Raw genomic sequence first — 72,089 nt, forward strand, 5'->3', positions numbered from 1 at the left:
CAATGCAAACAACAAGCTACTGTATTGTTTGTCTGTTTGTGTTTTATGGAGCTTTTCCACTGCTAAAGTCTCTTGCTCACAATGTTGTTTTTCTTCCTGAAAGCAGGTACTTTAACTGTGCTGCATAGAATGTTGATGCCAGAAGCTGCATTATGCTATTTTTCACTTTTTGCCTAATATTTAATGTGGCTGAGAATTGCAATGTTTTGCTCTATAATGCTTTGAAAAAGATTGTGAGAATGGACTGAAGAAACTGGAATGCAATGGATGTGAATTGACCATTATTTTACTAATGAGTTTAATATCAAGTAGAAAAATAGTAGTTAGGATTTCAGAGAAATAAGAAATAAAAAAAAAAAAAGTTTCTGTAGGCATATAAGGGTAGTGAATTGAAATACAGGTTCAGTTACTTTGTGCAACTTTGGCAACATCAAAAAATTGAAAATAATGAACTATCTTAGGTACAATAATTTGTATATTATCATTATTTTGTTTACAGTAAAGTGATTGTGACCTATCATTTACAACAGTACTTCTCATTTCCTAGAAAACATTTCCAAAGATATATCTCAGCAGGTGGAAAGCATAGAAAAAGAAGTTAACCAAGCTCATATTTCTTTAGGGGATATATGAACTTTCAAAATAATTTAATTCACATGCATACACACAGCCAAGCCAAGGTCCAGAACAATAGTTGTCTTTTAAAACACATCTACTATAGGATTCTCACTTCTTGTGTTTCAGCAAATAACTGAATACAGTATAAAGAAGTTGTTCATAGAGTGGGTGGATTCACAGGTGAATTTGGTGATTATACAATATTCATGGGTCTCCAAAAATTCTCATTTAAAAGTTCCCTAAACAGCTCCAAGCACCAGCCTGGATTTACAGTGGATGCTAAGGTACCAAGCAATAATGCAACTAGTAGTAGCAAAGCTTGCTCTTTGTTGGCCTCTGGTACTGTTTTCTTCTTTCCATAATAGTCACAGAGCCAGTTAAACAAACTGCCAAGAAATTTACCCAATGGCTTAGGTACAACTTCATACATGCTCTCTCTGGAAATGCAGGATGTCTACTTCACCTCTGTGCTCTTATCTACTGAGAATGGGAGCAGCTAGGTTCATGATTTAATTATGCTTCTCTTTGCCAGGTTGTCAAAATAGCTTCTTTCTGCTCTTCATTATAAATAAGACATAAAGCCTGCAGTCATTCTAATGCTGCCTAGGCCATACTGCTTCATAGGATTATAATTTCTGCAATTCAAATAAGTTTACATTAAAAATATAAAAGCAAACTGTTAAGAGGTCAAGGTCATCAAGGGATTTCCAAAAGCTTCCTCAGTTATTGAGAGAGAAGGTGAAAAAATGGGTCATTTTTGAAATTGTGATGGATATGTGTAAAGCTTCTTATGCATTTTAAGAGATTTAATATTGGCAGGAAGGACATATTTCTGTTGCATTTATTATGGCTTTTATTCTCTTTTTACTCAGAAGATAGTTTAAAATCATTTTAATGATTCACTTCAATGATAGGAATTGAAATAAGGCTGATGGTTAAACATTTGCCCTATTTTATAACACAAGAGAACACCTGAGGAACTTGCTTGCTAGAAAATAAAAAACACCCAGACTATCTTACCTATCCAGTAAGACAAATAATATTCATTTCACAAAGCTGGCAGTGAGTATTGGCAAGTGATTTTAGCTTCTTACAGTACACAGTAACATCTGAAATTCCCCTAAAATCTCCACATGAGCAACAACTTTGTAGGAAGCAGTCATGGGGTTAGGATTTGTTCCTCATCCATCAAACAGACCACCCAAAAAACTTCATATATTTCCAAACTGGAGAGAAGTGTTCTGTGGGGAGGCATGCCAAAGGTCTTAACTGAAATATAGATAGATGACATCAATAAAAAACAGAAGTAAGCTATTGATTACACAGGTACAACTATGATTCTTTTTTGAAATTTTACTTTCTCTTAGAATCACAGAATCTTTGAATTGTTTAGCATGGAAAAGACCTTTAAGGTCTTAAAGTCCAACTGCAACCTAACCATACTACCCTAACTCTAACAACCCACCACTAAATCATGTCTCTGAGCACCTCATCCAAACGGATTTTAAACACTTTCAGGGATAGTGACTCAACCACATCCCTGGGGAGCCTATTCCAGTGCTTAACAACCCTTTCCTGGCACAACTTGAGGCCATTTCCCCTCATTCTGTCACCTGTCACCAGTGAGAAGAGACCAACCTCACTCTCACTGCAATTACCTTTCAGGTATTTGAAGGCAGAAGTAAGGTCTCCCCTCAGCCTTCTCTTCCCCAGACTTAACAGCCCCAGTTCCCTTATTTGCTCTCATAGGGCATATCCTCCAAGAACTTCATAAGCCTTATTGTCTTTCTTTGGACTTACAACATATATTCATCATATTTGGTGAAAAGAATAGAGTGGGAGCTCAGCATGACTTTATTAAAGTTATTACAGTCTTAAATTTTCTCTGCATGCTAGCTATGAACTTTGCTTGTGCACACTTATCAATTTTGAATATTTACCAACTGTGCTGAGGTAATTAAGCTTTTGCTTTATACAGTAAGGAAAATTAAAGGAGTATATAGTACATATCCTTATCTGCTGGAAGTAGAATGAATGTTTTTATGAGACAGCAGGATATATCACTGTCAGGAGAAAAAAAGAATTTGCATATAAGAGAATAGTTAAGAAGTGTTTCCTTAACTTCTGTGCATTCCTGCTTTTTGAGATTTGCATGGGAGAGTATCATTCTTATTGTGGTAGAGTTTTGTTCCAATTGTACTGTCTTTTAAAAATAATGAGTTGTTTCTTAAATATGAGAAGATATTTAACGTACTACACATAAAGTATAATATTTCAGAAAGATAGGCATGAAAATATGAAAGCAGAATAGAAAGGATTCTATATCATACACATTTTCTTTTTTGCAAAAGACCTTTCTGTTGAATGTAATTTTCCCACTGTGCAGTTAAGATAATGAAAGACTGAATGTAGGGATCAAAAAGTCTTTAACAAAGTAAAAATATTCTATGTTTAATGTCCAATATAACTGAAGCTAGAGGAATCTGTTTGAGAATTTTATATTCTGTAAGCTGGAATCTGAGAACTAAGATCTATTCCTTGGTCTGCCACAAAATCCAATGCAACACATAGACACATTCACATAACACAAGTCATATTCATTTAAGCAAATGAGGTAGTTGTCTGAATTTCCTTTTTAGTCCTCTTTCTCATACATGTTGGTGTATGTTTTGTAGGTATAGCATAGTAGGTTAGAAAACAATACATGGTGCCATGAAATATTAGTGGATCGAAACATCTGGTGCTCGGGAACTGATTTTTACACTGTGTTTCTGGGATTTCTCTTTGGTCTTAACTAATTGCTGGAAACTTGCATCAGCAAGTTTATCAATATCAAATTGAGTGGGTTAGGCATACTTTCTGTAATAAACTTCTTTAATTTACAATGCTTACTTTACAAGCCCTGAGTCTGCTGTGTGATCTGAACTAATGCCAAGTAACTTTTGGCTGAATGGGTGATTTACTTCAAAAGAAAATTAATAATCTAAACTAAATATCTATGTGGATGCTTCTGTAGATGTCTTAAATGGAAGAGATTTATTCCTCAGTTATAGCCATAGCACGATATCTTCTAGATCCTCACAGAGTAGTCAGAACTCTGCTCTGGCAAAACGTTACCTGCTTGTACAGGAAGGTAATACATCAGTGACTTTACAGTTTTCTGAACAACTGACCTTAACTTAGTATTTCAGTTTCATTGTGCTACTATGGTAGGTGCCAAATTTTCTCTGAAGAAATACTACTACCAAATAAATAAATAAATAAATAGATAGATATCTGCCTAATCTTCTTTCAAAGATATTGTTTCTTTAGTATGGAAAAAAAAATTACATGACCAGGGGGCTAGGTTCTAATCTTTTTCAGAGAATTTCTAAAAAAGTTATTATTTCATTTTATTACTGTAATTTCTTAGCTCTACTGTCTTGTTTCATATATTTTAGGAATGAACATTTTTTTCATTTGCATTAAATTCTTACCATCACTCCCATGGCACATTATAATGCCACAATTGTATTATAAAATACTATTCTAATATTATTTAATGCAATTTCATCAATTTCATCAAAATCTCAGGAGTATGAAAAAACAACAAAACAAAAAACAACAATAGACACAAATCTACATATATTTCATTCAAACAAGCAAACTGTCCACATTCTAAAGAGACAATTAAAGAAATAGATTTCACAGCATCAGTCACCTATGCTGTCAGGTGGTGAATGTTTTGTTTAATTTGATGTCTTTAAAGCTATTTATTTTTTCCATTTCCCATCCAGAAACCTCATTATTATTTGTAAAGGGAACAGCTGCTGTAGTAGCCTTTAAATAATTCTCAGTCATCTTCATCAGACAGGGGTTTTACTGTAGTAAGAACACAGTGGAGAGCTTCTTGTTTGATAGGTCACACTGGCAGGAGAAGGGACAGAATACCATACTTTCCTGAACCCAGCAAAATGAAACACTAGCTTTTAAAATTTCTTAATTCTCCAATTTCATTCTGGACACATCACAACCTCATAATCTGCATCTCCAGAAAAAAAGATTCTGAAAATGACCATGACAAACTTGACATCACTCTTACACTTAAACAATTATGAAATTAATGTTCTCCTCTGCAGTTGAGCATTTCTAGTGAGCGCAGGAAATAAAACTGGAGGTGCCTTCCAGAAAGGACTAAAGGAATTTAATTTGCTAATTAATGATGATGGTTATGTAGCAATTTTGTAAGAGAAAACAGCCAGATGTCTAAGCTGCACATTGAGATATTAAGGTGAAGTTTTTCCCCTGCTGAAGTCTGATTTGACACTGACCTCAATACCTTAGAAATTCTGCCAACTTTGTTTCAATGTATTCAACCCTTTTACGCTCAAGGTATCTCCAGCAAAGAACAGGGTCCTGCACTTTTTTAAATTTTTATTTTTTCAGTTAACGTTTTAACTAACAAGTGATTTTTGGACAATATAAAGTATTTTGCTTTCATGAAGTAAAATGAGGGCATATTTAATGCAGTCTTTGAGTTATGCATTGTTAAGCCCCAAAAATTGATTATTCCCAAGGTAGAGGAAGTGAAAACACAGAAAAAGATGTGAAAAGGTACATGATAAGCAAATTCCACAGTATTAACTCTCTGAATTTATTTTCTGAAGTTAATTGTCGAAGAAATCAAGAAACTTGTCACAGTTAACTAATATTAATTAGTAATGCTTATCAACCATACATTGCACTAGGATCTCCTCAAATAGTTCATACCCTATTTATGCTTTGTCAAGGAATATGAACATGTAAGAGAAAAACAATACTAAGATTAAGCATGGAGAAATAACTCCATAGGTAGCTGAATAACAAGTACTGTGAAAAGACTGGCATTTGCTTTGAGGCAAAGCAGAGCACAGAAGACCAGCCTCACACTTACCATCTGCACAGGAAACTTAGAGATGAAATTGTCCTCAAATATGTAAACAATGTAAGTAGGAACCATTTGAATACTTAGTGTGCAATTCTTCCTAAGTGGTAGGGTGATTTCTCAACTGTGAAGATGTATCCTCTCATTCCAGCATGGGTGATTAATTTCTTCCTCTGACAGATCTTCAACTACATCTTTGGAAAAGCTTAAAGAATGGAAGCTGGCTTGTATCTAATCTACTTATTTGTAGGAAAGGATTCTACTGTCCTGTTAAGAATTAGCACTTCCCTGACCTGTCTTAAAACTTGGCAAATGAAAACAGATATCTTGGTAGAGTTCCTATGTGGCAAAAAGAGAGCATGAAGCATGGTCTGTTCATGGGGGACTTCAGGTTATATGATATTCATCATCTTAGTTTAAGTAACAGGATAGAAAAGCTGCAAAGCCTTGCTTATAGATCTCTGTGATACTCAGAATGAACAAAGTTAAAGCAAAATGTATAAAAATATTGTAAAACGAAAATTCTTAACAAGATGGAAATTAACTTTTTTAATGGAGTTATGATACGATTAGGAAACTACAAAGCAAAATAACTATAACTGTTTTGATAATTTTGTTTGTGTCTTTAACATAAACGAAATATACAAAAAGCAATTCCTCTTACTCCCAAATCTGTAGTGTCAGCTCAGTAAAATCTGTAAGTACAGACATTTTCAGGTTTTATATAAGGTTTTGATTCTATTTTTTAAGTTTAATTTTAAAATCCCATTTCTTTCCCTTACTGAAACAATATTAACTATGTGAAAGAGAAAAAAAAACATACAAACCAAACAACTGACTGAATTAAGAACTGAAATGAATGGAGCACTATTAACACCTAGGGAGGTGTGTCTCCAACAATCATCTTAATGAGGTGACTTTCCTTTGAAGTCAGCCTGACCCGTGGGCAATTGTTTTACACCAGTTCCAACTCTAGGAGCAGCTTGACAATAGGTTAGTCTATTAAGACTCAAGACTACTGTCATGTTACATGTTTTCAGTTAAACACACATTCTACAAGAATAGAACTTTAGTGCTGCTAAGTCTGAAAAAAAAAACCCAAAACCTTTTAGTTCTGATAATACAGGCATTTCCCTCTTTGTCTGGACGTAAATTGGAAGTTCAGATATGTCCAAGATATAACTTTGAATCACAGGGTTAGAAAATACTGTGTAGAAAAATAGTACAACAGAGGAAATAGGAGTCTTCACACTGACTTATAAGGTATCTTTATGCTTTCCATGTTCTATTCTGTCCCATTGTCTGAAAAATAATAATGGTTAATAACTTGAAAATACTTTGTATCTCTTCTACAATACCCATAAATGTTCTCTGTCTTATTTCCTTGTCTCATATAGATAAATTTCATATCTTTATTTAGATGAACAAAAAAGCTGTGATTATTATTAAAACTGCAATACCAAGCCAACTACTACTCTGATAGTTACAGAAGTCCACCTCAGAGTAGTGTTTTTTGTATGTTTCAGAATGAATTTTTCATTTTGTAATTTTTATTTTCAAGCATGAAATGTCTAAAGGAAATATTAAAATAATAATAATAACAACAGCTCAGATGAGAATATTGTACTATTTATACTAAATTGAAGAAGTAAAGAAAAAATGATATATTTCAAATTCTGCCAAGATAGAATATTAGTGTTAAATGGTTCCAAATGTCATCAAGCAATAACAGTGATAATCCTGTAATTTCAAATCTTCCCCGCCCTCTTGTATTTGCATTTATTTTTATAAATATGAAATGCAGCCCTGGACCTTGCATTGGTTATGGCTTCAGACAAAAAGTACATGATTCTGTATGGTTGAACTGCCATGTTAAGGAGCTTAAATACGTGTATATGCTGGATAGGAATGTTATAGAGACAGAAATACAATTTTTAAAAATACCCCTGATGAAACTTAGGCTTGAATGAAATAAGGATACTTTCAAACAGTACTTTTCAGTGTTTTTTAAGATATTAACTGCTGTTCTCTCAAGATGCCAATCACACATTCTGAGCATTAGATTAACTCTGCAGTTTTGGCGCTCCTGCTGCTAGCTGGACTGCCTGATGTGAGGTTATGGCTCCTCTCACTGCTGATTTGACAGGCTTCAGGCAGAAGGAGTATGCAGCTAGTTCTCTGCAGATCATGCCACAGAGCACTGCTTCACTTAGCTGGAAAAGATTACAAAAAAATGCAGATTGAGGCATTTTAGAAGAAAAGAACTCATTTATTGAAGAGAAAAAACAGATTACATTTGAGAGCAGTTGACTGAATACTTTTTATTGAAAAATATAAGTTATAAAGAAAAGAATAAATACACAGGTATTCCATCTGAAAAAACTTCTGATATTGTAAAATCATTTAAAATGAACTTTGAAATATTTTTATAAGAATATGGATCTTGAAAATGAGCTTCGCTCATGTTGTTTTTTTGTTTTTTTGTTTTTTTTCCAATCATATACTAATTTATGTGTAAGAAAAGAAGAACATGATTTGAATAATCTTTTGTATGAAATCTGACTAATATTTCAACTTGGTTTAAGATATTATGCTCAATGTCATTATTTGTAGATAATATTTTCAAATGGTTCTGAATAGATAGAGGAAAAAAATACCTTTAAAATATACAAATATTCTGGCTATGAACCCTGGCTATAAGACTATGTGCCAAAAGGTAATGTGATGTCTAGAAGAAATAGATGCCTATAGCTCTGAATGTACAAGTAATAAAAGACAATAGATTATGACCCTGCTCATATTATCCTAGATTGACAAATCTAAACCATATCCCTCAGTAAACCATCTAAATATTTCTTGAGCACCATCAGGGATGGTGATTTCAAGCTTGTTCAGGTCCCTTTGAATGACATCACTTCGTTTTGTCCATGTGAATTTTTTTTCCTACATTGTTCCAATTTTTTAGTATATGTTCTGTTGAAGAACACATATATATGGTATTACATAGAGGTAGCAATTGCTATCATTCAATAACCACATGAGCCTATTGCCATATTTACTGTACCATACAAAGTTCTGCCTTATTTCTAAGTCACTATTCTAAAATTTAGTGGGAGAGATTTATAATTCAAGTAATAATTCAGTAATCTTAGCTAACTCCCACACTTTATTCTCTTTTAAATGTGTATACATTCATATTATTTCAAGGATATGTTTATATTTAATTTGATGCTTAAACATCTCAGAAACTTTTTAAGCAGAATGGTTCTTCATAAGAGTTTATTTATTACCCTGACATTGACTTTCAGTGAAAGTTAAGAAGATGGGAAGACTTCAGTACACTGTACTACAGGTATGTCAAGGTGACTAATAAGCATTCTCAGAAGCAGAATCTGCATTTTCCCTTCATTTCAGAAGAAGATGCAAGTCCCACATGTGAATAGTTTACTTCTCTATTTCATTTTCAATATGGCTAGCATAAGCAACTTTTTCTGTAGCTCCTTCTAAAGATCTATGTTGAACTATAAGAATCATGCTACTTCTTCTTTCAACCATATAATGCAGCTTAAAAACGAGGGAAGATATTTTATTTAAATTTTGTAATAAGTCAAGTTTCAGAAAGATAGATGAAAAAAGGAAGAACTTTCAGCAAGAAAGTTAATGTTTTGGAAAAATTAATCAGAAATGAATGTGAATTTGTAATATTAAATGGTTTGCAACATAGATGTCAAACTCTGGGAAACTGTGACTAATCTTTAACCAAGTAAGTTATCCCATTTGAGCGCCATAAAGATTAATTTTATGTGTTATAATAAACAGAATGCTCAGTTCATACTATTTCAATGTTCTGTTGCTTATTCTATCTAGTATAATTTAGCAAAAATAAAAATAAAAATAGAGCAGCTGAAAACAAGTTTGCCTAAAAAAACCATCAAGAACAGAAGGTTTTGATGTATCAACTTTGTGTTCCAGGCAGGAAAAAACAGTTGAGAGTAAGAAATGCAGAGGTCAAAGGCATTCTGACTTTTGGGTCAAAGAAGATGAAAAAAGTAATTTAGAAATGCACTTTTATGAAGGAAAAAAGAAGAGAGAAAGAGGGGCATTGAATGGAGAAATCTGAAAGGAACCTCTTAGAACACTGAATGGGATTTCACGTGTAGATTTATGAAGAGCTAAGAAAACGTCATACTTATGTCCTCATGTAGAAATCAGCAACGAGATAAGCAAGTATCATTTTCAATTCAACATCCACATCCAAATCTTAAATATGTCACTGTTTTGCTTCTGGATATTGACCTCTTCAGTTCTTGTTCTAGGGCTATTCTTGTGATTGTTCTTACTTCATCTGAGTTAGCTTTTGGGCTCAGCTGCAGACGTTTTTTGGTCAAATTGAAATGTACTTAATGAACTAAATTTTGTGTAATCTGATTCATGATTATTTCAGGTAATGTATTTGTCTGATACTAGTCTTCTAGTCTACCCTGTCTCATCTGGGAGATGTTATACTAAAAATTTCCAGTAAATTATTTTTTTATTTACTTTCTTAATTTTACTCTGTATTCTTGCACTGATATCTGCCCTGCTGGCAAACTTCACAGTTCAATTTCTGCCTATAGAGACATATGACATGAATCATATCCATAAATCCATAACAGAGGTATAAAGAAATTAATTCAATCTGTGCCTATTCCCTGTTGTCCTGTCACTTGGTGCTGCTGAGAAGTCTGAATTCATCCTTTTTACTTTCCCCCATATCAGATATTTACACACAGTGAACAAACAACTGAGCCTTCTTTTCTCCAAGATGAGCAACTCTAGCTCTCACCCCTTCTTCAGATATTCCAATCCCTAAATCACCTCTGTGACCCTTTGCTGGACTTGATTTTGACATGTCTCCTGTTTATATCAACGTGCATACTATATTTGCCAACCTTGTCTACCACTTTCTCACTTAATAAAAGTTCTTCATGTCTCTCCCTCACTGTTGCTAGTTTAAATTTGTTGTCCTCAGTTTGGCAAGCCTGTTAGCAATGAATATTTTAATCCACTTGATTGAGTGTATTCTTTCTCTTCCTAGCAGTTTCTGATTCTCAGTAAAGGTCCCATGGTCACAGAAAATAAAACCCATATTCTGGCCCCCACTGCATAATGAGAGGAGACATCACCCAGAGCCCCATGCCCTTCACCACTGCAGCAGGGGTCTACTGTTGTTTGGTATCTGGACAAACATTGGTAGTCTTCCCACAGTGCCCCAGAACCAATCTCCAGCAATTATCAAATCACTCTGAATTGATCAGGTCAGCAGCTGGTGGCTCTGTCCCTGCAGCAAGGATACTGCTGTCACTCACCACTATCTTCTTACATTATCACATGATTTAGACTCAGTGATCTCAGAAAATTCACTGCAGAGAGCTCCCACTGCTCATCACTGTGAATCTGCAGGTGGAGCATGAGCCATCTTCCTGATACAAGAAGTCACCAGCCTCCAATCTACCTTCTGGGCAAAAGACTATATGTTCTTTTTTCACTATAGTTGGAGGTCCAAGCCCTTGCAGAAGTAAACATTTTCTCTTCATCACACCATGCTCATTCTTTGGTCACAAACTTAAGATGTTACACTTGTAACAGTACTTTGCTCGTTCTGGTGTTGTCATGCAAACAAATTCTATTAAATCACGCTAATTTTGAGCGGGCAGTTTGAATGAGTGTAAAAAAAAGGACTGAAAGTATAAAAACGGAATTCCTTGCCCAGCTCTCATTAAAAACCCAGCAGCATTTTGTCACTAAAATACTCAGAATGAATCAGACAAGGTCAATGAAATACAGAGAAGTAAATTAATTCATAGGGAAAGCTCTGTGCAAAGAGAAGTTACTAATAACACTCCCTTGAGTCTGTAAAGCCCTATTTTCGGCCAGAATTTTTTCAGTAAGAGTGACATAATATTTCCATTGATCACTAAAAGTAAGCACAGAGTCATGGAATACTGATAATTTATTACTATTACTATAAAGAGAATCTTTCCTTTTTGACTCCTGTTATACCCTTCACATTCCAGGCCAAGTCTCAATCTATCATTAATCTCTCAAAATATATGAACATATAATTCATTCAGCTTGTCACTGCTAGTATACTTAGTTGTTTTCCTGCTGGTTTACAGGAAATTTAAAGGCCTTCTGACATACTGTTTACCTTCTACTTGGCAGAAGTTGCCTTAGTATTCCAGTAATGCCAGTAACAGTTGAGAGATGACTCTCTGGGAGTTCAAGGGCACCAATGAGGTATGATCTCAAGAGAAAATACACTTGAAACTTTATGATATGGACAGGCTATGGTGAATAACCATAGGCATAAGTACAACTTCATGAAGTCCCAAACAGAGTGAAGGAGGATGCAAAAATAGTTGCAGCCAACATAAAAGAGCAAGGTGTCTTCTGACTATGCCAGAGGAAAGAAAAATGCACCTTTCTTTATGTTAAGATTATTTATTTAACATTTATGTTATAGGCAAGAGGTCACGCTTATGGGAAGGGGGACTATGGAACAGGGATAGAGATCAGAAGGTTTGGCACTGAGATGAAGGATTTCCAGGCATGAGGAAAAGGGTAGAAAGAGGAGAACATGGACTCAGACATCTTTCCTAAAACTTCCTGACTTCTTGACATATTTCTCCACTTCTCATGCTTAATATTTTTCCCCTACCCTCATTTGGCCACAAACGCGTACATGTTTTTTTATTTGTGCAGACCGCAGGTCAGAATTACTCCTTATAAGTCCAGGTCATTTTGATCTTCTGTTGGTCCACATGGACCAAACATCAGAACAAGTTTTGTTTTTCTTTCTTATACACTATTTTTTAATTTCTCTCATGGTCAACAACAGGCCCTTGCCTCATGTAAAGTACATCTTGAGCAGGTATTATCTTGCTCCTAGAACACAGTACCTTTTGGCTCTTTGATTTGCTTTTGATGTTACTTTCACCTGATCTGTCAACCTGTTGCTTCTTAGGTATTCAAGGCAAGGTACCTTGAGTAATTTCTTGCAATATACTATTGCTAATTGTCATAGCAGAGCATGTCAGCTAAACGTTGCCTTGAAAACAGGGCTTCAAAAACCATATAAGTGTTCTTGGATGTGCTTTATACAGTCCACTGGAGTAGAATGACAACTTATAGAAAATAGAAACTGCCAGATAACACCAATCTAAAATGTCAGTATGAAAGGAAACAAGAAGTTGAGAGTAAATAAGCCAGTATTGGCTTAACAATCAAATTACCTTGCCAGTAACTCTGAGGGCAACAGTCTGACCTAGAGCAAAAGAGGTGGTATAGACACTGCAGTTTCAGCAGATTTTTGGCCCCTTGAAGCTCCATTAGGGACCAGCACAATGTCATACAATATGGTTGAAATCTGGACCATTCCGCCAATGGAACCATCTGCTTCTTGAGTAAGCAGAAAATGGAAATGTGGGTCTTGTGTAGATCTGTATGCTCAAGTTTAAATTCAAATTATGTTTATCTGCATTAAAATTTAGATGAAGATAGCATGAGAGCAGATTTATGTATTTCTGTGACAACTAAAATTGGTTAGTTTCTTTAATTCAGTTTCAAGTTTTCAATGTGAATTGCAGATGAACATAGCAGTTGGAAATACACAGTATATGTTATATGATTGTAATTTATGTACTGTGTCACAAAAAGCAAAACATAATTTAAACTACATGCTGATTTTAGTGGATTGTATAGAACATAAGGTAATTGTATACTGTGAAAACTATAGTGTGAAAACTAGTCTTTTATGGCCACAAGTTGCACCGGGGAAGATTTAGATTAGTCCTGAGGAACAATTTTTTCTCTGAAAGAGTGGTCAGGCACTGGAATGGCCTGCCTAGGGAGGTGGTTGAGGCACCATCCCTAGCGCTGTTCAAGAAGCGTTTAGATGAGGTGCTGAGGGATTTGATTTAGTAGTTCAGTGGGTAGGGGTGGTGATAGGAGGATGGCTGGACTAGATGATCTTGTAGGTCTTTTCCAACCTAATGTACCTATGAACCTATGAACCTATATGTAATAATCAATACCAAGATGATTCAAAGAAAAGTGTCTATGACTCTCAAATGATAAAGAACACTTCTTAGCAATGGTGACAGCTTCTTCTTCTTAAAAAAAAAATTCAAATAAGTATGGGAATGTAATATTTTATTTCACTGTAAGTGAGGACTCCAAAGACTTTATTTAAGATTGCTGTATTTTTAAAATTTGAAATTTCAATCTCAAAATTAAATTTAAAACACTAGTATCATGCTATAGGATGTTTTAAAAGACTAAGATCAGCTGGAACGTATGCTCACATCACTGACATGTATATTCCTGAATCAAAAGAATCACAAGGATTCAAGGATCAAAAGAAAAAATATCACACATCCATTTGTGCAATGGTCAGTACCAGAGAATCTGTGATTATGGAAGTTAATATGTATTAATACAAATTTTAGTGAATTTTTAAAGTATTAATATTGAAAAACAATCCTGAAAAACATATTTACCAGTGGAGTTACTATAAAACAGATTAAAATAAAAGATAAAAGGAGGTCTTTTCAGCTTGTATGATTAAGAAAATGACAGTATGTATCTTAGTTTCACTCAGAATTAAAACTGACCATCAATCATATTCAGACACTTCCCATAATGTAGCCAGGTAAAATCCTGCACATATGTGAGAATGAACTATAGGTACAAATGTTTTTAAGACCAGAAAAATCATTGAAATGATCTTCTCTGACTCCACTGTAACCTAGACAATAAAACTTCATCCTATTCTTTCTTGTCTATAAAATTAACATACCTTTTTTAAAAGAATTCCAATAAATAGCAGAACATTTATGTAAAACTCTTAAATTCTCACTTCTTTCTTTTTTATTATTATTTTTTATTTATTCTTTTGTTCATGGAGTAGGCTGCTGTCTCTGAATTAGACTATGGGGAAAGTTTGTGCTATTTATAACCTTCACTGTTATATCTCACATTCCAGAAACTGCCTGCAGGTTTGATGCAATTGCACAAGTCTTTCTGCCATTAAATTAATGAATTTTAGTTTGCAAAACAACCTTTATGACAGGTAATAAGGCATCATACCTGATTAGCTGATTTCTTATTATGGATTTTTTTTCTTTTGTCTTGTAATTGTAGATGGCATTAGGATTTTAATATCAGGGACAAGCTTACCAATTTATCATGTGATTGTAGTGCAACTTGTAGTTTGAGCAAAATGTTTCCTTTCTTATAAAGGCTGTCATGATCTCTTCTACCAGTTAAGATTTAAATACACAATTGTGCAGTAGTTTTTGAACCAAGTTCTAAATATGCATTCTAAATATATCTAATCTAGACAGAAAGGTATCTTTAGAATAAATATCTATTTTTCTACTTTCTAGAACTATTTATGCAGTGGATTTGCACTCCAGTAAACTGGAGCTTCTTTTAAGACATTTTCGTACAGTAACAGTCTTCTTTACAGTCTCCATTCAGAGGAGCTCAATGCTTTTCTGCTTCTGAGCATTGTGCAAGCACCAAATGCTGAGACATTAAAAATAAGTCAAATGCAAAGGAATCAATTTTTTACAGTATCCATTTAATGAATAAGAAAACAGAATCTGAGGAGCAAGAAAACAGATTGCAAATCTAGAACAGAAAAAAAAATATTTTAACTAGGATTTGCTGAATGGCAATACATCAGTAGTCTATAATTCAACAATTTTTGCCGGAGAAATTTATCAAAAGCTGACTATAGCAGATAACTTCTTCAAATTGCTTACAGCTTTTTAATGAAGGTACTAGGTGTAGTTTACACAAGCTGTAACTCACACTACTGCTAACAATCTGCTTAAGAAGGTCAAGATAATCTTTTCAGATATGTGCCTATGGTACATATCAACATGATTGTTACAAATTATATATGCTAAGACACAATATTATTTATGGAAACTATAACAGATACAAAGAGCACAGTAATTCTATTTGATAGAGCAAATTCTCAGCTATGGAAGACATTAGGAAGATGTTAGGAAAAATTGCTTCTCCAAAAGTGTGGTCAGGTGCTGGAATGGTTTGTCCCAAGTGGTGCTAGATTCACTGTCCCTGTATGTGTTAAAGAAACATTTAGGTGTTGTACCAAAGGACATGGTTTAGTGGGCAAATATTGGAGGTAGGTGAACAGTTGGTCTAGATTGTCTTGGAGATCTTTTCTAACCTAAGTGATTCTATGATTCTAAGACTACTTTCCAACATAGTCACCACTATTAGCTATGTATTTTTGCCAGTCATGAACAAGTGACTTCATGCAGCATTCATAGAAGTCTGCATGGTCATCTGGAATTTGGCTTCTCTTTCACATTGCTGCTGCCACTTTTGAAACACACCACCCACCACCTCACTCTGCTCACATCCACGGTTTGATCTCCATAAATGTTCAGCAAACATCAGTGAAAGTCAGTGGGACCACTGTTTCAGTGTGAAGGATTCAATGACACACTTCCATGTCAGATGCCATTTTGTTAGACTGCCCTCTTGCTGCTATCAGTCACATGGCAACAAAATGTGATGGAATATTGGTGGGAAGGTTCAACTTCTGCTGCCATACCACCAACATCCACTACTGATCTCATGAGCCAACATCATAAAATGGGAGGTATTACTTTCAGAGAAGCCTTTGTATTTTGTCAGAGGGTAGAATACTCAATGACAACTGATTTGTTTTCCTTGCTTGCTTTCTTGATTCATTTTTTTTTTCCTAAAAGAGTTCTTAATTTCTCTTCTAATCAAAATGTCTGGTAATCTCAGTAAAAGCATTAAGCAATACTTCGTGCAGGCACTAATTTTAAGGAGTTATCTCGAGTTTCTGTATAAAGAAGCATGATTAGACCCCTTCCTGATACTATCAGATATATTTAGTAGGTCTTTATTCCTTTACCAGTGAGAGCTGCGTAGATACGTGAGCTGTTTTTTAGTCATCACACCATTCATCCAATTACTTTCTGGATATAGATGTTCTCTCAGCTGATCAACACCACCTTGAGTTAACTTCATTAAAATTGCTTCTCCATGTTATGATTATATTATTATACCAATTGAAGGAATTTTAAATTGAAATCCCTTTAAGATTTTTCTCTCTGTAGCCTTTGTATCTGTAGTTTTAGAACCTGGTCTATGACAGTATGACATTCAGAAAATGGCAAGTGAAGAAGAAGAGTGTAAAATCAAACTGGCAAGTTTTAGGGTGATAATGTTCTTGTGTGCAGTGTTGACTGATAGGAATAGCTGTCCTGAAGAGAAATGTTTCTTCAGGTTTTCCAGATTTTAGTATTTGATAAAAGAGAAAAATATTTATATCTTTTTTGTACCTACCTATGAAACAAATCATATTCTCCAAAAGAATACAATAAGCATTTCAGTCATAAAACATATGCCTACATTAATGAAAATGTAAACTAGGAAACTATAGAAGGTGAAGAGGTTAGATCTAGATGATCTTCAAGATTCTTTTAAAATCCCCACCATTCAATCACTCTACAAGGTAAACAGTTTGGAAAAGACACTTAGCAAATGTAGAGACAAATAGTTAATGAACTAGTTAGTGACTCTACCAAGATATGTAAAGAGGAATAATAGCCAGCGAAAAGTTCCTGGAAAAAACAATAGCTATTTCCAAAGATCTTCTAAACTCGATACGTATATGGTCTCTTATTGACCAAATAGATTTCTAATGCACAGAATCACAGAATGAGTTGGGAAGGAAGCATCATCTTCAAGTATCATCAAACTCCAACCCCTCTGCTGCAGGCAGGATTGCTAACAACTAGTAAGTAGTACAACTAAGTACTAGACCAGACTGCCCAAGGCCCAGTCCAACCTGCCCTTGAATGCCTCCAGGAATGGGTCACTCACAATCTCTCTGGGCAACGATTCCAGCACCTCACCGCCCTCTCAATGAAAAAATTCCCCCTGACATCTAGTCTAAATCTTCCCTCCTGTAGATCAAAACCATTCCTTCTTGTCCTATTACTATCTACCCATGTAAAAAGTTTATTTTCATCCTGTTTATAATCTCCCTTTAAATGCTGGAAGGCCGTAATGAGATCTCCCCACAGCCTTCTCTTCTCCAGGCTGAACAAACCCAACTCCTTCAGCGTGTCTTCATAGAAGAGGTGTTCCAGCCCTCTGATCATCTTCATATCCCTCCTCTGGACCCTCTCCAAAAGCTCAACATCTCCCCTGTGTTGGGAACTCTCTGTATAGGTTTTTATTCTAATTAGATACTTTTTGTATCTAGCTAAATAACACAGTTATCATATACAATGCATGCACACAATAAATCATCTCTCATTACATTTATGGCTGTTTTCCAAGGAGTTTTGATGGCTATTATGAATATGTAGAATTAGCACAATAATTAATGAAAATCAAAGGTGTCAGAGCTTACTTTTAATGCTTCACTTCTATGAAGACTGAAGGGATCAAAAAAAAGAACAAACTGATAAAGTGGAAAGTTGTGTGTTATACCCAGAGAAGTTATATTTTACAATACAGATGATTCTCCAGTCATTGTTTTGAAAGCTGATGTATAGCTATGAAAAAACTAAAAATATTAACAAAAAACTAAAAAGGTAATAACTTTGGGGAAATGTTAACTTTTTTTAAAACAAATACTACGTAACAATGAAAATTAAAAGTCATTCAAGATGAGTGCCTTGTTTGACTCTAATCTGAATAGGAAGAAAATCTATTTCTACTGATTTTAACCTAATATATGAGACACGCTTTGTCAATGTACCCTCTCATTATGCAGTAACATGGGACAAACTAGCCAGCTATTTTGTTTGCTTTTACATTCTTATCGGGCAGTTCTTTCTAGATCTTTGCTATATAAAAGATGATTCGTGTCTATGCTACTTCATCTCATGTATATATACTGTATAATAAGGACATTTGTCCATATTTGAGTGTATGCTACATAACAGCATATAAATTTATTACAATTCTGTGTTTTAAAAAGGTATCACATTATATAGGTGTGTTAGAAATCCAGATGCAGAACTGTCAAAGTGCAATTTTTAAGAAGAAACATTTAACCATAAAATATCACAGAAATGGCAACTAAGTTATCTAAGAACATTTTTTGTCCCACTCTATTCTTATTCTAAGAGCAACTAAAGAAATTTTTCTGCATTGTCTGAAGGTCAAATAGACTGTTCACAAATTACACGTAAAAATAGCAGATAAGGAAGAGGAAAACAAGTTGGCAGACGGATCATACCTGTTATTTAGGAATATTTGAGGATAACAATTTTAACTATGCATTAAAACATTATTTATATCAGTAGTCTGAGAAAAAAACAGTCATCTTGGATTACTCCTGAACTGCTGCTTAATCATTATTTTCTGAAAATAGACCCATTGGGCAGGGTTTATTTCTCAATACATCTCCATAGGGTAGAAACCATAATAGGAAATAAATGTTATGAGAATCTTAATTGATTCATAAGATTGGAGTATCTACAGCAAGGTAAAGGAAAGTCAGAAAAGCTCCTGTATGCATTCAACAGTCAATCAAACACAGTTAAAAATCAAACATTTAAACATGATTTATAAGAACATACATTACATAAAAACTCACTAAATATTTCAGGCATTTTATGTACGTGTTGTTATGGGATTTTTTTTAATTCTCATCAAGCACAGAAATAACCTTTATAAACATCTACAATGTCTATTTTTTACACAATCCTTGAGACTGATGCTCACAATTATTCAGCATATTGAATTTCTTCAGGACATGCCTTCTATTATTAGAGTTCGCAGGGAGAACAGAGATAAATGTTTTTAGCAATGAAGTTTGCAAGCTAAACTACTGTATATCAGATCAAACATTCCTCCACTGTGATGGATGACTTCCTTTTAGTTCTAAACTTCTGAGGCTGTTCTGTTTATTTCATTTCAAGCTCATATTAATACACATTTGAAGGAGTCAAATCTATTTTCAGTGCTGTGACTACACTGTGTTCCTGTCAGATCCTTCCCTTTATTTTATTACTGATGCTATTTAAAGGTCCTCTGCTAGAAAGCTTAGAATTTAAAAATATATGCATGCTAATTTTACAATCTATATGCATACTCTATGATAAAAAATTGTTTCTGTAGCCAACAACCGTATAACCATATAACATGGTTAAGAACTCTCTGGTTAAGAATTTCTTCTGCCTTCGAAAAAATGCTACACTATGTAGTCAAATTAGGTCATCAGATTAGGTCAGCAACAATCTTCTCTTTCATTTGATGCTGTTTTGAAAGTTAGCAAGTAAGAGAGGCTGTATTTATAGTAATGCCTTCTTTCTTTTCAAGTTTGATCCAATTGGCTTCCAAATATTCAGAGAAGTCTGAAGAGCCTCTGATTTCAAAATCTACAGTAGTTGAAAGACTCTCTTTTTCAGTGTAAATCCTTTAAATTTGCTGCCAAACTGAAACTAGTTAAGAAGAAATCTCACACTATCGTCACCTGACTATATTAAATACAATTTATTAAGCATCAGTCAAAATTAAAATGTTTCCCTCTTGCATTTTAGTTTGGTAGTGTTTGTGGTAGATATGATAATAAAAAAAAAACATAAAATTCAGTTTCCACTGACTCTCCACTCTCCTCTCTAACCTCATTAATAACAGCTAAAAGAAAGGGTACATTTAGTAGCATGATTCAGATCCTAAGCCATTGGTATGATGTTTTGGTCTCATAAGCATATTAGACAGCTTTAAGTGATTTAATTTAACAAAACTGGAAGGAGATTAATTACTGCTTCTTATAGCACTGGGAAGTAATGTAAAATCAATTAATTTATTATTGGCAAGGCTAAACCACATGGTTTAGGACAAAATAAATAAGTAAATAAATGCTGCACTCTTAACCCTCCATTACAGGTTCCCATTAGCAAAGACTTTTCAGATATGTGGAGATAATCATGTAACACAGGATAGTTAGCTAATTTTTAACAAGGGGACATTTCTGAATTTCAGTGATTACAAAATATAAAGGCATTTCAGAACTACAAAGATCTGTTATATTTCATTGGAAACTGCTGAAAAATTCTGCAGATAATGAATAGCAGCCCAGTGTTTTATCCCTGCTGAGAAACAGCCATGTATTTAGTAGTTAATAATCAATGCATAACTCAGTGAGAATAACTCCATTCTTCTCATTCTAGTAGTGTTTATAATATTAAGCTGTATTTCATTTCATTAGAAATTTTAAGCAGTTCATCAAGAAGAATAAAATGAATTTTTTCTTTCAGATTTTGAGAATAAGGTTGAAAATATTCACTGCTTTTTCCTTAGTTTCATGACTGCTAATTAAGTAAATGTACAAATATCTTCTTTTGTTCATTTTTCTAATTTTTCTGATTTGCTTCTTCTTCCATTCTTTCTTTAGATCACATAATATTCTACTGAAGCAATATTTAATTTGTTGAGTACACTGTCTAAGGTTCTTCTGGCTGGTAGTTTATGGAATCAAAGGAGGAATAGACTGGGCTGAGCTCAGTCTCCTTTCTTCCTCCCAAGTTCAGAATATACCCCACAGAAGGCCCACCCCTTCATGGGAAATCACACATGGTGGAGACATACTGTAGCACAAATCTGCATGCCTGGGACAAAGACTCACACTTCTAGCAGCTGCAAAGCAGTATAATGTCTCATTAGTTGGGAAGAAGGCAGAGAGTACTGACAGTAATGTGAAAGAGACAATTTTATGCGGAGTGCTAGAGGAAAGATAATGGGGGGTGGGGGGGTAATCTAATAAATAAACCCAAGACTGCTATTATTATAATGTCTATTAAATTCTTTAGAGTTTTTCATTGCAATAATAACTCCAAATCCAAGTATTTGGTGGCAAATCAGGGAGCTAAACTCAGTGTCGAACATATATTCTAACCAGAAAGGAACTCTGCTGTTCTTTGTCTAACATCACAATACAGACCCCAAAAATGTATTTGAAAAACACTTTCAACTAATATTTTTTACTGAGATGAATTAGATCCATGAACATTAAAAACAGAAGACGTTTGAATTGTAATTGCATACTGTTCTCACCAATGAAATATTATTTTCAAACTTGTGTGGTAGTAGATATTTTAAATTATCCCACCCTGATTCACAGCAAGGTATTTATTTATGTATGTATTCTACACGAGAGGCGGGACATTACTATTGCAGTTCAAACATGATAATAAATGAAATGAATGAACATTATAATCAATGTCCCATAATGTTCTAAATAATATCATTTTCTAATCTTCAGGAAAAACAGACTCATAAAATGTAAAATCTTTAAGAGAACTTGTGTATTTCACTGACAAATTCAAATTTATTTTGTCAGTCATCATGCAATCAGCTTATAGATCAGTGCTAGTTGATCTCAAATTGTGTGAGATTTTGTCTGTAAAAACTATAGAGATAACCACAAAAACAAGTTTTGAGGAACAAGAATTCTGAAGAACAAATACTTCCTGAGAGGTTCATCATAGAAAATAAAAAAAAATAGAAACTGTGCTTTTCTCTTGTACAAGAAAATAAATTTTCCTGGACTGAAACGTGGAGGAATGTCTTGGTTCTGCAGTCACTTCCAAGAGGGTCAGAGAGCAAGCCCCTGCAGACTGTGGCTCCATTGTGCATTAGGGATTGATGAAGATTCCATGAGCTCTCCCACACAGATGCCTCACATGTTCTCTCATCTGGTTGTTGGAAAAAAGATGGGTGTGAACAATTATGTAAGAACTTCTGGCAAAATAAATGCACAAGCTGTTTTTGCCTCTTCTCCATTTGCTTAAATTAAAATATTCAAATAAAGCAGTGATTAGGGAGAAATTTCTGCTTCTGTCCTTGGTCAGGAATGTGACTGTCTTAAAGCTTGACAAAATCATTTCTGGCCAGAGCCCTGGCACACTGAATTAGATAGGAATCTAATTGTGTCCTTTGAACAGCTGGTTTATAAATACATATCTGATGAGAGAACACGGTGAAATTTCCCATTCAAAATGCTTAGAGTCATAACAGCCAGAATATCTAAGAATGATACCTTGTGGGTACCAAATCTCTTGTGAAAGAAAAAAATGTTCTCAGATTACTTAGGTTTCGGTTTTAGTGTCTAATCATCTCCTGACTAATCCTCCATAAAGTTGAAGTCTCAGTGATTTCCTCTTACCTACTTCCTGATTGGAAAGTTATATTCATCCAGACAGGAAGCAGGAGCAATATCATGCAACATACACAGACATGAACAAATACTTTGAAAAATGAGCAACAACAAAATCTCACATGTACATTTTTCCTATAAATTATTCCCTCATTTCCAGCATATTCCAATGAAAGACCTTACAGAAGGTGTTAAAAGAGATATACGATATCTTAGAAGAAAATATGCTGATAAGGAGTAGCACATATAATGTCAGAGGCATTTCTTCTTACCTCACTACCTCTTTCTCTTTCTAGTTTCAGCCCCTCACCCAGCTGAACTGTGACTAAAAACAATGATTTATATCATTTACTGTCCATCTTATTTTTATCATCTGCACAGATAGATGCATGGAACTGTGGAGAGAAAAGGTGAGGCTGAATTTACTACCCATTTAAAAGATGAGCATCATGATTTGCTACTTACTTTACGTGAGTGCCTTTAAATATATATTGAGTGAGATGGGTGAGTGCATTAGTGAGTGTTTGTATATGTGTGCATGTGCATGTTGTATATGGTATAATCTTGTAATTGTCAGAAGACTTATTTTTGGTGGAATGGATAACACCACATATGTTGTCAGCACAGCTTGCCTCCTTTGAAAACTGAAATATTATTAAGAAGCATTAAGCACTGAATGATTCTACCTATCCAAAGTATAAAACATTAATGAAAATTTCATAGGTCTCTTTTTGCAGTAGACATGCTAAGACTCTTCTATGGTTGCACTTACAATTTTGTTGTTAAATATATATTAGTGCTTTAATTATTAATCTTAATATGCAGACTGATAAAATAGTCTCCAGAGCAGACAAGTCCTCCATGAGTAAAGGTAAAATACATCTGGAACAGAAATGATCACCCTCTTCCCCGGTGAAGAATTTAACTGTTCTCCACTGAAACTAAATTCATATAAGTTCTATCAGCTCTTTCATTGTGGGTGGATTAGTTTATCCTTAGTTCCTCTCTATGGCATAGTCATCTGAAGAACGCCACTATCAGATTGGTTTATCTATGGTAGATGGACTCTGGAGAACAGAAGATGCTTGGGAGACCTCATTGTGGCCTTCCAATACTTGAATGACTGCTTACATGGGTTGACAGTGATAGGACAAGAGGGAATAGTTTTAAACTAAGACAGGGGAGATTTAGGTTAGATATTAGGAGAAAGTTTTTCACTCAAGAGGGGACACACTGGAACAGGTTGCCCAGAGAGATTGTGGATGCCCCATCCCTGGTGGTATTCAAAGCAAGGCTGAATGTGGCTCTGGACAATCTGATCTAGTGGCTGGCAACCCTGACCTTGGCAGAGGGCTTGAAACTAGATGATCTTTGACATCCTTTTCAACCCAGGTAATTCTATGATTCTATGACTATTCATCCTATTTTTCATATAATAGTTCTGCAGTCTGCCTCACTTTGTGAGCAATGTTGTTCCTCTACTTCTTCATCATAATGTGTGCTGCTGAAAAATGCTAGGATAGCATTTGCCCATATCTTCATGACTAAATTAATGCTGTAAAAAAGCATCTGATCTTTCAGTCTGCTGACTAAATAGCTAGCAAACGCCATTTACAGGATTTTCTTCAACTCAAAAAGACAAAAATAAAAAAGATCTGAGTTACATTCAGATGGTGAGTCACTTGGATGTGAGTAGAGCCATGACCATGAAGCGTGCAGACGTAGTATAAACTGTTTCTGTTGTCTAACTGCTCCTGAGAAGCAGTCATCAGCAAATAATGTTCTATCAGATGATTTTGCCACACTATTATATATTTTAGTATACAACTGTTATCAAGAAGTGAAAACACTAATTTTTATTTGGATTTCAGCGGCCCAGGGATGCTCTTGTATTTCCAATATTTTTGAAGACAGTGTTTGAAACATATAGTCATGTTTCCAAAGGAAACAGAAGTCAATGTACTGAGATCAGCATCTACCACTGTTTCTCTTTCACTGTTATCTTGTGGATGTCTCTGTGCCTCACAGATATTTCCTGCCTTACCTTTAGACTATAGTTTTGTAGGGCAGACTGTCTTCTTGTATTTGTAAAAGCTACTTCTACGCCAACAAATAGAATGGTCTAGGGCCACATCCATTCCAAAGCACACAGCAATACTGCTGCCTAAACTTTTGCCTTTCACTTCTCAAGGTGATCTTACCTAACTATACCATTACTAGAAACTATCCCAGACTTGTACCATCCTTTGGAGCAGCCTCAGCTATTGTCTCAAGGATTTCTACGTGGTGCAAGCCTAAACCACATGCGAAGGAGTGATCTGATAATTAAGTAGCTGTGGGAGAGCATCGAAGCCTGAATCTGTTTAGATAATCTAGGTGATGCTTCTAAATTACCATGGAGCCCTCATTTGGGCTTCTTTAAGCAGTGAAATACAGTAGAAGTATTTCTAGAGGTGAAGAAGCTCTGGTTACTAGTAAGGAAATTGAAAATCCCTGTTGCTTCATCACTAAGCTTCGAATCCATGTTTCAGGTCAGAAATATAATCCTATTATGTAAAAGGCAAATGAGATCATCCTAGTTCACTTTCACAGTGGTTCTGGATTCTTGCAGTCCCTGAACAGTTTGTTACGCTTATAGAGTCATAGAGTATCCCAAGCTAGAAGGGACTCACAGGGAACATCGACTCATCAGTAGTATTTTAACTGTATTGAATGGTTATCACTATATCTATCCAATTTTGCATCCTTTTAACTTTAAATGAGGATTCCAGATTTCATTTCTTTCTGCTCTGCAGTAAGGAACAGCCTAAGAAACATTTGAAATACTGTCAATTCTGATACACAGTTTTGTTGAGAAGTAGCATATTCTTCAGTACTGAAATTTCCCTTTGAACAAAAACAGTGGACTAAGGGTGAACAACCTAATAATTTCACTTATAAAGATGATGCTGTACACGACCATCCCCTAAAAGAAAAGAATGCTTTTCAGCAAAATGTATTTGTTCCTGAAGAACTCAACACACATATACACACAAAAGTCATTGCAGTCAAAAATCTTGTACATTTGTCTAAATAGTATAAACATCTATTCCTAAAAACCCAGGAGGTAGAAGTGAAATCAAATGAAATCCTGTCTCTTTCAAATAAAAAAAGGAAATTATGCCTGACATATGTCAAAATTCCATCCCAAGAAATACAGCAGGATGGATTATAAGAGAAATGATCTCTATACTTTTGCAGCCAAATGGTGTTGGCTTCAGCTCAGGTATGTAACAGGAGGTCACAAACTTGAATTGCACTGCTGAAGTGCTGACTTGATAGAAAAATCTAAAGTTCAATTGTTGCCAAACTGCTTCCTCCAGGTAACAGGCATTTATCTATAATAGTGCTCTGCACATGCTATCTTCTGTAAAGCTGCACTATTGTGTCAGTATCACCGTAAATCACAGTCAGGGAATATTGGCTAATGAACTGAATTATGTTGAAAGTGTTTTCTAGCAAAGAATTGGAATTCAGCCTTCATTATTTTGTATTTTTTCCAGTACATATTGCAGCATACTTATCATAATCCCTTTGGAAGTAATCCTTATTCATAATGAAATTGCTATATATGTTTAAAAATTTCATAGCACAAGACCTTTCCTTGGTCTTTTACAAAAAGTTTTGGAAGAAAACTGCTTGGTCTCAAGTTAAATACAGCTTCTTTCAACAGTTCAACTTCTTACAAGACTTTTCTTTCACATTTGATTAAGTGATGAACAGCTTGGATACTTTGTGGGTAAGAATGTATAATATTTTCTTTTGTTGGAAAGTATATTTTATAAAGATTAAATGTCTGGACTGAAGGCAAAGAAGAACGAAAGGAAAGGAAAGCAGAATATCAGCAGGAAGGACCTAAGTAAAACATGAGATTTGCTTCCTGCTTCTATTTATTTAATGTTTTTTTGTAATACTGAATGAAATCTAAAACTCTATGTTAAGTGTGAAGGTTTGTTTGTTTGTTTGTTTGTTTGTTTTAATCTAGGTCTGACAAGATACATGGTCACTCATTACCTCACACAGAAATGATGAATTAGGTCAGCAGATTTCTTACATATTATAACAGCTTCATCAAAACTTTAACTGATTGTGAATGGTAATGATGCTATCACACAACTGAGGCTGTGCAAAGTTTTCGACTAACATAATGGAAGCCTAAGTTCAGAACAAGCAGGGAGGACTGCCATATCTGAGGTACAATAGTGGACGGGCAGATGTGAGGCACTGGTTATTCCTTGTAAGGAGAGGTCTTCCTGCAGCCAAAAAAAAAAAAAGTGAAATGAAACATTTTAGTTTTCACTTTGTTTTGCTTTTTGTGCTCAAAAGTATTAAATAAAAAAAATAAATAACATAATGCCTTCATGCAAACCCACTCATGACTGCTCTCTCCACCCAAAGTTCTGTGCAGACTTTAAAACTTCTACCCTCAGTCTAGGATTGCTTTCACAGAGTCACAGAATTATAGGGGTTAGAAAAGACCTCTAGACTGATCTCTTAATGGTCGTAAAACACAGCTTTATCAACAACGCAGTATGGGATTACCACTGACATCTGGATTCTGGCTAATCAGTTTTAATTGAGATGATCCTATCTTTTCCAATCTTCCCACAGTCCTACAAGATGGGTTTTTTGCCTACCATCTTCTTTTTTTACACTGAACAATACTAACTCAGCATTTAAATTCCCTGATCTGTTAATGCTGCTACTTTGGCCATGGTTCTCGTCCATTCACATCTTTCAGGCTGAACTAAAAGACATCCCTTTGAAACCATATGTTATAACCAGCTTATTCAGTTCCCCAGTCCTATCATACCATCTCTAGAAAATTATGGAAAAAAATAGATTGGATGAGACTTCAATGAGGGAATCTAGATTGCATGAAGATTAATAATTTGTCCATCAGCAACCAGAAGAAGAAATCAATAATTATTCTTCAGTGAAGTCCTCTCCCTCCTCCTTTATCAGCATTCATGCATGATGCCTTAGATTCATGTCAAGTTTTGCAATATGCAATGCAGCATATCTGCAAGTAGGAGAATATAAGCCCAAACCATGAGATGCAGCAAATGCAGGCTGATACTTGCTAACATGTGTAGTACTACTTGAGGACAACTCCAATTTGTCTTTCATTTATACAAGAAAATTCCAAACCAAAGTTATTAGAAACAAAATATCACATCCTTTTAATAGAACTTAATAAAGGAGAGTAACCTATTGTTGGTAATAAATACTAATCATCACAATTCAAGCTACTGATAATAGACCAAATGAAAACAGATATTCTGACAAAACATAAATATTTAGAACTGAATTAACAATATGACCCTATTTCTGTATATGGGCTAATAAAGGATGAATATATTTCCTTCAATACAAACTAAAGCAGTTTGAATGGAGTGCAGATTAGTGCAACACTGAAACCCATGTTATTGGCCTCCTGAAATTCTCAAGCTACACATTAGCAGGAGGAGAACATGCTTCCTTTCAGCAGCTGGCAAGTGGCCATTCACACCTAGCAAAGGTCAGGACAGGTGGTGAGGCCTCAGCACTGACACACAAGGTTATTTCTGTGATGGAGACTATTAGTAGTGCCATTTCCTATATTATGAGATATCTTTGAATCATAATAAATTTAGTAAAGACATGTAGGTTGCTCTGAAATTAAAGTCTTCTATTTATTTCCATGGAATATCCAACAGCTAGACAAAGCACAATAACACAATTTGATAGAGGAAATTCTCAGCTACAAAACACTATTTTTTAACACTGCCATTAGCTATACATTTTTGCCAGCAAGAAACAGGAGCCTGAATGCTGTGCTCTTAAAAAAAAGACTGCAACACTGGACATGGCATCTGTACATGGCCATCTAGAACATGGCTTGACTTTCACATCATAGTCACCACTGCTGAAATGCACCACCTACTGCTACACTGTGCTCACATGCTCTGTTTGGTCTCCATCAAGGTCCAGCAAACATCAATGAATGCCATTGCATGCCAATTTTTCCTCGTGGAGGAATTCAGTGGTAACACCTTTGCTTAATTTGCACTTCCATGTCAGACACCAATTTGTCAAATTGCCCCTCTGCTGCAGGCTGTCACACGGTGACAAAATGTAATGGAATACTGGTGGGAAGTTTAGCCTCTACTGCCATACCAGCAACAGCTGCTTCTGATATCTTGGGCCAACATCATAAAATGGGAGGCAATACTTTCAGAGCAGTCCTCGCAATGGCCACCCAACCACTATGTTGAAGAGAAAAGATGAGGAACCATGGGATACAAAAATTTAGTCATCCTGTCTTTGTCTCGTTTTCTATCACTTTATTTAATAACATTGCAAATCAGAAGACAAAGCCTAGTATTAAAAATAATGGGATAGAGAAGACAACAGCTGCCTGAAGGAGTCCAGCTGTGCAGCCTGGGTTCTGCTTTCAGGCACGTTTTGTGCAAAGTAAGTGAAACTGAAAGCTCATAATAAAAGTCCAGTGATCTTCAAGGTTTCGTAACTTGTTTTGTAGTTCATAGGAGATTCGCTAAGAACATCCTGGTACAGACAAGAAACAGAAGTGAAAGCAGGGAGGAATTTGCATACAGAGTACGGAATTCATTGTTCGTGGCAAAGCTGCCCTTGATTTGCTTCAGTCACTGCAACAATCAGCCCAGCCAACTGTTTACATGCTCTTCATTGTGTGAGTGTTGGCTAGGAAATGGCAGGCGCAGGGAGGCTTGCTTTCTGCTAGCACTCTGGGGAACAGCAGGAGTTCACACACTTGACAGACAGACAGGCAGACAGAGATCTCTTTCCAAGAAACAAGAGCATGGCGTACTTGCTCTTATTGCAGCAATGAATCCAGGAGCACGTGAGGCTTGAAATGGCAGTCTAGGTTTTAGGGGAGAAAGGGTGAAAATTTAAGTAAAGTGTCCAGAAACAGCTTCACAGAAGGCTTTAAATAACACATTCTCCCTAAAACAGCTTGCCCTTAAATAACTAGAGATATTCAGGGTCAGGCTGGACCAGGCTCTGAGTACCCTGAAGTAGCTGTAGGTGTCCCTGTTCATTGCAGGGGAATTGGACTAAACAGCCTTTAAAGGTCTCTTCCAACTCAAACGATTTTCTGACTGTACGACTATGACTCTTAAGTAACTTTTCCTGAGCAAACCATATAAGTGGACTAATAAACTATATTCGTGCCTACATAATGACTAAAAAGGGTCTAACAGAAAGGTGAAATTCAATCTGTACTTTACCTGTACAAGGACTTCACTATTATTGCTGTCATATCAATGTAATAAGATGTAAACGTAATAAGCTCTCAAATTTAAATATAATTACAATCAAACAGAAGGCCTATGGAAAACAGAATCCCTGTGCTTCCCCGCCCCAACACATACACACCTCCTGCATTCACAGCAGCTCTTAATAGGTTTTTGTCAATATGTTTTTCCTTGGTTCAGCCAGGTTTGATTTGCAATTCATGGCTGGAAACACTTCCCTTAACCTATTTGTCAAGCTTGGTAGAAAGGCTAAAACTGAGCATTTCTTATGTTTTCTTATATCTGCTTTCCAGAGCAAGAAAGCATATCTCTGTGGAATAGGATAAGTTTACAGTCCCACAAATGGAAGTGTACATTAACCAATTCATTTTTACAATGTTCATAGTTTAAGGAATAAAAAGATTATCCCATGCTTGAGTTACTTACTGACTATGGCCGCAGTTGGGATTTTTTTTTTTTTAATTTTCCTTTGGTTTTGTTTTGAAGTCTGAACTGTTGCCATTACTGTTCAGGCAAAGCCCAGACTTATTGCCGAGTGTGAGTACACAGGCAATATACTGTTACTGCAGATGATAATCAGTAGTCAGATGCATTCAAATGTTTATATTTCTCTTTCAGTCTGAAGGGGAAATGTGCTCCAGATCTTCACTGACTACTGGCAAAGAATTCTCAATCAGTGGTATTCAAGTATTTCTTGTCAGCCTGCATGCTAGAATGATGTGATATGCAACCCTGAAAAGCATTCAGTGTGCTGAAAGTGATCATAATACAATGACTAACCTACAGACTTCAAGAGCAAGGGAAGGCTTCCTCAGCCAATGAAAACACAAAAGAATGTGTACTTGAAAAGAGAGAAGTCAGACTGGTGCTATAGTAAGGCCAAATACTCCACTGAAACAAAATATCCAGGAATATAATTTAATAAGGTAGAAAGCAAAGTAAGCATTTTACACTTCTATTAAATCTGCCTTAGAAGTTTTCTCTGCAAATACACAAAAGATTAGAATACCATTTCCTTTATATGGATTATTAAAGTTTCGTAAGTTGTGATTTATTTGAACAGGACTGGCTAATGACTTAAAATGAAACTGCTATAGCAAGGAAATGATGAAGTACATATCTAATGTATAACAGTGCTTGAAACCTAAACATGTGTTTATAGTTGCTGTTTCAGGATAGCTGCCAAAGAGACATTTTATTTAGCAAGTCATCTTAGAATAAGCATTATTTTTAATATGAACTACAAAAAACGTCTCCAAAAAATAAATAATAATAATAATGGGGGGAGATCACATTTTTCTGCTGCTAGGAACCACCAGGAATCCAATTTTCAAAGACCTTTTCATGCTGGTTTAATAAAAATTCATTTCTTAATCTCATCTGGGTGGAATTTTGAGAAAAAGTATATGCTACCTAGAAATATAATCTAGTTACATGATAAAGAAGCAGTTCTTTAGCATGCAAGGCAATTGTTGTCTAAAGTCACTGTAATGCACAGAAAGAGGCTGTGTTTCACTTTTCAGGAAGTTAGTTGAAGAAGTAACAGATAATATGCACACCACTGAGGACTACTAACAATGAAAGATTTTCTTTGGTGAACTCTGAGATAAATATCTGAGAACAAATGAATCTTATTCCTTAAGATGTATCCTGTAACAGTAACCATAATATACTTGAATTAGTCTCAAAAATTGGAGGAAATAAAAACAACAGAAAAATCCACTATGGAACATTTATCATTAAAAAAAAAATCATGAATTTTATTACATGAAAGTTATGATTGAAAGGAAGTAATAATTAAAAAAAAACACATTTAAGGGTCATTGAATTAAATGCCCACAGTAAATATAAACCCCATGAAGCAACAAAAAATTTAAGAAAAGGTATTCGACAAAATACAATCATATTCAACTAAGGAAAATGGAAAATAGATTGAAGTTCAGACAATTAAATATAAATCATAATAAAGCAGGCCAGAACACATTTTACTGAGCAACTTGCTAAAGGCATAGAAACTATTAATGAAAACACTTCTAAAACTTCAAGAGTAGGAATCTTGCTGAGAGCTAGCGGGGCCAATACATAATTGAGTTGAAAATAAGAACTAAGAGAAAATAAGGCAGACGAATTTGGGAGGGTAGCTGTCTGGTTATCCAGGATAGAAGTCTCCTATATTATAATCATAGAATCTCAAAACCACAGGACAGCTGAAGATGGATGGGACCTCTGGAGGGCATCTGGTCCAAGTACCCTCCAAATAAAATTATTATTATTATTATTTTTTAATATCAGATCACGAGTGCCAGACTTAATTTATGTAAAAAATAAAACAAAATTCAAATATTAAATGAGTGATCTAACTATAGTTTGAAGTGGAAAGATAATAGATTTTAAACAAAAACTAGTTAGTTAATCTCGAGACTAAATACCAAAATATTGCGTTGATCAGGTTAATTTAATCTTCATACATGTAAAACAATATACATTGTAGACAAAAGACATACTTACATACATATATGAAGATTTTCACTAGCAGGTGTGGAAAACTTATATGGGAAATACTGTGTAATATTTGAGGAGAACATCAATGCTAAAAAACTACCATACAGAAAATTCAGATTTGCTGTTCAAAAACAGCAAACCAAGCCTGGAAACTTTTTGCCTCTGTTCTTGAATGTTTTGTGCAGTTCCAGTTACCCTGTAGCAGAAATGATACAGTTAAGTAAGAAAGGAAAAACACTAGAAGTGAGAAAGTCTGGAGGTACCGAATGGTCTTCATCCAGAAAGAGGTACAAGGTAATAAGAAAAAAAGATGAAGAATTGTACTGATTGTAAGATAACATCTAATATAATCAAGTATATATATATATAACATCTAAGATAATCAAGTAGAAGTCAATGAAATCATGATTCATAAGATCATGAATGAAGTTGTGATCTTTCTCAAAGTGTCCAAGTATGAAGTCACTCAAAGAAATTAACAAGGAGCATGTTTATAACCAAAATAAAAGGAAAAACTTATTTTCACACGTTGTTCTAGTAGTGCCACCGGATGTTGTATAGACTAAAAATAGATATAAAATAGAAATTGAATAGCTGGAGGAGAGGCCATGAACAGGCTAATAAATTCAGTGGTTTGGACACAACCTAAAACAAAGGAAATCCTTTAACCACTCAGACAGAGAAGAACTTTTCTGTATCTACTTCATTATTTAGTGTTCCCTACTAGTGATTACCAAAGGCAGGGTGATAATCTAATGAAACATTTGTCAGTGCTAGTGCCATCATTCTTACACGTATTTATAAGAATACTGAGTGAAAGTTGATGAGCAGATGATCAAGAGATAAAAAAAACAAAAAATGAGTGAAGTCTAACAGTACCAGAAACATTGTGAAAAAATCTAGCCTAAAAAGATTAGGACTATTACAGCATGAAGAATTAGATGGATACTAGATGAGGCTGAACTCTTTTTTCACTTGTATTGACCACTTGTACAGGTCACTGCTCTAAAGGAATCCAATACAATCCTGGTTCACTTAACCACTAAGGATACAGTCTGCTGCTTCCATAAATAAAGCAACTGGACATAACAGTTTTGTATAGATGCATGCTCTGATCACATTCCAACGTTCTCCAGACACTCTGAAGGAAGAAAGGATGGGAAGAAAATGGAAAGCAAATGCATTATTCAGACAAACGACATACAGTGCAATCATTTTTGAGATTCTATTTAGAAGTATATTCTCTCCCAGTGGTTGGGGATACATCCTAAATCATACAGATTTAGTTAACACATACTAAAGTTTTATTTCTAAAGAGTAACTCCAGTTAGAGATGACCTTTGCTAGAATGACTGACAGGCTGTGAAGAAGCTGCATAGATGACATAACTTCAATACTTAAGAGAAATCTATACGTGAGAATAAAAAAGTTATTGAAGATAGATCTTAACGTTTGTTTTGTGGTCACATTGTTGCCCTTTATCTCTTAATCATCTTTTTGTAATGAACATTCATTGTCCATTTCTCTCAGCAAGAATTTCTTGAGTTATCAAGTAAAGGCCTGTTAGGCAAATCCATTCATTCAGTTGTGTAATTTCCTTGTTTCATTGAAAGTAAGTTTTCATTTCACAGTCCCAGTATGGGTTTGTTTTTGGAGGGAGGAGTGAAGTTCAACCCACTGTGTTAATAAAGCTGCTCATGGTTCCCGCTTGTTATCTTCAAATTTACCCTGCAAGGACTATTGCTTTCCTTTACAAATAATAATAATAATAATTTCAAACTCTGTTGTTTTTTGAAAGGTAATTCTTCAAATCACTTTCTGCCAACAAAGAGCCACAGCTGAAAATGAATATTTTACTCTGATTGCAGATGATACAATTATCTCTTTCATTAAATCCACATCAGATCCATGTGTCCGAGTAGATCTGTACTTTCTTTATCCCTGTGCCTCGAAAGCATTAATAAGACTGTAACAGACAGTAAGAAGGTAAATTAAGTCTTACAGCCTCCCTGTGATGCCATATTTAACAGCACACTCTTCCTGCTAATGTGCTTCTACAATATTAACATACACTGAGGGGATAGTCACTGTTGCTTCAGTCCCTCTTAAAGTAGTATTTGAGACTCATTCCCTCTGCCTTTTCTGCAGTGGTCTGCCTGAAAATTATTTATACACATTGATTTCAAGAAGAACTATAGTGCCAGAACCTAAAAGAAATTGTGCATGTTGATATACAGAGCGGCAATTCCAACAAGTGAGGTGGCAAGCTGAGAGCATGTGACATTCTGGAAATGTCCCAGCAATGTATCTCAAGTTACTCACTTCCTGCCAGGTGATTGTTGGCTGGTGCAGTCCAGGAGGGAATTTTCCTTAGAAGTTGGTACCTGTCAATCCTAGCTTTCACGATATCTAAGCTTTTTCTTTGAAAGCAAGCCCAATTCTTGAACCTCCTAAATGTGTCACATATTAGGGGTCTACCTTTTAATTGCTTTATCACTTTAATTAGGTTCACTACTATTGGAAACATATATATCCTGTTTGACAGTTAACTTTTGGTTCATTTTTAATATCAGTCAATATAAAGTAGAAAAATATATTGGCTTGCTGTAGAAAATCAAAGAGTGAAGGTCTTAGCAGAAAAGTATAGGATAAGACCACATAATCAGCAAGTAAAATTCTCTTTACCATATGCTTAAGGACATATTTCTCATAGAATGTTGTTTCTCATAGAATTCCTCACCACTGAGACTTACTTTGAAAGTAAATGGAGAAGGCAGAGGATCAGGTTCTCTTACAAACCTGAGGCTCATCTAGCTTTCCCTTTTGTCCACTCCTATTGCTCAGATTGGAGCCATTTTCTCTTCTCCTTCCCATTTGTTATTCTTAACTTGGATTATGCAAACACCTTCTCCTTTTGGTTCGCAAGGAACAATTAATGGGTCTCTGCGCAAAATACAAGCTGTGTTATGTTTACAATTAATGCAGTTTCAAACGTGTCAGAAATCCCGGCTGTTAAAGCAGTTCTGTAAACTTGTAAAGCTGAATTCAAATAAAAATGATTTAAAAGTACAATCACACATGCAGAATCACAGAATGGCAGGAGTTGGAAGGGACATCAAAAGATCACTGTGCCCAACATGTTAAAGCAGGTACACTACAATAGGCTGTACAGGTAGATGTCCAGACAGATCTTGAACATCTCCATAGAAAGAGACTTCACAACCTATCTGTTCAGCCTGTTCCAGAGCTCCATCACCATTACTGTAAAAAAGTTCTTCTGCACATTTGTATGGAACTTCCCAAGTTCAAGATTTAGGCCATTGCTCCTTGCCCTATCACTGTGCAGCACCAAAAGGTGTCTGATAACACATAGCATATTCTCTATGAATTGATATAAGAAATCACAACATCAATACCAGTGGCAGTCCTCTGAGACAAATTCAGCTGAAAATCTTATATGTACATCCTTGTTTTCATCAGTACCAAACCAATAAAGAACTAGAGCTTGAAATCTTTCTTTTCCAGCTATCTCACAGAGAACAATAATGGGTATTTTGTGAAATTCCTACAGCCTCAAGTGTAATGTAAGTGCCGATGTATTCCCTTCTGTACAAATTTGCATGTAAAGTGCATATTACTTTGATGATAGGTTTTTATCCTTCTTCTGAACTTACTGCCTGCATACCACTTCATCAATATATGATATCTATGATCAGCCTTCCTTTGGTGTCTTTCTGCCTAAAAATATGATCTTTTATTTACGCTTTCTTTCTTTGTATATATTATTGACTTTTTTTCACTATTTAATGGCATGATACTATTTTGAAGATGTTTCAAAAGTAGTGACTTGGAATCAGATAGACTTTAACTAACTTCAAAACAATCACTAGCAGTTGATGCCAGAATTTAAAATAAATAAGTAAATAAACAAGGGAAAATGACTTAAATAAGAAAATTCAGTAGCAAAACAGAGAAGTATGAGAAAGAAGTTTAGATAAATGAAAAGAGAAACTCTAGAAACCACAATGTAAAAAACAAATACAGAGAAATAATAATGTCAGACTTTACAGACAGATTAAGAAGTGGGAAGCCAGCCAACACAAGGAATGGAAGAACAATATTGTAATTGTTTCTTGAGAGATATGGCAATGGGCCACTTATCCTACTTGTTTCCACCTTGGGTCATTGCCCAGACTGGACAATTAAAAGGATATTTTTGTCATAGAACCAGTCATTTTACTTTGCTGCTGTTAAAAAATGTCACTACCAACTGTGCACATTGATTTAATCTGTAGTTGTAGGATTTTGTGATACAAAAAGCATCTGCTATAGTCCAGAAAGCTTGAAGCCCAGCCCTCATGTGAGAGGTCTTTTCATTTCTTGACAAGTTTGCAAATTAAAATAATGACTCTCTAGGAAGTAAATGAAATCTCATCTTCTGTATTTTCCCCACCAAGGAAATTCTAAATACAAACCAAAAGAGAAATCCTGTATTATTGGTCACCTACATTTTTAATCCCTTCCTGATTGTTGATATTTGCCAATAACACAGTGAATCTTTACAACTGAACTCCTGAAGACTACTGTCTTTTGTTTTCCATCCAGAGCTAAAGAATGGCAGCGAGTGCATAGTGTTTTCTATTCAAGACTCAACACATCTGTTTTCCAAGCTCTTCTTAAGAGTTTCTATGTTTAGCAAATAAGGGGCCTTTTCTAGCTGCATCCGATCTCAAGAGATTAAAGCAGTTCTAGTACTGAAGCTTAACTATAGGTAGAACTTTTAAGAAGTGAAAAGTTCAGTTTGAATCAAATTAATTCTAGTGGATTTCAACATTAAATTTTTTTAAAAGGAAAACTAAAAATTGAAAGGCTGAATTCACAAATGGCTTTCATGATACAGGAAGTGACTAACTGTTCTGATTCCAGCTGGACCTGAAGGAATTTAAGCCTGTTCCTCTCAGATTACAGGACAGTATCTTGTTTATTTGGTTATGAGACCATCTCTTATGGATAATATTTAATACTAAGTTTTTAAGTTGCTATTGACTGCAAGAAAGAGAATAACTTTTTCTTAGTGACTAAACATTGAACCTTGTGTTGGCACACCTCAATTCCAGAATGCTTTTGGAACAGCACAATGAAAAATATACAGAAGTCCCATACCACGAGCTGACTTAAGCTTGTCATTTAAGCTACTCCATTAAGCATGGGAGACCTGAAAGGTGATTTCACAGAACCATAAAGGTGGAAAAGACGACCAAGAACATCTAATCTAAGTGTTGATTTGTCACCACCATGTCCACTCCCCATGTCCCTCTGTGCTAAAAGTTAATTTCAGGTTCAGTTCCCAATTCAGATTCAGCTCGCTCCAGGGGAGCCACTGGATTCTGTTCAGAGGGAACATAAGGTGGTGCATAGGAAGTTCCACACAAATGTGTGTGGGTACTTCTTCACAGTGCAGTGACGGAGCACTGGCACAGGCTGCACAGAGAGGTAGTGAAGTCTCCTTCTCTGGAGACATTCAAGAGCCACATGGATGTTGACCTGTGCAACCTCAGCTAGGAAGCTGCTTTGGCATGGAGGTTGGAATAGATGATTTCTAGAGGTCCCTTCCAACCCCTCCAATTCTGTTATTCTGTGATTTCCCTGGGCAGCCCATTCCAATGCCTGACCACTATTTCAGACAAGTGCTTCCCAATATCCAAACTGAACTTTCCCTAGTTCACTGTGAGGCCATTAAGTCTTGTCCAGACTCTGTTATCTGGGAGAAAGGGCCAACATCTATCTATCCACAGCCTCATTTCAGGTAGTTGTACAGGGCAATAAGTTCTTCCCTGAACCTCCTTTTCTCCAGACTAAACAAGCCCAGTTTCCTCAGCTACTGCTCGTAAGACTTGTGTTCCAGACCCTTCACTAGATTTGTTGCCATTCTCTGGAGATGCTACAGAGGCTCAATGTCTTTCTTGTAGCAAGAAGCCCAAAACTGAACATAGTACTTGAGGTGCAGCTGCATCAGTGGGAAGATGAGGAATGATCACCTCCCTGCTCCTGCTGATCACATTATGTCTGACATAAGCCAGGACACCAATGGCCTTCTTGGCCACCTGGGCACACTGCTGACTCATGTTCAGCCTGTGGTCAACCAGCACCCCCAGATCCTTCTCCTCTGCGCAGCTTTCCAACCACTCTGTCCCAAACCTGTAGCGTTGCCTGGGGTTGTTGTGACCTAAGTGCAGGTCCTGGCACTTTGTTTTGTTGAAACTCATTCAACTGCCCGTAGACCATCGACCCAGCAAATACAGACCCCTCCATAGGACTCTACTGTCCCCAGGGCGATCAGCATTTCCTCCCAGCTTGATGTCATCTGCAGAGTTACTGAGAGTGCACACAATCCCCTCATCTAGATCATCAATATAGATATTAAACGGGACAGGCCCCAGTATCCGTTCCTGGGGAACACCAGTTGTAACTGGTTGTCAGCTACACAGAGAAGATGGAATTAAGAATTAAATTCTGACTAAAGGGCAGCATTTCACTGATGAAAAGATTTGGAAAATTTGAGTTGAAACAATCAAAGATCTTTAGAACAATAATAGTGTTTTCTTTCCTTGCTGTTTGGTTAGGATTCACAAGTGGCTAAATATAAGAAAATGTGAAAACATATACTTTTGAAAAATCTAATAACTTTATTCACAGGGATTATTTTCACTATTTGTCTATCTTATAAACAGTGTTTAGGAGTGTTGGCAGTTTCTTGTAGTCTCCATTTTAATATTGCATTTGTTTATATAGTTTCAATTAAGAAAAATAAACCACGGAGTAGGATGTTACAGCTGATTTTGCTTGAAAATAGGTGAAGTTCCTTTCCTCATTTCTCCAACAATTAGTTCTGAATTTATCAAATCAAAACATACAAGATCAGACTCAGATCTAAGATAAACAAATCTTACAGTAACTATCCTACTTTTCTGCCCATATATTCAAAATATATAAGCAGGTCAGTGACTGCATTTCAAGGCTATTGTCAGACCAGAGAGAATGATATGTAAGTGGATTGTAATTTTACCTATTATTTCATTTCACCTAGTCATCTTGTCAAGAAAACCAGACAGAAAAGTAAAAAGAAAAAAAAAAGTCTTGGAAAACCATTTTCATTTATTTTCATTCCTTATCAATGGAAGCCTTGGAAGTTAAAGTGTTCATTAGAGTTATACAGCATGACAGGGAGCAGAGGAGTGAGGAGATATACAGAAATATCTTGATGCATGGTATCCTGGTACCCCTTGGTACCCTCTGGGATCATGGAGTTCAATTTGTCATAGAATTTCAGAACCATGCAGGTGAGAAGAGCACTCTGGATGCATTAAAAACTGAATATGAGGCAGCAATGTGGGCTCGCAGCCCAGAAGATCAACTGCATCTTGGGTCACATCAAAAGAGTGGTGACCAGCAGGTTAAGGGAGGGGATTCTCCCTCTCTACTTGGTTCTTCTGAGATCCCATCTGCAGTACTGTGTTTAACTGTGGGGTCCCAGCATAAGAATGGAGTGGACTTGTTGCAACAAGGCCAGAGGAAGGCCACGAGGAAGCTCAGTTCAAGTGTATCTCCTATGAAGACAGGCTGAGAGAACTGAGTTTATTTGGCCTGTAGGAGAAAAAACACAATGAGGGAGACCTCACTGTGGCCTTCCAGTAATGAAGGGGGCCTATGAAAAATATGTGTACAGTTCGTCAGGGAATGTAGTGATAGGAGAAGCAGTAATAGTCTTAACTTTTAAAAAAGGTAGGTTTAGATTAGGTATGTGAAGAAGAAATTTTTCACTATGTGATTGGTGAGGCACTGGAAAGGTTTGCCCAGAGAAGATGCAGATGTCATATCCCTGTAAGTGTTCATGACCAAGTTGGATGAGACATTTAGAAATACGTGATTCTGTCTTTGAGACTGCAAACTATAACATAGGCCTCTTTTACAGTATGTCTTTATGGTGCCATTTCTTAAGAGCACCTAACATACCTGGATATGCTTCTATGAAATATCAGCAGTGAGTTTGAGACCACCAGGCAACTTCAATCATGCTAGTTTTGGATACACCTGTCCTAGATTTATTTGTAATATTCTACACTTGTACATTCTTTTTCATAAAACATTCTGCTGCAATTAACAGTTATCTATAAAAAATTTCCTAGGTAAACCCAGGCAACAGAAATTTAATCATATCTTTAAGATTACTCATTTACTTGAATATTTTTTCCTTTCTTTGCGCTTATTAGAACACTTACTTTCCTTTACCACTGAAACTATATTTAAATTGGTTTCTCTTGTTCTTTATAACTATTCCTGTATTTCTAACCCAAGGTATTTGAAGTAGTGTTTTCTTTTTGCAAATGAAACTGACTCCAGAAACCAGACAGAGAAATGTGAGATTATGTGGCAAAAACCACCCTTGTTCAAAAATATATATTTTTGCTTAGTGTTCTTGAGTGGCATGTAGCAGACAATAACGTAACCTCTTCTCCATCAATTTTGATCTATTACAGTAGTCTCCATTTCAAATCTGCTTAACATCGTACTGCAAGAGAAATAATTGATTTGGAGAAGAACCTCTGATCTCAGGACTTCACCAGATAGATTTCTCTTATACCTATTCATATATGTGTGTGTGTGTATGTGTTTGCATATGTACATTTATATATGCAGGTATAGAATTTCTGATCACAGCTTTCTTTAAATCAAAGCATAAAAGATCTAATGTAATAATCTTCACATCTTCCCATTTGGACTCATAAGGTTCTTAGTTCAGCCCCATAAACATACATTCAGGAAAGAAAAGTGAACTGAATGCAATTAGGGATCATTATTCATTTCAATTTTCAACTTAGAATGTCTTACCAATTTTTTTTTTATGAAAATAATTCAGGTGTGGTAGACAGTACCTCTATGGATGCAGGCAGATATGAACCGTAAGAGAGGGCTGAGTTTAGATTGCCATTTTTAAAGGAATTTTTGAATTAAATTGCTGAGGCATGTTAGCTGTCTTCTCAGTTGCCCTGTTAACTCCTAACCATTGGCAACTGGTAAGCTTTTCCATTTAGCACAGCCAGAAACAGCTTAAATTAATAAAAGGCCAGTGGTATAATCTGATCTGCAGTAAAGCAGTCATTGGTCTGGAAACATCTGTCTTTAACATGAATTAAAATCTGAAAGTTTTTCTAAACTTCTTTTGCCTTCCTATGTTCTTATAGAGATTGCAGTCTTGTGATCCACAGAACAATTCCTGGAGTATTTTCCCTTTGTGTAAGCTCTTTCCAGCAGATTGTTGAGATGTTAAGAAAACTGATACTATATACATTGTATACATACACTATATGTGACATTCCACATCAAAACAGGAGGTAGGAGGTGGAGGGGATAGAGGGGAAAAACCCACTTTTAATTATCCAGAGTAATATCAGATGTGGGCCTAACTGGGAGAGCACTCTGCTGTCCGAAATGTAGGCAGCTATGTGTAATGGCATCATTTCACTCCAAGTAACTGGGTCTGTTAAAATATTTTTGAATATCAGTGACTGAACATCACAAATTATGTCACTTGGCAATCGCTGAAATTTCTTTTCCCTCAGGGTGAGCAGCAGGACTAGTGAATTTGGAAGATACTCCCAGGCTTTTTGAAGCCTGTCTCCAAATTGAAAATCTCTTTATCTACTCAATGAATTTTACAATACAAACTCTATTTCTTTGTATGTTTCCTGTTCTAAATGTTCTGATAAGAAGCAAAAAATTGCTTTTCAAGCAGTTTCCAGCTGCTATATGCCAGCTTTGACAATACAGAAAAACATGTGAACAGATTTTCCTTTTCCAAAAGATTTTAATGAGTAACAGAGAAATCAGTTATGCTTATCCAAAACAATTTGGGATTTCTTAGCAATTTTCCTTCATATTTTTCAGTTCTTTGTAACCCTACGTCTACTGATCACATTAATATTGTTTTTCCTCCTTTTATTTTGGTATTTCTTCAAATGTGCTCATAATAATCCCTTGCCTTTGAGCTCATCAGACAGCTCAGTGGTCTGGGCAGATTTTTTATCTGAGATGTACTGAATTTCGATTATGTTTGACGGGGGAGTGCACATTCCCATGTTTGCTGCAATAATAAAGTTTCCTCTGGGCAAGCCATGCTTAGCAGAGCAAGACTGACATACAAACTGACTAATGTGGTGATGCTCAGATCAAATGTCACTGGTTTGAGTTTTACTGGGTCAAAGTACTCATCACCACTGCTACACTGGATGCTTCCTGTATCCTTGGCCATCTGAGACTGCCTCTCAGGTAATCAGGCACAGAGGGTTCAGTCTGTGTGGGCACTGTGAATGCCATTGAAGATGACTACTTGAAGGTCCTTGAGATCTCAGCATGAGTCTTTCCTATTGGGAAAACCTCATCCTCCTAGGGCAGCATTTACTCAGGACCTTCATAAAATGATTTAAAAATACTTAAAATAACTTTATGTTTATGCAAGAGTAATAACGACAATCAAGTTTTAAGAGACCCTTTGTAGATTTGCAAATGAGAAAAAAAATATTTTACCCTTTGTTCATAAAAGTAGTCTCTGAGCGCAACAAAAAAAAATTCCATACTACTAGACAAAGCTCATTCAGACAGTTTCCAAAAATAAAATGATAGGAATAAAATTAGACAATCTGAATGCATGTGCATATTCTGATCATTGATTGCTTTCCTTTCTGTGCTATTTGGATCTCAAGTCATATGCTTTATTTCCTCTAATATGTTTATGCAAATTTGCTCCAATTGCTACGTGCAAGTGTTCAAAATATGACAAGTGTTCTGACATATTTATGTGACATACCCTTTGAAAAGATGATAGGGACGTTACAGCACCACTTTTGAGTTCTATAGATGGAGGGCTGACATACTTTCTATTCTAAAATACTATTTTTAGAGGATTTATAATCCTCTAACAAAAATTCTCTTTAGGATATTATACATTCAAGAAAGTATCACCTCTCAGTATCCTCTGATTTAGTATCAGTAAAACATAGAGTGGATTTCTGCTCACCAGGATCCTCCACATAACCTAGCTGTGTCATATAGCAGTTAAAAGTTTCTGTTACTACAAGACTTTAATCATTCTACAAAATAGGTCTCATTACCATACTTATGCCCAGAATCTCATAGTATTGCCTAGGACAGTAGTAGATGAAGTATCAGCAGAGTTCCCTTTATACTACTTAGTCTCCTGTGCTCTATGTGATCATTTGAAAAATGAAAATGGTATAGAGAATATCTTGGGCTTGGCAAACAAAATCACCCTGTAACAGCTGGGAAATGTGAAGCAGATTGTTTCTATTCTAAAACTCATTTATTGCCTGAATAACATGTTTTCAAATGACATATATGTACAAATATAATCACATGACAGTTTTACATACCCAGGCGAACCTCAAGCTCACCTGGGAGTGAAGGTGAGAAGTACAGGCAGATGAGGCCAGAGATACCCTGGAATGGAGGAGCATGATATCGGACTTTATCTATCCAGCTTTGCATAATCAAAGACACCAATGAATGAATGAATAAATAAATAAATAAGTTTAAATGTTTCTTTGCTGAGGTCTGGAACAGTGGATAAGGATTCAAAGTACAAAGTACAGTCTTGTAGCTAGCAGTTCTGCTCCTCTGTGGACTTTCTACTCCCTAGGTGATTGAACTTCCTAAGCATTTCCCCTCTTCACCATAAAGCTCTGAGTCACTAGGCTTAGGCAGTCACGGCCTACCAAGGATCATGCAGAAGCTGCTTTCTGCCTACTAGAGAGGAAAACCTTTCACAAAACTAGATACAAGGAGCACTGGATCAGGAGGTGGGGGATAACATATGGTCTTTACTAAAAAGAGTCTCCCCATTTGTCTGGTGGCCAGCTGTGCATATGAAAGTAAAAATTAGAAATAAATGTACTGGATCTTCATCTAAGATGTAATTTTCAATTTAGGAACTTCATTCAAAAGCACTAAATTTACCCCTTCCTTCCCCACCTTGCAACAAATTTGCCTATCTTACTACTTAATTCTGCCTTCTACCCTGAATAAACCACACTGAAAATCACTTTGGGGACAGAGTTTGGCCAAATTATTTCTATATAGAATTTCTCCTTTTAAAATAACACCTGTTTTAATGTTAGGAGCAAATGAATAATGAGTTACGAATTCACTAATTCTTCATATTAAAAATTAAAAAAAAAGAGATATTCATGTAAGTTACAAAGTAAATGCTATGTTATATATCACAGTGATACAGAGAGAGAGAAAATAATTCTTTGTTTTGGTGTGTCTGATGTGAAGCAGGGGTGATGTACCTGCTACATTATCATATATGGAGATTTTTCACAAAGTATAATTAATGGTCCTGGATGGGATGACAGTTCTCCTTAGCCTCCATAAAGCCACATGTCTATTAGTAAATCTATGCCCTAGTCCACCTGCTACCATGGCATCATGCCCACACACACTAGGTGAGTAGATCACAGAAGGCAATCAACAAATCTTGGCGGCTTCAGGAGGTTAATACACAGAATACCAAGAGTCAGGCTTTTGAAGGGGCTCCTGGCATATCTTGTGTTTTTAATGATTAGTATCTCACCCTCAGGGCTGTGTGTTACCAGCTTAGTCCTTGTAGCAGGGTCTGGAGCAGATGGCTTGGCAAAACCAAAAGGCTCTTGTCTTTTCAAAAATTAAAGATTAATTTGTTATTTTCTTCTAATAGGAAATTTCATGCTGATGAGCAGTACTGAGTCGACAGGCTTATATTTCTCCATCCATCTTCTGTAAGTATAACCATCTTTACGTTAACTCCACAAAGCCTACATCCTCCTATGCAATGATAGAATTTTTCAGCTTTCTCAGCTATTTTGCCTTTGGCATTTCTACCGTGGTTTCCAACAAGGATGATGTCACTGTGTGTAGATATATTTGTTTGTTTTTCATGATACGGACAATTGTCTACTGCAAGCTGTCCTGCAATTATAAAAGATCTGCAATTATATCATATAACCCAACCATCTGACTCAGAATTAATTACTACTCTGGGCTAAAGGAGTAGCATGAGAGGCAAAACCTTTTTACTGTATAAGCAGTAATTTGGTTGCCTCAGGGAGGCCAGTAGCTAGTGGTGATCCTGGTGGACACTGGTGGGTCAACAACGGTACACAATAGCAATTCTCAGAATAATAGAACAGTGCAAAAGGCAAAAGGAAATTAAATCTTTTCTACACAGGGGTAATTAGAATCAGCCAAGGCTCATGACTTGTCTGTTGGAAATTCTCATGTTTCTGCCCAATCAGAAAGGATAACAACAAAGTCTTCATGCAATTAATTCATTTTGCTAACTAATTAGTTTAATCAATTTCAAAGGACACAAATACTCAAACAACTTTGTCCTAGAAACAACAAAAGATATTTCAGCATTATTATTTATCCAGCATCCATGAATCTTATGGCTTCTTTGAATGTCCACACTCCAAAATCTTTACCATTTTGAGCCATGAATTCTCATAGGAGGTTATTAAGTATGTAGGCAGAGGAATTGCACAGCTGCTCCTCAAGTCATACTAGTCTCCAGACAGATGCACTTCATGTTCATGTGCTGTGATGAATGCCAAAGAAACTATCAGAGAACAGATTGACTTAGACTAGACCATGATCCTCAGAGAACTGGTTTAAGACTTTCAGAAAAGCTGAGAGGTCACAGAGGGAATTGCAAAACATGACAATGTGAATAGGAAGAGTTGCCTTTCAGATAGACTTTTTTTACTCAAGCATCCATGCTTGAAGTGACAAAAAAACAACACTGAAGCAGATTTCCATTGTATTCTGTGCTTGCTTATTTGCTGTGTTTGCTTCAGCTTGTTTGGTTGCTCAATTTCATTTGAATCTGACTCACAAGAGATTCCTAGGCATTTCTGTATAGATCCCATGCACATTCTCTGGCTGCTGCAATCTGCTACTGCCTGTGTTGGGAATCCTAGTATGCAGCAATAGGAGGGCTCCAAGCAGCAAGTCATTCCTCATAATACTCTTCCATTCTGAGGAAGCCTAAAGTCACCTTAGTTGTTATGAAACTGAGATCACACCTCCTCCTCTCCTCTGAGACTCACAAGAAAGATTACATGCCATCGTAGGACTTGAGTCCAGTGCATGTCAGTCCACAGAGAGGTGTCATCTGTGGTACATCCCACTGTGAACTTTACTTTTCTGACCTCCATAACCACAGCAGATGTTCTTATTATGTTGTTATTCTGAGGAAGGGGTTTTGTTGGCCTCTCTGGGCTCCCGGGCTCTCATCCAGTTGCAGCTGTGGAAAAAGGATACATATAATAATAATGGAATCTTCTTTCTGTCATTTCAGCTTACATCATCTTGGCACTACTAGTCAAGGTAGCATTAGCCAGTCCATTATGCAGTTTGCACAAATTCCCTCTTCAAACCACCATCCTTCTGTCTCCACTGCCACATTGCTTCTGCTTATTTATCCGTTCCCCAATGGAATGATTTCAGATCTGAGAAAATATATGAGAAAGAATGAAAATAAAATGTCTTTAACTGAAGGACAGGAAAAACAGCTGAAAGGAACTGCAGTTAAGTAGGTAGCTAAAAGATTTTATGAATGCAAGAAATCGCAATGATTTTTCCTTCTTACCAACATTTTAAAGAGTTGTTATCTATGTACTTGTGCTAAGTTTGCAGTTGAGCTAAAGCTAAATATAATTCCTAGACCAAGAGGAAAATTCAGGAAAATGGACACCATCTTTTTATAAAAATAGGGAATCTAGAATTATTGCCTTTGGTGACAAACAAGACGTGAAAGCAGACTGTGTTCCTGCAGTGGTCTCTACTTGACCTTAAAGACTGAGTATGCTCAAGAATTACTTTGCATAAAGAAGAAACATGGAGGCAGCTATACAGACTTCTTTTCCTGTTACAAGCCAATGATCTCATTTTCTAATCTTTCTGTTTCCTGTACCTGTCAGATTCCTCTGGGAGGCCATCTGCAACATGGGCAACTCAAGCTGGAGTTCTTATTCCTTCAGCTTTGCTTATGTTTGGTATTACTTCCAACGTTTCCTATCTTTCTACCAAACAGCACTTGATAAAAGTCCTCTAAAGAGAATAATCATAAAAAAGCTGAACAGAAAGTATTTAGTCTGAATACTGTCTTTGTTTCACCAAATCAAAAAATGAGTATGTTTGAGACAACTTTGTAAGTTGTAACCTCAACACAAACATCAGAAACTCCTCATATTACACTTTGGGATGCAAGCACTGGTTTCCTATAGAAAATTAGCTTTCTTTGCAGACAAACCATTGTGGAAGAGATTTTAAAATCAAACTTAAGCAGTGTGCAATTAGAAAAGGACAAGAAATAGACGGCATTTAACAGTTATGTATCTGCATTTTATTGTGACCAGGGTTGAACCCTTGTATTTACAATTGTGGAGAAAGAAAATATTTTCCTGACCACAGCTGAAGAGAGATCCTGACAGAGCTTTCCTGCTTGCCATCTCCCATGTCATCAGTGTTTTCTGGGAGAAGAATTTGAGGTGGTTTTCCACCTAAGTGGTTACAGCTGTTTCCACAGGATCAGTCAGATGGAGTTTCTGCTTCTGTTTATTTTGGCTCTGATTTTCGGCTGGAGCCCGGCAGGATGACAGTGTTTGCTCTGGGTCTTGGGACTTTGAACAAACATTCCAGAATTTCTGACTTCTTAACATTAATGTTTGATGAATTCTGCTCTTAATTTCTCCTGGAAGAATGTCAAGCCCACTGGGGATTACCCTTGGTCTTATAACAGTCTTTTCTTTTTTTTTTTTTTTTTTCCTTTTTCATTTTAAGAGAAGAGAAAATAATTTGTAGTCTGTGGAAAATGAGCATGCTGTAAAAGTTGGAGAATGAAGTTTTCTAAAAAAAGCACACTTCAACTTTTTCATTACTTTTTTCTTGATAAACTCTGATTGACAGAAAATATCCTATGAGGTATTTCTACAGCTAGAATGTTTGCAAAAAGGTGTTCCATGTGGGATACCAGTTGAGAAAGTTATTATCTAATAGTTAAGCAGCTCTTTCTCAGAACATACTGCGTCTGCCAAAAGTGAACTTTTGAAACCAAAATGAACACCCAGGTGAAATTCTGACCTCAGTGGAGAAAATAGTTTTTTTTTTTAATTTGACTCAAGCTAAGTCCAGAGCTTCCTCTACAGTATCTTATCTCCTGAACAACAGAAAAGCAGAATCACAGAAGTACATTTATCAACTCACAGAGATGGATAGAGATACATTTTCTAAAATATGCAAAAATATGTAAAAATGCACTAAATTACAACTATATTTAAAACTATGTTTGATGAACATTATGTCATTACATGGACTGGCTACTGATCTATATATGTACTCATCTTTATTAACTCATGAAGGATATCAAAATGTGTAACTGCATAATCATCACTCAACTCTAGTCTTGTTAAATGGCAGTACTTCAGAGGACAGCGTCTGATTCACAGTCCAACCTGTAACCATTAACTGTCCAATGGGTAGGACAGATTTCCACCAGTGAGCCCCACACATCAAGAGGGCGCAGAATGGTATTTAGTCCAGACAGATTTGGGAAGACTTTAGGTCCCAGATCTTTCTTTTTTCTTTTTTTCCTCCTACCTCTTCTCTCCTGCTTAATAAGAAAGAGAAACACACAGCTTCTGCAGGTGACAGTTCTGATCTTTTTTTATTGATGTACACAAGCTAAGGATTTACCTTTGATAGTAATTATTCAGCTTTAAAAATATATTGTGTACATATGAATATATACATACAGGAATACAGGGATACAGGAAGATGGATTTCTAAATAATATATAAGCTTGTACAGCAATACCTTTGTGCAAAATGTTCCACAATATTGCAGAGGCTGTAAGTTATGTGGCCCCTGGGCCAAATGATGGTGTCCACTCATCTGGAGAAGATAACACAAGGAACAGATCTGAATTATTTGTTGCAGCCTGATATCTGGCACTTCCTCCGCAGACTGTTTGTGTTGTCAATGGTCTAGATAAAGTCTATATTTAATCTATATCCTTGTATTTAGCTTTTTCATGCATGACAGCCAGAAAGGACAGGAAAATAAAAGTTTTGTGGGTGCAAAACTTCGTGCTTTTAATTTCAGGCTCAGAAAGGACGGATAAAAGCATATTTTTATTCACGTAGATACCACAGTACACATCCCTGAGGAAAGTAGCCTTTGAAGATGTCTTCCCTAGGTCTTAAGAATAGCCATATGTCCTCAGTCATGAACTTGCTGTCTTCAGCCAATTATTACATAATCAGTATAACCTGAAAATCCTAAAAAGGTCAAATCAAACAATCAAATTAAATTTGCCTGTTGAGATCTCTATACTGTATTAATCAATCTTTCATTTCAGAATATAAAATTATTCATAAATTTATCACTTTTTCTGAAAAGGTGAAATTTAAAGACTTTTCATTAGTTTTGGTTCTCACCCTGATCTGAAAGAATAGGGAATGGAATGGTGGAAAAGGGAAATGTAATGTATGATCCCTGTGGAAAATAGATGCTGTGAGAAAAAGCAATTATGGTGTAAGTGAATGAGTGCATGGATTTTTTTATCTAAAGGCCATGGGAGAAAAGGCAAAACAGCATAAAGAAGGCAACACAAATGTGAAAAGAAGCTGCTCAGAACAATATTTCAGAGTTCTTGCTTCTCTTTCCTATGGACAAACACTGCATCTATTCAAATGACTTCTAGAAAAGGAGAAAGATTCATCCTAAAGGCACCGTTGATTTTCACAATGCATCGTCTATTTAGCCACTCAAATTTCAGCAGGAGGGAGGAACTTACTTAAATTCTTTGGCTGTACCTTACCAAATAGAATAAAATAGGAGGCATTATTTTTGAAGCAGCCCTTGTACATTAGTGAAAGTTCTGTTCACATTCTGTATGTTTGCCAATTGCATAATTTGTAGAGGAAAAAGTTTAGTTAGGTTAAGATTAGATGTAACTCATTCTAGGAGCTTATGACTGGGATACGTGTAAAAAGAGAACTAGGCAAACCTATTGCAGAGTTGATGTTTCTCTGAATGTAATTTGGTAATGTATCTTTGCGACAGTCAGTATTCTCAGTGTATTGATTGTAGATGCTTACTATATTTGTCCTCATTCATTAGATTATTAAGAAGCTGTTTCTACTGATACTTCATATAAAAGTAAGATTCAACATTGAAATGAGAAAAAGAATTCTAATATTCCTTAAGCATGGGTGAGAAAGTGGGTGTCAAAGAGCATTGGTCTACACATTGGCAGAAAATGGCTGTATAAACAGAACTGTAGAATGGAAATGAACAGAGTAAAACAGGAAAAGGTTTCATTCAGACACAAGCAGCTGCAATATTAAAGTTTTTATATAATGCTGTGTTACAAATTTCACACTATAAAATAGTCAAAATAAAGGAAAGTAAGAAAAATCCTTTCATGTCTAAAGCAGTATCTTCATCTGTTGTGCAGCGATTTGCAGTAGATAAGCAAGTAACCTGGAAGGAGAAATGGTACTGGAAGATATAGATGAATCTGTTGGTGTCTTCATGAGGCTAATTCTTGTCATATCAATTACAGAGTAGTAAACAACATGTTAATAGAAATGCCATCAGTAAGAGCTGATAATATTTTTTCACACATCTAAGGAAAAACGAAAATGATAATAAACAGGAATATCTCTATTGCTTTAAAATAGTATAGCTGTGGGAGGGAGAAAATAAGAGAGAGAGGGAGAATATAAGATAATTTCATTTATTTAATGAAAGAATTAATGAATTGCTATCTTTCTGGAGCTACTGGAACAGCCAGTGATCATCAAATTCACATTAGAAAGCACAGCTACAGTTTCAGTTGGAGAAAAAGACCTGTTGGAATACAAAACACAGAACAAAATATTTTCAGTTGCACTGAAAAAGGCACTAAACACTCTAACAAAATAATTTGGAAACTGCATTTGTTGCAGTGAGGAAGTATGAAGGGCACAAGCAAATGTCTGAATCAGTAATTATCAGCAACATCCATAGCTAATCATTTATTGGTTTCTAGTAGTTCTTGCAGAAATGACTTTGTAGGAAGCATCAAGTTGTTGTTATTACTAGCTCTAAATGTAGTGGCAATTTGTTTTCAGACTGATTTTCTTTTACCTTTTCAGCAGCAACTTGCATAAAATACAAGGCTGACATGTCATTGTTCTTGTCATTCATACCGTTCATTGTACTAATTTGCTCATCTCAAAGCAGGAGAGGTAAGGTAAATGAATGTGCTAAACAAGAGTACTACACCAATCAAGAATGTAAATAGAGACAGGCCATAAAGTACCTCCCTCTGAACGACAAAAATACCTTTGTTGAAACACAACCCTTCTCCGAGGAGAAATATGTTTCCAGATGGACCACGAGTTTTTAAAAAGCTTACTGATTTACTGAAGGTATTATTAAAACAAAGAATATCCATAGATAAAACGTTTCTCTCATTTAGGAGCTTTCATGCTGAACTGATCTTCTTTCGAGCTACTTTTAGCATTCTCTGCCACAGCTTAACAGCTTCAAATATTTATTTTAAAAGCCAGAAAATTATTGTTAATTTTATGTTGGCAAACAGCCAGCTCATGCTTCATTTGGGAGTTAGCAGAGAGAGACAAGTATAAGAAACATCCTGCTATCTGGTGGGTTGGTAATTGTGTTATAATCAATTTAACAAATTGAGTGTAAAGAGAAAGTGCTTTACAAAGGAAATAACTCAACATTACTCTTCAGTCTCAGGCAGTCACCTAACCCATTTTATATCAGAACTTCTCATTGTCCAGTAAGCACTCTTAATTCCATATCCTCCTCCACTACCTTTTTTTTTTTTTACACTCCTCCTGTCTCCTCCAGCTTCCTTTAGCCTCCTCTCACTCTCCCTCCTTCCAGTCTGGATACCGTTATTCCATTCATAGGTGCTTCCTCTTGTTAAAAAGAGAGCTAGTCTATCTCATGTATGTCTAGAAAGGAGATGGGCTCCAACCCATCTCTTTGACTGGATATGCCTAAAGATAATTTGGGCTATGCTATCATACATTAGCACTTTCCTCTTGGAAACAAATGGATAATTTTGTCTTACTCATTGTGAAGGACTTATTGTTTAATCCATTTCATGACTCAGGAGAACTCAAACAGTATATACTTTGGATGTGCTGATTTGAACTTACTAATAACTTGTCTATGTCTGTCTAAGATGGAGTACTGGAAAGAAAATATTGCTCAATACATGCTAGCTCCCACAGCTTTCGTGAGTTCACAGTGCAGTTATACACACAGATGTCAAGGCCAGTGTAAATCCAGCTCACATAGAGAGGTAGAGGACTGCAGATAGGCATTAGCTACATCAGGTTTGCACACTAAAGACTTTTTTACATTCTGGTTAACTATTTCCCTGCTATCCTCCTGCTAAGTTCTCACAAACTGAAGACAAATTTACCTCTGCTCATCTGTAAATATTTCTGAACCTGTATCTGTAGCTTTATATTGACCAATTTGTACAGCTTTAAGATGATGTTAATATACAAATCATTTCATGACAGCAATAAGCTATCTCTTATGTAAGAAAAACACTCCAATTTCATTAAATTTTAATAAAAAATTATATGGACTAGTAAAGACAGTGAGCTCTCTTACTCATGGAAGTACATTTATCTGTCCAGAATTTATTTCACTGAGCAGAATAGCTTAGTCAAATATTAAAGTCAAGTTTTGCAGAAGGAACCTGTTTGCCTTCAGCTTTCACTGAATTTATCACAACTCCATTTGCAGCACATTTTGGAAGGACATATTTTAAGACATACTGCTATGTAACAACTAAATCTCAGTGCTGATAAATCACAGATCTCATATCTTGTCTTAAAAGTCAAGAGGAAGGAAAAAGGTCTCTGAAAACTTTTAAAGCTGGCTAAAAGAGGTGTATATGGAATTTTAGAAGGATCATACTTCTCCTAACAGTTCATAACAGCTTTCGCTCATATAGCAGTGCTTGTTAAGATGAATCCCAAAACACTTTACAAACTCATGCTGTTATATACATAACACCACTGAAATGTAGTAAGATATCCTCTGGGAGAAGAGGGCAGCTGGTATTGTGGAGCAAAGGGCTGTGTGACTCTGTATGAAGGTTCAGTTGTTATAAACTGGAATACTAATTCACATTAACAAAGAGCTTGCTGGGGTCTGTAAAGGAAGGAGGCATCTTGGTACACAATTGGCCTTCATCACTCTGAGTGTGAAAGGAAGAAAAATTTCCTGACAAGAACAAAAGCATACCCTCTCAAAAAGCATCAGGAAAATCTTTAATGAGCATGGGGCTATAATCAAGAGGAAGAAATTTTACCTTTGCTGACAAAGAAATACCTATATTACTCGCTGATTTCAGCCCAACTAAAATGACATACACTTGATTTTTTTATTACAATCCTCAAAGTGACCACTAAGTCACTTTTGTCAAGGTATTAACACAAGCTGAGATTGAGAACTGGATGAATAAGGTAGAATCGGGAAAAAAAAATAAATTAAGACCGAACTGCAAAAAATTATCACGTCACTTGTTGCTTGGTATCCACGGCAACTTCAGAAACCAATGCTCTTTCACAGCCTTGCCTGAAATCATGTAAACTGCTTTGATAAAACATGAATCGTGGCAGATGGATATGTGAAAATAAAAATAACTTCATATCCAATCTATTGCCCACATGGGACACACTTGAAATAAAGCAGGAGTTATATAACCCTAACAGGAATCATTTTGTTCTGCTACTGAAACTAAGATAGAGACAGCTTTTTTGCCATACATCTCCACAGAGGTGAGAAAGGGATCAATAGCCACGGTTTAGTGATTAAAACCCAGCAAGCTGATGTACCTGGCACTATATGAGTGTTAATTCTAACCCTCATCTCTATATAAGAAATGCTATGATTATCTTGTGCCAGGAACAGGACTAGGTTTGGCCTTTAATCCCATATCATGGATGGACACCTGATACATGATGTAGGCTGGAGCTGTAGAAATGCTGTCTTTAAGCAAGAATCTTAAAGCAACAGTGACAGTGACGTAATCTGGGCCAGAGACAGATTTAGCCAAAGCAATTTCCCCACAAGCACCTACAGTACTCCATGGATCTTCATCAGAACATTATTTCACTTGTGGTTTGCTTCCAACTCAAAATATTCTATGATTCTAAGTTGTTTGTTTTATTTGTGTTTTGGGTTTTATTATGCTTTTGTTGTTGTTGTTGTTGTTTTGTTTGTTGGGGTTTGTTTTTGACTTCAGAAGAGCAAATGTATCCCCAGATCAATTTAAGCTAAGTTAAACGAATAACATTAAGATTTACAAAAAGGTACAACCTGGGTACACAAACGATTGCAGGCTACTGCTCTGATCTAGATAAGATCTTGCTGTTAAGAGAGCTATATACATACATATATATACAGATACAGATACAGATACAGATACAGATACAGATACAGATACAGATACAGATACAGATACAGATACATGAGTGTGTGTGTGTGTGACTACAATGTTACTTGAACAGGGATGTACCTGTTGCTACAGGGAATGGGATCAATTAGGACTTGCTTCAGATTCTGAATTTTCAGTTCTGTAAAACAGAGCTCTTACTTATTCAAAGGTTTTGTGGTCTGAGCATACAAGGACCCTTCCCAGGCAAGGGACTTTCTCTGTCCAGAGAATGAAAACATTTCAACAATTTGTCTCTTGACAAAACAAGATCCGAAGTAGTGGACATTTCTTGTATCCTGTGATTCTGTGTTCACCTGAAAATTAAACTAAAACCTATCAAATCAAATTTGTAAAATCTGTTAAGAAGTAATCAAAAAGAGATTACTTTTCATCTGTACAAATTTGAACATGTTAAGCCAAAAGAACCAGACTTTAGAATTGTAGAGTGCCTGTGTTGAGACCTTGAATTAATGTCATAATCCATAAAGCTGGTGTGTGTACTAAAGCCAAGAGGCATCATTCATGAGCGGCAAAACTATCCCTTTCCTCAGAAACATTCACATCATCTTTTTATTTAATCCTAATATTCTTATCAGATAGTAATATGTACAGTCTGTCTTCACCTCAGGCTTATCTTATCACCAACAGAATCAAAGCAAACAAATGTCTAAAACATGTGCTTTGCAAATAGGACCTCTTCCACTGGAAATGCCATGTCTCCTGCTCATTTCCCTCTCTTCTGGAAAGCTCCTTGACCTTTTCAAAAAATGCAGCTCACATGAGCCCTTGGAAGAGTGATTTTAAGTCAAAATGAGGTCCAGTTCAGAAATGAGGTCAAACACAATTATATCAGTGAAACAGGAATAGGCTGTGTAAACACTGAAGGCAATATCTTATTTCATAATTGAGGTGCTTTAGGAGCTGAGTTCACAAAGCTGTACTACCAGTTAATTGTAAATGAAGAATATCAATTTATATTATTCCATACCTTGCACAAGTCAGATATTAACTCAACAGGTGTATGAAAGGACCTCAACATATATTAAGACTTAAAGCCCATTTCTTCCTTTTGATGGGTTCTAACCTGTTGTCTTCTGAGCAAGCAGTCTTATTAGTGGTACGTAATTGTTTTTTATTTTATTTTCAAAACAATGTCCAAAATTTAATACTAAGTGTTCCAGGTATATAAGACCATATTCTGGTTTTCAGCTGTATTTTACATACTTGAAAGTGTCTTTTTTATCAGATGACCATGAGAATTACAGCACTTCTGGAAAATGTCTGAACACTGTGATTTATTCCTAATTACAAGTTAGGAAAGAACTGTTTTCTTCTCCACACTTACAGTTTTTATTCAAGTTCCTCTATCCAGTCTCTTTGGCTCCATCTTGTGATATGTCTGTATTAGAGTCTATACATTGCAATCACTAGCTCCTTTTTTGCTATCTTTTTCATAAATTCATGTTATATTTTTTTTTCTTTTCTTTTCTTTTTTTTCAGTAATCAGAAACTTCCATTTGCATCAGCTCAGGGCCCTGAATAGATTTTGTATATCAGCTCCTATATAGAAAAGCAATGGAAGCAGAGAAAGCTCAGTCAGTGTAGTCCCTTCAGATTTACTGAAACATAAGAAGTTAACATTTACCCTATTTTTCTTGAAGCTTTAAGAACATTAGTAATGCAATGTACATATTTTCAATAATCATGAAAATGACAATAAAATATGATTTTTTACTATGTTTTTGTGAGAAGGCTTGGATAAGCTTAATATGACATAAAATTATATTATATTATTAGTTAAAATTTTACATATAATCCTTTTGGGACAGTATAATGTGTTCTTATAAATGGCGTGAAGAATGTTAAGCAAATGATGATGTCATATTTTGAAGGTAGTAAAAGCAGTAGTGTGTATTATTGACTAGTGCATGCAATTTCCTGAATACTACAGTCCTGAATAATTACAAAACTATATTGGTTTTGTTTGTTTTCCTTGTGGGGGTAGAATAATTGCATAATTAAAGTCACATACTAGTAGCATTGGAAATCAGCTGAAAGAAATACACTCCTGAACTACTTTAAACTCTAAAAATATGACGTAACATAGGTCAAGATTCAGTCCACGTCATATTGAAGTTCAAGTATAACACACTGAGCCTGGTCCCAACCACACAGAAATGGTAAAATTTGGATGCAAATTTGTTGAAATCACTGGTATGAGGCAGATTTTTTTATGTTCATAGTTTGTCATGTAAGAGATTTTATGGTAGGGAAAATAAAAGTCATATTTTTGTCTATTTAAAAAGACTCTTTCAAAGCACATATAATCTTTATTAGGTTTTTTTGCACATATAGCTGCAACAAACAAATAAACAAATGAACGCATGAACAAATATAAACCATTAACAATTTACAAGGCATTTCTAAAGGCCTCTTCAAGACTCCACACATAACCTGCAGACCTACATAAATTTGGAAACACACTTCAATTGTTTTGTCAAAGCCCAAACTATTAGCCCAAATGAAAACAAAACACAACAAAACTCCGTCGTTTTTTCCACATCATTTAGTTTTCTCCTTTCAACCATTTTCCTGTTTTACTTTGGAAATCTCTTTACTTGGCTTTCATGTTTCCTGCTTGCATCACTTCCTGTGCATCACTAGCATCCTGTTCATCTCTCCCTCGCAGGTGGCATTGCCTTTGCTAGAGAAACTCTGCTTTGTTTATTGCAGCACTTCCTGCTCTGCTCCCTCCCTCTCTGGGGCCCAGGAGCAGTCCATTTCCTTGGGAACATTCCTATCCTGAAAGGAATTGTCATCATCCTTCACTGCAAGTATGTGGAGGCCTCTGCTATGAATAAGCACAAAGCGAGGAAACAAGGGGAATTTAAAACTTTTGAGGAATATGGTAATTTATGAGGGACCCACATTTAGAAACAAAAGTCAGCAGTGGCATTAGAGGGCTGAGAACAGTTTCCTCAGGAGAAATGGGAATGTTGACACCATCAGCATTTTACCTCCAGTCAAGCTCATGAAAATAACTTTCACCAGAGGGGCTAAATAAAAAAGAAGTACTTCCTAATCATAGTATGACCCAAAAGCGAAAGAACTGCTGCTGGTATCACTGCATTTTCCAGGGACTTACTGTAAATGTAGATGGCTGTCCCTCCTGTTACACTTCCTATGTGCAAGAAAATGAATGTTACGTAAAGTGAAAAATGATGAAAATAGAAAGAAACGTCAAAAATAAGCTGTCTTTTCAGCTATCACTGAGTCTGATGTAGTACATCCATTTTTGTATGTAATTGTCAGATATTAGCACTTTTAAAAACACCAACAATTGTTTAACCTATAATTTTGTTCTCAAAAAAAAAAAAAAAGAAAAAGAAAAAAAGAACTTGGCTTTTCCTTTAGAATATAGCAACAGCACTCTATTAACATACTACTGTTCAGAAAAAATGAGCAGGGACTACTGAAATCAGCAGTTAATTACAAATTTCTGCTTCTACCCATAACTACTGAAAATAGTTCTAACTTAAATTCAGTCTTGATCTTCCTTTCTCCTCTTCTACTCCATGTGTGCCAAAGAAAGTGAGGTGTCATCAAGAAAAGAACTGAAATATTCTGTGATAGGAAATAATATTCTATGGGGAGATTCCGGGACTGTCATGAAGTTAACATACATTGACAAATTTACAGAAGCACTGAATGGTTAGTGACAAGTTATATTTGGTGTCTGAGCAGTCAAAGAAGCTGCTTTTCATCCCATCAGGAAACAATGAAATACAAAGCGTTCAACATATACCATCACTGCATTTTAAATATTGACTTTTGACCAACCAGCAGATCCAGTCCTTTGTGGCAAATTTTAGATACGTTCCATTTAGATGCACGCTATGATTTGTCTACATTAAATGTGCATGTTTACCTTAAGTATGTACACCTTTCCAAAGAACCAGATGAAAGCATCTGTTTTGGAGAGCATTGTATTTCCACAGCCAATTATTTTCTCCATGCCTTATCATCTGAGCGTTTTGGCTGAACTGTGATGGACATGTGCAATATGTGCTTTTGTGTCTGAAATACTGTTAACTCACTCTCATTGTATTTTTACTTCTTGTTTTCATAAAAATACATTTTGGCTCTTTGCCTGACCTAAAGAGGCAGGAAATGGGAGTATCAAAGTTCTCAAAATCCTTCAAGGAAAGGAAAGGGAATAAAAGAAAAGAAAAGATGCATTCTTCCTAATGCACAGTGTTTTCTCACCATTTCTGTGCTATTTTTGTGCAATTCTATTATGTTTCAGCCACGCTTCTCAGGCACCCACTTGGCCCCTCAGTACTTTTCTAATCACAGAGTAATGGAGGGGTGGGAGCACACCCATGGTGAGATTCCTTCCTCTATATCACGTATGAACATATAATGCAGTCTGGACATATGGCAATGCTTCCATTGTCATGCATGTGAGATCCTGACACTCTCTGACTTCTTTACAAATAGGAGAACACTATATAAATTCCTTGCTGAAGCATAATTATCTTTTATATCTCTAGCTTTTACTTTACAGAGACCTTAAGATGAAACATCTCCAAAAGAGAGATTGCTTTTGTTCTGACATATCATGAGGTTGTCCCTGTCTTAAAGGTTTCATTAAAGCCTTAGCTACTGTTAAAAGCACAATCATTTGAAATGCTAGTCTGAAAATCTCACATATGAAGGTTATCATGATCCCACAGCTACAGTCAATAAAACCTTTTGGAGACAGGTCTTTACTTGGAGCAGAAGGCACGTCAGTTAGGCTCTGGTAATGAGTTGCCCATGCAGATCAGCAGCTAAATATCACATAAAAGAGTGTAGCTACTTCCAGCTGCTACTCTTAAAAATGAAACACAACTTTGGACAGTAAAATTTTCTTTCAACTTTGTACCTGATAATATTTACAGCACAGAAGTGGGCTGGACCAGGTGTTCTACAACATAACTGTATAAAATGAGGCAGATGATCTTAATGTTCTCAGTTCCCGTATCTCTTGAGTCAGGAGGCAGGCTCCCAGATGAAACCAAAGCTAGCAGCAAGTAAGAGACTGATTATAGAATAAATGATGTGAATTCTTTTGAGGACTACTACACTGCCAACTTTATTTGCTACTTTATCAGGCAAGGAGTTGGATACAGCCAATGCAAAACTATCACTCTCTCAGACTTTCACCTTCTGAATACTACTTCAGCAAGTAGCCTTTCTGAATGTCACCAGGTCTGCATTACGCAGAGTATGCAAGATTTTTGCAGTGTGCCCTATGGCCGAAATTTTTTTTCCTTTACCTTTAGTTAGATGGTTTCTTCCCTTACTTCCATCCCAGTTTTCATTCTGCAGCTTGTCACCATTCTCTTCTGGAACATAATAAGACTATTATTATGAAAATTAGTTTTGAAAATATGAATTTGTGCATTATTACAGTGGCACCAATGTTGATTTCTGGGATTATATTAATCTTGGGTAAACTTAGTTGCGTTATATGGGGGCTGTACTGGCATTTTTAGGTAACATTTCCTTTATTATTATTATTTTTTTGTCCTTCTGCTAACCACATGCTTATTTTCTGCATGGACAGAAAAATCTCTTGCAGAAGCAACAATAAAAGGAGACTTTAAAAATGTTGCTTTAACTCTGTCTGTTATTAACTCAATTGGTTTGCATTTTTCAGACCTTCCTCACTGTTTCCCTTGTGACAGATGTAATGTACATAGTGGAGCCAAGTATTTACAATCATCTCTTTTCCCTCCTTTTTGGCTTTTGCACACACCCCTGAGGAGTGTGCACACAAAGCCCAAGGAAGCCATTAGCTTAGGGGTTAGTGAATACAAAAAGCATGAGATTTACAGAACTTGCCAGCAAAATTCGCTGTTCAGTTCCAGAATACATTATGCTGTTTCTGGTTGTGATTTAGGGGTTAAAACAGGAAAGCAGAATTCCAGGGTTCTGGCTGCTTTCCTGCAAATTGTCCTGTCCAAAAATTTCTCTGCCTCAGTTTACATTTTGTGAAGTAATAACTGTAATTAACCTCCTTCCACAGTCTGCCAACACTTCTGGTACATTTTGGAATCCTTGAAAGAATGCTAGGAAACTTGTTGGAGAAGCATATAGGCAGTGACCTACAACACACAGACAACTGGGAAAGCACAGGAAATAACAATAGAAAAGCAAGTCTGCAAGAAAGACGAGTGCTTATTAAAGGTGTTTAGGAAAGAGTTACTACAAAAGTTGTTATTTCCATTTCTATTGGTGTCTAGAGTTCACATTTTCCAGAATTTGAACATAGTACTAATCCCCAGCTAATAAAAGAATTGAATTCCCAAAAGACAGAGGCACATGATTTCTTCTGAAGATTAGTACTTAAATGTGTACACATATATGTATAAATATTTTGCGGATGGGGGGAAATTAATTCTCTCTGTTCACACTGACCTCATTGCCAGAGCTGGTGTGACCTTGTTAGAGCAGCTGACATCTGCTCCCCAAGGACTTCCAGATTCAGCACAAGATGAGAACCCTTTTCTCCTCCTCCATTCCTTCCATTGATGAGCGTTCTATTGTAGCACAGCACCAATGCTCAGAGGAGCACCATGGGTGCAAGCAGGGCAGAAGGAAAGTGAAAAGTGAGACCTGATTCCAGCAATCTCCTTGATAAATTCAAATCTTTCCACACTCAGCTTGTGTTTGGTTCAGTTCTCATATGATGGGCATATGGAACTACAAGATGATTTGGCCTTAGTGGAAAACCCTTGCGCCATTTCAGAGACTGCTGCAGCACATTTTCAAGGACTGCTGTCTTTCTGTGGTTCCTCCAAATGCCTCTGAGACCTTCCACGTTCCTCTCACAGCAGCAGAGACAGGCTCACAAGGAGTGTATGTCTTTCTTCTCTGAACTCAAAAGGACTTCCAGAAAAAAAAAATAGTTCTGTGCTTCGTACTGTCTATAAAATTCATACCCAGGGAATATCCTGAAATTCATAGGTATTATAGACATTGTGTCCGTGTAATGACTTCTGCTTAATTGATAAGCTGTAGTTCTTTAGCTCCCTCACTTTATGCTTACTGAATGTTTCCATTTTGCAGCCTTAACATCCATGTATTAGAGTGGCACACGAAGCAGCTTAGATCTCTTGGACCTTAGAAAATATGTGTCATCAGCTTTACTTGCACAAATCATTTCTACAGCAGTGGATCTCTCTCTCTCCATATTTGCAATGAGATTAATACTACAAATCAGATGCACAAATGTTTTGGGAAAATATGTGCATTGCATCTGTACCTGTTTTGCCAGACATTGAGACTTTTAGTGAAAAAGACTGTACTCAGATGTCAGAGGAAAACGTTCTGCCACACACTGACAGTTGGATGCAGGAAGAGCCACAGTCTGCAGTTCAGGATTGGCAGGAATCTGAGCCAGTGCCATGGCAACAGGCATCAGTACCTGTCAGGAGCTGGGATGTCACAGTCTACACAGCATGCACTATTGCTGTGCATTTGTGTCACTGACATTGAGGCCACGCTGCAGTTTACATTGTAAAACCACACTGATGGTACAGCATTGCTCTGAAGAGGACTTTGACACTGAAACCTGTAAAAACAGATTCAAACTGTGTTTAAATCGTACCTATGAATGCCCCTAAATGAAAACAAAACCTGCCCATGGCTGCAGGGATTTTATAGAAGAAAAATCACAATCGTTATTTGCTAGTTGCAGGTTACATTAACTAGCAGACAAAGCTGATTCATAAACAAAATGGCTGGATGTCGAGGAACCAATTAGAGAAGGGAAATTGGCTGCAGCTGGGAAGCTGTCAGCAGTCAGACTGGAATCAGAAGGAAGCTGCTTGGAGCAGAGGTGTCTTATCAGCTTGCCTTGTTAAGTACGGGCCAACTATTTGTATTTTAAAATATGAAAAATATAGATATATTTAATAGATGTGCTATATATTTTATAGAATTATAAGTAATATATGATACAACTAATATAAATTTGTCTTTTTTAAAATTGATTTTTAATCAGACTGTTGTTTAAATATCACATATGAAAACACATATTCAAGGTAAAACTTTTGAAAGCAACTTTTGAAAAGGATAAATCCTTTTTTAGATGTACTTCCCTAACCTAAGAGAACACCCACTAATATGCACTCTCATCCTTTCAGGGATGTAACAGTTTGGAGTATCGTTTGACTGCCTGCAATTCTTCCTCATGCAGTTGGACTTTCCATTTATTCTTCTACACTTAAGGCTACAGAAATAAACTGCTCAGTAACAGAGAGAATCTGGAGATAAACTCCATGACCAGAAAAAACTTCCCAGTTACACAAAGGTAACCTTTATCTTAAAGACGCTTCAGAACAGTCATTGTTGCTTTAGGATTTTCAAGTGTCAAAGGATCATATTCTCCTGGAATAGTATTTATTAGTAAACTGTGAGTCCAATCAGTTAATTTGTTTTACAACAGTGGTGGCTTCAGCCTGGGAAACATCACAGGAAATCACAAAGACACAGTCAAATATTTCAGTGCTGGGATTACTCAAGAGGTATAAAATGTGCTAAACTTCAAGAAGGACCTGTAAGATTCTTTGGCCTTTTTGCAGCAGACATAATCGTCCACTCCAATTTCACCTGCACTGAGAACCAGCATTACAGGAAGAAATCTCTTCCGAAACAATTTGGAAAGCAGAAATATTGAGGCAAAGCCTGAAGACCTTCCTGGGAGTTACTGAGGAAAAGCTCTGCTCTACATCACTGCAAGTCAGGTACATGCAAGAAGTAAGATTCTCTTTTAAGTGTCTTCCTTAATGTGCTTCTTCGCTCTCTGAAGAAGTAGAGTTATTAACTTCCAGTAAAATCAAATGAAAATTTAGGAAACTGAGGAGGATTTTTATTAAGATTGAAGAGTTCTAAATCAGCCTTAGTAGCAAATGTTACTAATTTTTCAGATTTACTAGTTTTTGTGGAGTGAAAGAAACAAAAGACATACGTGTATGGTTCAAAAGACATAAATATATGTAAAAATATAGATATTGCTAGTATATTTACACTTTGGTTTAAGAAAATGTATATACCACATGATTACCTATTACCCACATTAGCCCTGGTGTTCTGATTGCTTCTTTTTAACATTTCAGCCAAAAGTGAAGTTCTAGTGAAGTTATTTCAGTAGCTAAGCAATCAGCCTGTAATCAAGATTCTCTGACACTAGGGCTTTAAATTTATATATTTTCTCCTGGCTCAATTGTAGAACAGGGTCAAATTTCTTTCAGTCAAAATCACATTTGGAGTTGCCTAACAGATTCACATCAATTTAATGAACTCAGAGCCTTTCCAATCATCATCTACTTAGTGAACTCAGAGCACACTATCTGTTTTATAAAGTCTGTTTCCGAGAAAATATTTTGTTTACTCAATAACCCCCTTCCATTTTATCCATGAACACACTTCAAATGGCCAGTGAGTTCTTCTTTGTTTGTAACAGAAAATAAAAGCATCTCTGATCTATGGTAGCCCAGCAAATGTGAGTGGGAAGAGTTGCAGCATGCAACCAAGCCTAGAGTAGAACTGCTCTGCCCAAGGGTTTGGTGTGAGCTGCCTGGGATAAAGTGCAGATATAGTGCCAGCTACCCATAGTTTCACAGAATGCAAATGGACACGTAAAGTTAACAGGCTGATGAGGAATAACCTTCTGAACAAAATATTAGTAATTACACACCATAAACAGAGAAAGCCTGCATTAAAAATCATTTCAAAGCAGGTTACTGTTATCCCTCATGTTTGTTTGTTTTTAAGGGAGAGGATGAGGTAATTTTTAGATGTGCTCTCCTTTCCTGACATGAATACCCAGTAGATATTTCCTAGTGTACATTTCCTTCTCCAATTCAAGTGGGTGTGAAAAGGACGAGGACCAAAGTATGAGGTGTCAATAAGAATTTGCCTTGTTAATCAGTGTTTTTGCATGTGTTAAGTTAGAAGAAGACATAAAGGGATAGAGTTGTCCTTCGTGGTAGATTTATCACAGAAAGATACTTTATCAGCATCTCATCAGTAATCACACCTTTGGTCTTTCTTCAGGTTTTATTGGAATGAGTTGTTCTTATGTTGCTGTTAGTAGTGCTTAAAGAAACTCTTTTTGCTTAACATTCAAGCTTCAGTAAGAATTAAAAGAGGAAAAGAAGACTCAAAGACACAAGTCCTTATGTCACATCCATCCAAAATGTGACAAGGCAAAAATATCCCCATTGTAAGTGCAAGAGGAAAAGATGTCAAAGGAAATAAAGTGCTGTCATGTTCTTATGAACAACAATGTTGAGGGCTACCGTTTGCTGAAAGAGTGTCACAGAGTGTCTATTGCAACACAAGAAAGAGCTTGAGGTACTCATAGGAACAAAAAAATATGAACATCTTCTGAACATGTTATTTGCAGGGATCACATGCAGCACATAATTTATTTTTTAGTACTATTAAGATCCATGTAATATTAAAACCAGAAGACGATAATTAAGTCATTTTTGTAACCCCTAACTATCCAGTGTAACTTAATCTAAGACCCACAGACCTTTAGGAAATAGGTAGCATAGTAGGTAGTTGTTACATATATATATATATATATTTGATCTATCTTAGGCTCCCATTACAGTGGTATTTAATGATTTTGAGGTTAATTGGATAAAGTTATGTAGCAGACTTTACATTGGCTTCTGCTCTCTCCCTCACTTTGGTGTAGAAATCTTTGTTTTGTCTTTAAAGGAATTAGTTAAATGTGTGCCAAAGTGGTATACAACAGAATATGTAGTCTGTCTATCTCCTTTTCCCTTCCTGAGGAGACTCAGCAATAATAAATAAATTAATTAATTAAAATATTTTCCCCTACTTATTTGAAAAATAATAATAAATACATAAATAAATAGAAATGTAGCTATCACGACATTTTTTTTCCTTAAAATACCAGCAGTAGAATAGTGACTGCAAGAGAACAGAGTTTCAAAAATCACTTGTTACTATACAATAGCTAGGATATGTAAGAAGAAATAAAAGAAATGAAAAGCCCAAAAAGGAGAAAAAATTAATAAAGTTGCATCATAAAATGATTGTAATGAAGCTATAGAGCACTTGGAAGAGACAGAGTATTGCTGCCTATGTGGGTAATGCTGCTTTCATTCTCAGGCTCAAATACTGAAGAGACAGCAACAGCCAAACAGTGAAATAATAATATGATCAAGCAATACTGACTAACGGAGAAATTATTTCTTTTTGTTGGCTGTAAAATCAAGTCAACTCTTTCACTGAACCAACTTTGAAATTAAAAAAAAAAGTAATCCTAAACTGGCCTACAGTTTTCTGCATCTAAAAATTTCTTAAACAGTTATCTTCATCTGCTTGATGACATGACTGAGGAGTCTGACAAAATGTTGAATACCCTTATGTACATATTTATAATTTCCGTATACCTGTGTATCTCAGAATTTCTTTCCATATATTGTACTTGTCTACATTACACCTAAAGAAGTCTTAGTTTCTTTTTGCTCGAGTACTTCCAAATAATGATCTTTGCCTTGTATAAGTTTTCAAAATTTCACTGCAAATTTCTGGATCTGTAATGATCGAAACCAGATGAAGAGCTGAGACTTTCTTTACTTTCTGTACTGCCTAAGGTTTGTCCTGGAAATGTCCTTTTATCTTTTCTTTTTTCAACCCCTTCCCATTTGAGATATTTTATACAGGAAACTTTTGTCTAAATGTGCAGAAGTTTTATTGAAATTGAAAATGATTACATTCCCAATCAGATCTGCTCTTCAGGAATTCCTGCCTGTTATGAATCTGTTTATGACATATTTTTCTTCAATTTTCTTTACTTTTCTATGTGTCTGCCAGCTGTTTGGAACAAGAGAACAGATTTATTTTTCTACCTTGTGTTGACATGCAATCAGTGATGCCATTTGATTTAAGTCATCAATGGCCTTGAAGATCAAGGCTGAGGCTTTACAAGAAATGACTACCTGTTGGGATTGTAGCACCTAAATGAAAGTTCACGGCTGCCTCTTTCATTTCCAGGGTGGCTTTCTGTTCACCATTATAACTATCTTGGTGACCTATCTGGGGGTGAAAGATTAAAAAGAGAACAGGAGTTGAGCTGGTGATATTTGAAAAAAAAGTAAGAATTTTCAGGACTAGTAAAATAACAGTTTCTTCAGAGAGACTGGAAGATTCATCTCTGCAAACTGCCTCTTCTATTCCCAGCAGATAGAGTAGTTATTTTCTTTGCATTTCATAATTTGTATTTGCCTCCATATGGGCCACACTTCTTTTTAGTCTTCTCCTATGTCCACCCCTTATAAGGATGTATGTTGTTTTTTCTTCCATAAAGAAGTGTATTTTTTTATTCCTGCTTCCTCCAAAGATTTATGGAAAGCTTTGAATGATTATTTTCAATGCAGATATTTACTTCAGAGCATAGTAAACTGAGAAACAGAATATAGTATTCTGAAATAAAAAATAAAGAAATAATCCAAAATGTTAACACATTCACAAGAAAAAAAATCACCACAAAAAAGAAAATCAAAGGAAATAATTTAAATATTTTTAAATGACGGTACTGCCTGTACAGTTTTGCATTGCAGTGTACCAGCAATACCACAGTCAGTTTAGCATCTCGTAGCTCTGATCCCTTAGTGGCCACCTGGACAATCTCTTGAAAGTCTCCTTTTGCCTGGAGGTTTTATTTCCACAGAATCCTGGATATAAGAGGCATTGGGGAGGTGTTTTACATTCAGGCCTCATAAAAAAAGTTTTTTAGTTTTTGTTTTTTTTCATGGTGAGCTCTTCCCCATTTCTTCAGTGCCTTGTGATTTGCCTTGTCCTTAGTTGATGTCACAGAGAGAAAACCATTTGATCCTTCCCAGGAGATGTGTTAAGGCTGAGGGAGAAAAAGGCTCTTACTCCTTCTCTTCGCTCTTTTCTATTAACTTATTCCTAGGCAACATCTCTCCTTCTGCATTATTAACTATTCAAGTACATAGCTGTGCTTTGTGAGGATATTTCCTCCATGATGCGGCAAAAAAAAAATTCCATCTCCAAAGTCAGTTCACAGTTGACTCTATTGGTAGGTATATTGTTGTGGTTTAAACTGGCAGGTGGCCAAGCACCATACAGTCCTTCTCTTACTTCCTCCTTTCCTGGTGGAATGGAGGAGCAAATTGGAAAAACAGTAGAACTCACAGTTTGAGAAAACTATTTACTAAGATAGAGGAAAAAAGGAAAAGGATAATAGTTATGACTATATGTATATGACCGTATATAAGCAATTGCTCTCCCCACCCTGGACCAGTGCCCAGCTAGCCCCCACGCAGCAGAAGAGAGCTAGATGAACTCCACCCCCATTCAAAACTCCTTCCACATGATGGCATACGTTATGCAATATCCCTTTGGCAAGTTTAAGTCAGCTTTCCTAATTCTGTTCACTCCTGGCTCCTTGGGCCCTTCACTGCAAGTGGCCTTGGCACTGTACAACACCACTTAGCAGCAATATAAACATTAGTGTGTTATCAATATTGTTTTTCTCCTAGAAACAAAACATGGCATCATACCAGATACTCTGAAGTAAACAATTTCATCTCAGCTGAAACTATGACATATATATCTTTTATCAGAACTGATGATATATGAAGGGCTCAAGAGAAAATCATAGAATCATAGAAGGGTTTGCATTGGAAGGGATTTTTAAGATCATCTGGTTCCAACCCCCTGCTATAGGCAGGGACACCCTCCCTCTAGACCAAGTTGCACAAAGCCCCATCCAGCCTGGCCTTGAGTTCTTCCAGGGACAGGGCATTCACAACCTCACTGAGCAACATGTTCTAGTGTCTCACCACCCTCACAGTAGAGAATTTCTACCTAATATCTAGTCTAAATCCACCCTAAATTATCTCTGCAAGCAAAAGAAAACTTCCACTTGGAGCTTATAACGTCATAAAGCATGTTTCAATTGGTTCATAAGGCAGGAAAGGATGTGGGAATGTCTTCTTTTTGTTGGTACCTCTTGATCTGTTTTAACTTTAAATCTGCAGCTCAGGATCACTCAAGAGAATATGGTTCATCATAGTATATTTCGACATATTGTCAGGATAAACAGCCTTTATGGTGTCTTTTGTCTTGAACTGAAGGTTATTTAAAAGGCCACTGATTTAAAGGTGATTTTTTAAATAATTGTGACATTATGATTGTAAGACATTGTATTTTATGTGCATACTACTAGGAGTAAAAAGGCAAATCCATTGTGATCAAAGGGGTTTTATTTGTTAAAAATAATTTTCAAGGTAAAAAAATATTAATTATATCAATAACTCTAGAATTAATCTAGTAGAACTGCAGATAATTAAGAAGGTAAAGAAAAATAAACATGGCAAGTAAAGAAAAATAAATGAAACAAATAATGAAAATGTTACAAGTTTGCACACTCCTTTATAATGCAATAAATGATGCTGTGTAGAATCCATTAGCTAAGTAAATTCATTGCAAAGCCGGAGGCATGCTTTGCTTCTTTTATTGAATGATTTAGTCCTTTCAATTGTGTAAAATGTTAAAGCTAATAAACAGCAGAAGAACCTGCATTCCGCAGATAATGAGGAATACAGTGTTTAATACATATTTACAGGCTTAGGTCAGGCACCATATTAAAGAAATGGTGACTTTTTCTCATATCTTCACTGGTCAGAATCTTCAGTATTAAGATATTAACGTTAGCTGGGAAGTGCAAGGGTATATCTTTTTATTAATTCATGTAAAATTTTTGCAAATGGATTTTGAAGTTAGTTACTCTTTGTAGCTATCCATTTAATATCAGCCAAAGAGATAAATGATTGCAAACATATCATCTGGAATGATCTGTATGCTTTGGTCACATTTGAGTAGCAGTACTTTGACTGGTAATATCTAGATGTTTACAGTAACCTCAGTGAACTAACATTCAGACATAAGACTATTCTTTTCAAATGGATGTTTCACCATTAAGGAGCTTAAATTTCACTGAAAGTTTTTGATTCTACCTTTTTAAAGGGGTTTTGAAAGTTTTTCTCTTGCTTATTCTACAACTTCTCTTTTTCTTCAGAAACTAAATGGCTTACGTTTAAAGTGGTTTTTATAGGTGAGTACTCCTGGGGAGGGGAGATGAGGAGACCACATTTGTGCCATTTGTGCCTTCAGACCAATGCTACTGTGAAGCCAATAGTCTCTGAATATAAAAAAGAAGTAGAACTTTTTGGCTGCTAGGAACATGTGTGCAGGTCGTCAGCTTTGCTCAGGAATGTATGGCCTTCTCATCCAAGCCAAGTTTTTCTTAACATACTTTTTGGAGACTAGAACATTGTATTTTTGTTTTCTTTTTAACAAATGACAAATTTGAGAGGTTTTTAGCTCTCAAATTCATTATATTCACTGTACCTGTTATCAAGATCCCAGAGCACTTGCGTTATTGACAGCACACGTGTTCACATGCTTCATTCCCCAGTTCTGATGACAGGAACCATCCTTTATGCAGTAATCCAATTCTTCATGGGTCCTTTTACTTATGTTACTGTACTGACATCACTTGTAAACAATGTCCTTTTGTATAAGATAGCTTTTTTTTTGCAGACTTCAATAGGTTAATATGTGTTTCTCTGTCTCACGTGACAATTGACACACAGATTGTTTCATATAGATCATAAATTAACTCCATATCACCCAGTATGAATTTTAAGTTCTATATTAAAGGTTCATGATGCTGAGTACATATCCATTGCTGGCCGTATTATTAATGGAAAAACTTACTTGGTTTCCCTGGGATAAACATCAGATCCTTGAGTTCAGTAATGTAATAGACACATGGGGTATCCAATTCTATTTATTTCATTGTATTGCACTATTCAGTCTCTCAGTAAATTTGTAAGATGAATAAAAAGAATTTATAAGTAGCAAATCAGGCCAGACTGCACTTTTTACTCACTTGCTGTGGGTGCTGACACACCTACTACAGAAGGTACAGCATATTTCAGATGTGTAAAACTTCTCCATTTGTCCATAGGAGAAAAGTTAGAATATTTTTACAGAGAGTAATACTCACCCTTTATAAATCTCTTCTGACTGAAGTGGGGATAAAAAACATGGCATTCAGTATTACCTCTTCCACTTCCATGGCTATAAGCTTACATGAGCAGCTCCCCTACATAATAATTGTGATGTAATCAATATTAACACGGACCAAAAAAAAACTTGTTCCTTTCTTCAAAGGATCATGCAAAGATGCATGATTGATTCATGTGCTCTTGTGATTTAGATAAAGTGTGAAAACCTTTGATTATTTTTTTCTTTATTGTACTCTTTCATTGTTTGAAGGTTAGTGCATCTGACGTATCTGTAAAAACATCCTTTGCAACTCAGTAAGGCCTATCTTATTTACTGTTTTTTTGGAGAGATGATTTATAATTACTCCTGTTCACACACACACATTCAGACAAAAATGCAACCTACCTTGCGAAAGACACAGATTTTTATTTCCTTAAATCCTTCAGCTTACATACTACTAAAAATTTCTGTTATGTGATTCATAGTAGTTACTAGTACTTGTCAAATAAAGTTAAATTTTGTTTTTCTCTTTTGGGAAACGTCAAGGGGGAAAAAACTTTTTACCTAATTGGCCTTGACAGAATAACTAGCAGACCTGTTATGCTGGCCTCAACAGTATTTCACTAGTCTCATGTCACTGGTAATTAAATTTGTCTTAGAACTTGGTTGAATTTTGGGGGGGGGGAAAAAAGGAAGAAAAAGCTCCATCAAAAACCAGTAAATTACAACCCCTAGAGACCTGATTACAGAGTCATCTATTCTCTTCTTATTAGAAATAGCTGAGTTATG

Source organism: Cyrtonyx montezumae, unplaced genomic scaffold, assembly GCF_038088225.1.
Source record: "Cyrtonyx montezumae isolate F1298 unplaced genomic scaffold, pur_monq_1.0 scaffold_0, whole genome shotgun sequence".
Lineage (NCBI taxonomy): Eukaryota > Metazoa > Chordata > Aves > Galliformes > Odontophoridae > Cyrtonyx > Cyrtonyx montezumae.